The sequence below is a fragment of the Protopterus annectens genome, chromosome 2.part2 (genome assembly GCF_019279795.1).
Source record: "Protopterus annectens isolate FY-2018-M chromosome 2.part2, PAN1.0, whole genome shotgun sequence".
NCBI classification, from domain to species: Eukaryota; Metazoa; Chordata; order Ceratodontiformes; family Protopteridae; genus Protopterus; species Protopterus annectens.
The window spans coordinates 928,728,694-928,800,782 of record NC_056730.1 but is presented as its reverse complement, the minus strand read 5'-3'; positions in this window follow the sequence as shown (position 1 = coordinate 928,800,782).

The following is a 72,089-nucleotide window of genomic DNA, read 5'->3' as shown; positions in this document are numbered from 1 at the left end:
ACTTGCTGGTTTTTTTTTTTTACCTACAATCACAGTACTGCTATTCATTTTATTCCTACCTAGACTATATGATTGTATTACTGAACTGTATAACATGCATTTTTCATTTTGTGCTTGTATCTAAGATTGAATCAACATTTGTATCTGTATGTTGTATATGTATCATACTGTTATTTATTATTTCTCCCCGGGCCTCCACTGAAAAAGTATACTTTGTCCAGTCAGACTTTCCCAGTAAACAAATGTAAAATAAAATAAATAAACAAATAAAGATGGCAGGCTTTCTGGGTTATTGTTTCCATACGTCCAACTCTTTCACCCCTGTAACACACAGGAAAAACATGATTTGCTTTCTTTTCTCTCTGAGGACTATGCAGTGCTTCAGGAATACATTTACTCCATTTGAAACAAACCCTCCAGGCTTTCTTGTGGAATCATTCAACTCCTGAGGAGGAAGTATATACTGAGACCTTCTGTCTCATCCACCTAGATCTATGACTCTTTTCCAGTTCATTTCTGATTATCACCCCACCTGTCCACACTTCTCCCTTCACTCTGGCCAACTGTTCCCATGATAATTTCCTCAGCATTCTTTGTTTCTTGTGTAAAGTATAAGGCCAGATACTAATTCAGTACATCTCCCTGGTCACTTGAGTCAGTAAAGCATAATGTCAAGTATTAATTCAATGTATCTCCCTGGTTACTTAAGTAAAGTATAATGCCAGGTACTAATTCAGGGTATCTTCCTAGACTCTTGATCATTTACACTTCTTACCTTCATTCACAAGAAAATTAACATCTATACTTCTCTTCCTCTTATGTACCTGAAAAATTTTTGCCTGTTCATCTGAGTTTCTCCACCAGTTTTCTCTTATCATAATCTCTTGGCATTCATATCACCATGGCAGCTTCCTTCCTAGTAAAGCCATAGTTATCCTTCATTCTAGCTATTCTCATCTCTGCCTCCTCAATGCCAATATTTATTGGCCGGACGCTTTCCTAGTCTCACCTTTAAACTATGCCCTCTATTTAACTCTCATCTTCTTATTACTCTTCCCCACCCATTCCATCACATGTCACTCCACACCAAGTTTGCTGTATTCTATAGTCACTGTACATTGTCTTTTTAACTAAAGACCATACTTCCCCAGTTTTTCTTTTCTTTAACAGGTCCCTGCCTAACAGTGATACTGTAGCTCTTTTACATCATGGACCTGCACTCTCTCCAAGGAATCATTACTCGTTCTATGACACAGTCATTGTCATTCACCAGGTCACTTGCCTTATTTCACATGTAAGCATAAAGAAATGTCATAGAAGCAGATCAAAAGGTCTATTAAGGCTGTCCATCTCATGCAGCTGCGAGCAGCTATGCCATCCATTGCTTTCCAGCCTATTAACTCTAACATCTTTACACCAATCACATGCTTTCCAAAAACTTTCAGTAGACTTCATATGCTCTACAGCTTCAGGTAGACTTTTGCAATGACATCCCACTCTTTCCTTGAAATAATACCTTATTATATTCAGTGTGAAATGCTTCCCTCACATCTGCTACCAATGGCTTCCTCTTTCCTTCCACATCATTTTTTTACTAAATGCAACCTCCCACCTGACCTCAGAGTATTCTTTGAACCCAAATTGTATCACCCCCTTCTATTATCTCCTCCATGGTGTATGTAGTGCAACTCTGCATTCTTCTCATTATCTAAACTTTCCATTTCAGAATCTTCTCAGCGAATGCTCATGATACCCTTTTTACCAAATTCACCTCCTTCTTTCTGAAACAGCCTCCAGAACCACAGAACTTTATTCCAAAGAAGTGCAACAATAACAACACCTCCCTAAATAGGTTGAATAGTCCCCATCATTGCAACCCAACATCTTATTTACCTTAGCTAGCAAGATGTCCTTTTGCTGCAGGTGATTCATTTTTTGCACACTCAGTACTCTAGCATATTTTTCTGCTTCCCTATTTATATTATTAATTATGGCTTTATTCAGCATATACATCCCCTTAGGATTATTACAACCAAAATGCAGTACTTCTTAGGATTATTGTAACACAAATACCATTAAGAATTAATGAATGTAACTAACAATACTTCCCCTGCATTAAGCATTAGAGTCCATCTGACTGACCTCATTAATCTTTTCCGATCTCTTCTTAGGTCTTCCATCCCATTTTCAATCACTGTACAAATCTTTGTAGATGACTGAATACTTACAAATTGTCTTCTACCCAGTGCAAGATATGACAGAAAGATGTTGAAATGTCCACATTCTAGTGTCCACCCTTGTTTATCAATACCCTCTCCTCAAACACTGCCACGCTCACACCTATTTTCTGGCTGCTTCCCACCACGTAGTTACTCATTATACCTAACTGCACTCAGACCCCCATATCCCCTTCACTTTCTCTAGCAATATTTTGTGAGGTAGAGTGTCATAAGTAATTCCTAAGGGCTAGACAGAACATACCACACCAGCTAGCTTCCTGTTATCCTTCTAAGCTGTAACCCAGTAGTAGAATGGTAGTAATTTCAACTGGAATATACCTCATAGTTGTGAACTTCTGCTGCCATTCATCACTCAGACTATTAGCTGACAAGAATGTGTTAACCTTTAGGGACTTTTATCAAATTCTTACCCAGAGTGGAGGTCAGACTGACAGGTGTATAACAGCCTGGGTCTCTTTATGCCCAAGTCTTTATTAGTGATCTCTTGCAGTCTAACAGAACCTCTCCCATTTCAAGAGATAAGATGCAAACATCCATCAATGACTCTTACTAGCCACTTTCTTTAGTCCTGTTAGTCCTCATTCCTCCCAAATTCTCCACATCTACAATATGCACTCTCTTATCAATCCAGTTATTCTGCCAAATATTCTGTCTCTCATATTGACATGTTTCATCCCTTTTTTACAATAACACCAAAGCAAAGAACTAATCCAACAGCTTTTTCCATTCACCCATCTCTTTTATAACTTCTTTTCTGCCATCATCTGTCAAGAACCAAACATTTTAGCTTATAGGTTTCATCATCTGTCAAGAACCAAACATTTTAGCTTATAGGTTTCATTTCTCCTATGTATCTGAAGAACATTTTGTGCTTTTCCTACCTCTCAAGCTTAACTCAAATTTTACCTTCCTAATCTGTCTCACTGAAAACTTACCTTTTTAATCTTGTTCACTTTTCTCCGCGTCCCTATCCCCCAGTTAGCTTTTTTATATGTCTTTGCTTTCTCACCTATCTTCTGAGCTTAGTAATTCCTGTTTCAACCGTGATGGCCTTTTTTCATTTACTTTTCTTCTTTTGTAACACTCCTCCATAACTCTCTGAAAAGCTCAGTGAATACAGCTGTACTTTACAGTGAATGATTCATTCTCTTTTTACCCTAGCAAACTATATTCAGTACTATGCTTTAATGCTCAAAGTCCACTGTTTTGTAGTACTATTTTATGCTTTCTGTGGGAGTTCTACCCATTTGTACCCTTTATCACATTGCTGAGAGGATACTGATGACATGTATTTTGTAAAATGCACCTTGTGAATAAAATATTAGGCATTCTTATGCTACACTGATGACAAATAATGCTACGAAGAAGATTAGAAAATAATAGATCATATACATTTTATGAATTTTTCGAAATCAAAATTATAATCTGCATATTGGAAATAATCATGCTGCCCAGAGGTTCAGGACACCAATGGAAAAAAATCTGTTTTATATTAATAGCACAAGACCAATTACAGCTTGAGATGGCTGCATTATTTCCCTAAAAGGAGAAGTGATGAGATTTGGGGAGTTTAGCTTTATGTTTTGGGGGAAGTGTGGTTTAAAGTTACAATTTTGGCCGGTCTGTACTTAGATGGGAAAGTATGTATAGAAACTTGTAGATGTGTCACAGCCATAGGCAGTAAAGTAATAAACCAGATAAAATATTTTTCAGAAGTCTGTGAATCTGCACTTTCTTATGTGCTCAGAAGATAAATGCTAAAAAAGATGTTAAAGATGGCATCAAACTTGTAAGGCTGCTATGGATTTCATGTAGTTGTGTGTCCCACAAGATTGTTTGAAATGAACTGTTTAACTTAATTAACTTTTTTTCTCAGATTTGTGTTACTGGTCTTGAAAGAAATTAATTTTGCCATTAATGTAATTTACCACATCATCTGGTGTCACAAACAGGATTACCCCTTATGTCTTAAGTTTTAGTTTTTATGAAGCAAAACAGTATTAAATTACAGGATGTGGATTTCCTAACTAATGGTCGTGGTACTAAGAATGATTTGAAGTGGTTCTGTTAAGGTGAAGATGTCATGAGTCTGAATTCTACCTGAGTCTGAAAAATAGAACTTGAAGTAGAATTACATTTCCAGGTTTTACATGGACCCCCCCCCCCACACACACACACACACACACACATATTCCCAGTGGAATAGGCAACAATATCCTCCCTTAGTATGAATCAGTCAGGGAGAGGGGACTCTCATTCATTTGCAGAGACTGCATTTTTGCACTCAGTTGTGTCTGCATTCACAATGTTGACAACTACTGTATACAACCATCTGATGTAATATGCCAGATTACATGGGTACTAATTGTCATCTCAGGACATAATGATGGGCTCAGTGGTTCAGGCTTTTGTCTAAGTTCCAGAGTCCAAGGTTAATTTCTCATATCTGGTCTCCATCTCTTTAGAATCTGCATGTTCTCTCAGTGACTGCATGGAATATGTCTGGGCACTACAGTTTCATACCACCATCTCAAAATCTGCTTGTCAATTGCCTGCTTTAAATTCCTGGTATATACTGGATTTAACTTATCGCTATAGCCTGGGCCTGGATGGAAAATGGTTCAAGAAGGATCAGTACACTTAACAGGTTAACAAATAAAATATGAGAAGGCTTTTGTTATGGTGTAGAGCTAGAAACAGTGGCTCCCCTTAGCTCCGAATAAACAAAAATAGAACAGGAGAAAAATGGTTGTCAATTTAAGAACAAAAAGGTATATCCTGTTGTAGAACTGTTTAAAAGTATATGTCACCCAGTAAAGGTAAGAGATACCAAATATAAAGAGAGAGAAAAGAAAAACTGCAAGAACAAGCCAGTCAGTATTGCCAGCCACAAGAATCATTCCCCTGAAGACAGAGATCACTATAAACTATGTCTTTTTGGAAATATGGAAGTTGAATAATAGAATGGAAAATCATATGAGTGAAAATGATAAAATAACAGGCAACATTTCACAGGCCTTTAATGAGCACTCCAAAACAATTCAAACAACTGATAAATGAAAATGAGCTATTGAAAGCAAAAGCAACAGCCTTGAAAGCCAAGATGGAAATACCAGAAGCGCTGACTAATCAAGACAAAAGGGCACAACAAAATAATCTAGGAATTGTGGCATTATCTGAAATGGTTGAGGGAAGAGATTTCAAGTTTTACGCAGAAGCAGCTGAGTCTGTCGACAAAATACTGGAGGCTGAAATGATCCTTGAGAGAGTACCCCAGACTACCTGGATCCTGGGCAAAGCACTAGATGATAGACCAAGAAAATGACTGTTTTGCAACCTTTGCACTGAAGGAACAAATGCTTGCCACACTTTTTAGACCAGGTGAGTGTTTATACTGTAGGGAGACTTTGTATATATGTGGACCAGGACTACTCAGCAGATACATGTAAGAAATGGGCTGCTTTCATCCCCATACAGAACTTGGCCAAGGTGAAAGGCATCAGATTTAAAATGGTGTACCCTGCAATGACCAGGCTAAAGTGACCAAATGCACCTAAGATTTATACTAGTCATGAAGAGGCAAGAACTAACATAAACAAAATGGTACAAAGAGTAGCAGCTACAGGAAATGGACAATAAGAAATGGATGCACAGTATGATGACCAAAGAGTGCTGAAGGGGACAATTGGTGCTGTAAAAGGATTATTTCCAGTACTCCAGTGCTGCAAGGCACCGAAGGATCAAGTTGTCACCATGTCTGCCCTTCAGGACCAAAATAGAGACGTGCTGAACAGAGTTGATTAGCAGGAACACCAAACAAGTGACTGTGTACTTCTCTGTGATTTGGGACTCACTATAAATGATTTAGTTAGGAATGGAACTATGAACTTGGTCTAGATTGCATTTGGACGTTATACTTGTAAGTTATTGTGATTTTTATTTTTTATCATTGTCATTTAGTAGATATTTGGACATTAATATTCTTAAACTGTGGTGTTTGTATATTTTAATAAACTGTTTTAAAGACTAGTTAAAGTATATATAGATATTTCTTTTAGAAGAGGGTTGGAGGGTAAAGGTACTGAGAATGCTTTGAAATACCCATGAGTGAGCTCAGCATAAAAAAGGCACATGGGAGATGGTATAGGCCAAGTGGGGGGGGGGGGGACTGGTAATGAAAGGTAAATGGATACTTGTGAACAGTAGATTATTACATCTTCTATAAATGTGTCATTGATAGGGAAGGATTGAAAATACAATTAAATATATGTGTATAAATCCTGGTTGTATTAGATGGAATTCTATTTATTTCAGAGAATGGGGTGGAAAATTCCAGCATGAAGGGTAACAGCTGAAGTAATGGAAGGAATGAGAATTGTATATTATATTTGTGTTATTCAATCTATGAATATCGAGGAGGATTTAAAGGTACAGAAAATAAGCATGAGGGAAATAATTGGTATGCAGAGTTGTGATCAAAAGCAGGTGACTTGGCAAGAGCAAAAAGGCTAGGAACTAGAGGAGCCTCTGATTACCTGGGAGTAATATAGAGTTATGCCCACCACAGATGGAGGATCCTTTCTTGGAAACAATTTGATTTGTATATAGTTAAGTGAATAGGGTATAGGTAATGAGGGAATGTTGTGTGAACTTCAAAAGAGAGTGAGCAGGTGTAGGAAGATTATGGTAAGAAATGGTGGGGCAAGAAGATTGGATGGTGGTGATTTAAGGTATCAGTAAACAGTAAGAGATGGACAAATGGAAGCAAGAGAAGGAATAGAGAAGATAGAGGAAGAGAGTTGGACATCCAGAGATTGTAGAGTGTCAGTGACAAAATTAAGAATTATGAGACATATTAAGGTCAAGCCTTCACAATTCCATTAAATATTTTATCAATAACATAGTGCCCCTGACTTAGTTAAACCCTGCTGGTGGACATTCTCTCTACTAAAACTAACAACATAGCTAGCTTTAGGTACAAGCAATACCCATGGCTGCAGGGAGGGGCCCCTTCATCATCTTTGACTGCATGGGGGCCCCAGAAAAGCTTCATCTTGTTGGGGAAAATGAGGAGAAAAAATGTATTAATTTACTGGTTATCTGCTTTAACCTGAACCCAGCTTTGAAATGACCCTGTTAGAATAAAGCTGATAATGAGCATGAGCAAGGCAAGCAGTAGAGAGCTCAACAACCCAGAGTGACTGATGTCACTACAAACCTTGAATTTTAAGAAGAGCTGATGCTTCCGATCTATAGCGATGATTTTATTTTTCAGGGTTTTTATAAATACTGACAGTACACCAGATACTACTACTCTCAACTTCAGTGCACTACCAAACATTATAGCAGAATACAAGTTCAAAATCAGGAACACATTTTAAATATCATTCTAATTCACTTAAAATTTTAACAAACCTTTTACATCAGCATGTATTTTTTGGACAATAAGAAATATAAAACTTTGATGTCTGGATTTATTGACTGTAATCCTTAATGATTTACCAGCAAATTAAACTTTTTTGAAAGGCAGAGCAAGATTATAAGCAAAATCAGGGAAGATCTGTGAAATCAGGGGCAGTGACAGCTATCCATTTCTCCTCAATGAGGTAAATAAGTGACTTATTCCTGCTGCTGTTTGACGACTTCTAAACAGCAGTCACTGATCTGGCGTAGCAGTACCACTGTTGTACTAAGTACAAAACTAATATTAATATAGCTAATGTGTGTGTGTGTGTGTGTGTGTGTGTGTGTGTGTGTGTGTGTGTGTGTGTGTGTGTGTGTGTGTGTATGTATGTGTTATCACAGATTTTTTTTTTCTGTGCACACACCCAGGACACATACATTATTCTTCTAGGTATCAGTAAAAAAAATGCAGCTAACAAGTAATTGTGTTTCAGAAGTTAGAAATAAAATATATCACAGAACATTCACACACTTAGAACTTTACAAGTCTGGTGGCCCCCACTCCTCAGACTATGTAAATGGATACAGGGGAATCCCTTAAATATCATTGACTATGTGGGGACCCCACAAGCACTGTTGCTGGTTGGGAAAAAATGAGGGGGAAAAAAAACATATTCATTTTCTGATTACACTCTTTAACCTGAACAGAGTTATGATATGACCCAATTAGGATAAAGCTGATAATGGCCTCTGCTCTCAACTGCACCCATTCTAAAACTAGCCCCTGCTTAGATGTGTGTGTGTACAGAAAGTTGCTGTAGGTTATGTGGAGGGGGGAATTGTGTGGTTATTAATTTAATTTTCATCATAGTCAGACATTAGAGATTTGCACAGGAGGTCATTATAGCTTGTGTTTGGCCTAGGGACACTGTGCTCATTGCTACTTTTACTTTTCTCACAGACCTCAGTGATGTACAAACACAGTTACTATAGCTTGTGTTTGGGCTGAGGACAGTGTGGTCATTGTTACTTTTACTTTTCTCACAGACCTCAGTGATGTACAAACACAGTTACTATAGCTTGCGTAGGGGCAGTGTACTGTCTAGGAGCAACAAAGTAGAATACATTATTGTAATCATTAGTCTTTTTTTTTCACTTTCCTCACGGTCACACATCAGGCACATTTACAGGTGGCTACCTTTGGGGGTTAAGGCTGAGAAGGCATGCATGTGTATGTATGACAGCAGTCCCTTGAAATACATGACTGTAGCAATTTTAATCTCTGCTTTCATCCTAGTTTAACACCAGTAGGATGTACAGGCAGTGACTGTCTCTTTTTTTTTTTTTTTTTGATTGTTGGGGGGTAGGGAAGCAGGCAGTATTCCCAGATGAGGAATTAAAGATTGAGCCCTGTGTATCCTCACAACAATTGGCTTGTTAGTTTATTGTGAACTACTATTTTGTCAGCTTTGAACATTAAGTCTCCTGCACAACTTTTTTTGTTGTTTTTTTTTTCTTTCAAAGAAGACATAAGACTAATTATTTTCGTACTAATGAATTTTGTTTAGGCCACCATTGGATTAAAAGGTTGGGAAAATGCTCTAAAATGCACCCCAGAGTATCTATATCCCTATGGCTTCTCAGGCCCTGGTTTATTTTAGTTACTTCCTAAATGGCTATTGCTGTCTTGGTCAGGAAAGGTATGTTGAAAGGATGCAAGAGAAACTAAAGCTGAACAACAGCAGTGAATTTCTTTCCTTAATCATAATTTCTGTTCAAGACATCATTGGATGTAAAGACTGTGTAAAAAGAAAAACAAACTTTTAAATGTACTTCAGAATACATAGAAAGTTGTGTATTTTTGAAAAAGCTGAAGAGTGAGGTAAAATGTGAGGAAAGGAAGAAAAAAAAAGTAATGTGTATGAAACGGGAAGCCCAAGATAGGGAAAAGGACTGGAGGGAGTGTGTGTGTGTGTGTGTGTGTGTGTGTGTGTGTGTGTGTGTGTGTGTGTGTGTGTGTGTGTGAGTGTATGGAATGGGGAGCCCAAGATAGGGAAAAGGACTGGAGGGTGTGTGTGTGTGTGTGTGTGTGTGTGTGTGTGTGTGTGTGTGTGTGTGTGTGTGTGTGTGTGTGTGTGTGTGTGTGTGTGTGTGTGTGTGTGTGTGTGTGTGTGTGTGTGTGTGTGTGTGTGTGTGTGTGCGTGTGTGTGTGTGTGTGTGTGTGTGCGTGTGTGCGTGTGTGTGTGTGTGTGAGTGTGTGTGTATGTGTGTGTATGTGTATAGAATGGAAGCCCAAGATAGGGAGAAGGACTGGAGGGCATGGGTGTGTGTGTGTGTGTGTGTGTGTGTGTGTGTGTGTGTGTGTGTGTGTGTGCGTGTGTGTGTGTGCGTGTGTGTTTGTATGGAATGGGAAGTCCAAGATAGGGAGATGGACTGGAAGGTGTGTCTGAGTGTGTGTGTGTGTGTGTGTGTGTGTGTGTGTGTGGGGGGTGTGTGTGTGTGTGAGTGTGTGTGTGTGTGAGTATGGAATGGGAAGTCCAAGATAGGGAGATGGACTGGAAGGTGTGTGTGTGTGTGTGTGTGTGTGTGTGTGTGTGTGTGTGTGTGTGTGTGTGTGTGTGTGTGTGTGTGTATGGAATGGGAAGCCCAAGATAGGGAAAAGGACTGGAGGGTGTGGGTGTTTTGTGGAGGCTGAAACAGTTGGCCTAGGACACCATTTCACCTAAATCCAGACCTATATATAGAGTTGTAGTGCATCATTAATGCAACTAAATGCTAGCAACTGTAAATGTCCCTCTGTATGATGTCGATGTGCTAACATAGTGTGGTACATAGGCCTGTTGCAATGTAAGAGCATTGTAGCTACAGGTCAGTCTCTGCTTACTAATCCTAAATGTCTGCAGAATGAGCTAAAAGGTTGCTTAGGCGGGGTGTCAAAGACAGAGTGATACTTAGACTAGAAGTGCCTAGGGGGGCTCTCAGCTTGACATTTGCTGGGGGCCCCCAAAATGCTAACACCGGCCCTGAAGGTCCCATATGACTGGACATTAAATAAGGAACATGTAACTTGGCTGCATGATGTGATTAAAGAAAGACTCACTGGTATGACTGATTTAACTATACAGAATTGGAAACAATTGAAATGGGATGCTTTGAGGTATTTTAAGAGATAGACTGTGGGAGATGAATAAGGTAAGAGAGAACAAGTGCAGAGAGCAGAGTAATAATGTGAGGGAATTGCAGTTAAATGGACATAGACACATAGCACAAGAGAAAGAAATGTTGGCAGCTCTGAAACAGGAAATACAAAGACAGGTGGCTCAAAGAATATGGGTATAGTGGAGAATTGCAACAAATTATGCCCCCAAGAGTTATTAGGATGTTAGCAGCTAGACTGCAACAACAGAAAGTAAACAGGTCAATTATCCAAGCGAGAATGCTGGAAACAGCACCCAGATTAAGCCCAGAATATATCACTTTAGCTCTTAGATCTAGGAGAATGCTTCTAATCCTCTCCCAGGAAGAGGAAAATTATGCCTTGTAGAAGTTTTTACAACTTTTTTTTAAAATGTTTATTCAAGCCAGTTAAGTGAGCTGATGAACAAGTATTCTTGTTCTGAAGAACAAGAGTCTTGTCCACAAACATCAGCAAGAGAGATGGTCCATCAGCCCACTTAACTGGCTTGAATAAACTTTTTTCAGAATTAAAAAAAAAAACTTTTACAAGTCTTGCAGCTGCTTATACCACCAGTTTCTATTCCCACCTACACTCCTACACTGAAGTTTCAGCCCTCATTTATCATAAATATAATACTAAGTTCAGAAACAAACTCCTTCAGTAGAACTCCTTCATCAACAAGTTCTACAACTAAAAAAAGAAAATTCCAAACCTTAAGAAATAAGCCAATATTCCTCTGGCTCCAAAAGCTTCTCATGAAGGTAAAAAAATGAGCTAAGATAAAAGATAATAGGATCATAGGATCATAGGAGGTTACAATGCTAACAACCCCAGGGCCCTTACAAGCCTAGCCAATTTCAACCCATGTTCCCAAAGGTGTCTGGTTCAAGCTAAATCATCAAGGCTAAATATGAATTAAATATTGCTACCACATCCAAAGATAATCATAAAGCCTTTTTAAACAATTTAAACTATTTTAGGAACCCAAGAAACAATATCCAGTACTGCACTGGGTTGATATCAAATGGCACCACTCTGAACCCCAAGGGAATCACAAATGTACTAGTAAACAAATTTAGCTTAAATTACTCTCCTCTGTTCCCCACCATGCTTTTCCCTTCCACAGTATCCAGTAAGTATCTCCTCCTGTTATTACATCAGAAGAAGTACTAAAAGTCCTGCCCACAAATAGAAACTCCAACTATAAGGGAGGCAGGTACTATTTCCAGAAAGGGTTTATTTATCATCACAAGCATTTAGCTTCTAAATTTATTATGCACTGCTGTTTGATTAACTTTGAGCACTAAGCCTTGGATGCAACTCATTTTTTCCTTGAAATGAAACAAATATATGATCAAATTTCTTTCCATATGTATAAATTTTGTTCAGGACATCATTTAATCAAAAGGTTGGTAACAAGCTAATCTCAGAGCATATATATTCTTATGTCTTTGGTACCTAGTGGTCCTTAGACCCCCAGCTTAATTTATTACAGCACAGTCTTGGTCAGTAAGAGTGTGTTATAAGGATTCAGGCAAAACCAAAGTTGAAGAGTAAGACTCAGTGTCTTCTCTTAAGCACAGTTTTTGTTCAGGCCATCAGTGAATAAAACGGTTGTTTAAAAAACTTTAAAATTCACCCATGAGCATCTAGAACCACCATCTTGTGGCCCCAAACCTCACAGGTATGACCATGTACTCTTAGTGATTTAGGGTGTGTTGAAAGGATTCAGGGAAAGAACAAAAGTTAAAGACCAAAACTCAATTTCTTCCTTGAATCAAGATTTTCATTCAGGCCATTATTGCATGAAAAATTCAAAAAAATAGTAAAATGCACCTCAGAGCATCTAGAATCCCCATGGGTATAATGCAGCTGTTTCTACCCCAGTTATTACAGTGTAACCTTGGTCAATTAGGATGTGTCACAAGGATTTAAGGTAAAACAAAGTAGAAAAGCAAAGACTGAACTTCTTCCCTTAATCATGAGTTTTGTTCAGGCCATCACTGGATGTTAAGCTTATTTAAAAAAAAATTATAGTAAAATGCGCCACAAAAAAGTGTCATGAACCCCCATGGCTTCTTGCATCCTGCGGACTCCAGCTTATTGCACTTATTTACTACATAGTTACCAGAAAGATCTTACCTAAATGTGTTGAATGAATGAAAAATGCAGAGAAAAACTGAAGAGTGATACAAACTTTGAGATAAGGAAGAAAAGCTAAGTTGGATGGTATAGGAAGGCCTAGATGGGGAGACACCAAGTGTGTGTGTGTGTGTGTGTGTGTGTGTGTGTGTGTGTGTGTGTGTGTGTGTGTGTGTGTGTTGAGGGGTCAGCGGGGGGCTCCCATACAGCCCTTTTGCCTAGGGCACCAGTTGACGTAAGGCCAGCCCTGCTTGACATACGCCATCAACAACATAACATTGTACCTGTTCACTGCCATTTCATGATAACCAGTGAAAAAATGCCCACACCAGGAGATAAGTTCAGAGGATTAAGGCTATGAGCTGTTGACTAGCTACTCCCTTGGTCTACAGTTCGATTTCCGCAGCCTCCACTTGTCTATTGGACAAGAGGTCTTTCTTAAGGGTAAAGCCTCCACAGAATAAATACTGCCAAATTGAAAATATCCAACAATGGGTTCCTGCTGTATGTTCAAGGGATATAAATGCAATCCTCAGAACTGCAAGAATTTAAGTGCAAACAAGAAGAAATGCATATAAACTCCAAAACTGCAGTGTCTCGCAGTATTCCTTTTTCTCTTTGGTACAGTTGATCATGGATTGACAGATATATAAATAGGTAGATAAATATATATAGATCTCTATCTATCTAATCAGGCTATTTGCCCTTGTGGGACATTTAAAGCCTAGTCAATAACCCCCTTTGGTATTAAAATATTAAAAATTAAATTATATTATAAATTACTGAGATGAGTAAACTAGGTCCAACTTTTTTCTAATGTATGTCATGTCTGTTGATATTTCTTCACATTTATGAGACTAGACACCCAAATAAAAATGTCCAGTTCTAGATATCAGGCATATAACAGTCACAAATAGCAAAGTGTTATCAAAAGCATTGTGTAAAATATAGGCAGCTCTGAGCATAGAGGAATAATGCCCTGACTACACCACAGATGACCCAGATTAACTTAGCCCAGGTGCGAGTTTGAGCAGCCCAGGAAGGATGGACGTGAGTGACCACTGCCGGCTCATCCATCCTGCTGGAAGAAAGGCAGCTGGGGCTCACCATGTGGGTGACACTTTAGCCTGGGCACTAGAGGTTTACCTCGTGCAATTTTGAGCTGGCATTGTCTGCTGCTACCATTAGTGCATTCATGATGTACAACAGGGTGGAAATGATCATGCAGAGGCATGTTTACCCTTGGGAAGTAGAGACTGTTGGCTTGACAAAGTCTTTGGGGAGGAGGAGGGTGCTCCCAAGGTGAGAGGGTAGGTCATCCCCCAGGACCAGCAAGATAGCCTTCTCCCTACCACCAAACACTCAATGGGGAATGGAGGGTTGATAGGGATTCCCAAGCAGGAAAGAAGGAGCTGTAGGGCTGTGTCCCAACCTGTGAATACTTGTCCAATCCCACCAGAACAAATGGGACAACTGGGTGAAGGTAGAGTAGCCACTGGGCTTCTGCCTCATCACTGGCTATGTGCTTGTGAAAGGTCCTGCAGGAAAAAAAACATTTTGTGAATGATGAGGCAAACATATAAAGCATTTATATGATTTTATACTGAATCTTTAAATGTTGTCTGAACTTTAGAAAAAATAAAGAAACACCAAGATACCAAAACAAACACTTAAACACTGGTGTGTCAGACAGGCACTTTTTAAAAATAGTAATAAAAGTAATACTAAAACATCATTTTAACTTACAAACACATCATAAGTTGTCAGCATTGTGAAGGCTGTGTATTCACTTGCTAATTAGCATAATTAGATGGTCTTGCGTACATAAACAAATTTAGACACTTCAAATTACTGTTTGTAATTTTAATTACTTCTGTTTGCTGCCTGGAGGATACAACCTAAAAATGCTCCCTTTGCATTGCTTTGTGTAGCAGCAGAGTCTCTTCAGTCAGCTAGGGCAATTTGACAATATGGCCTTTAGCTTTCAAATGTAATACAGCCACTTGTGATCAGAGAGGTTTAATAGAAATGAAGGTCTTTCTGGCAATGGAATGCAGAAGAATGTTGAATTTACACATTCCATGACAATAATTCTATAACAAAAATTCTGTATCTTGAAACCAAGTTATATGAACAGATCCAAACAAAAAAAATAGAGAATACTAAGTAATATATACTTAAGCAACGCGTCATTACTGGATAAGGATTCTTATGAATTTTACCAGTTTCAGATGAGATCTGCTCTAAGGGCAAAGCCTCCAGGGTGTAAATATTGGCAGACTGAATAAACCAAACAGTGGGTTTCTGTTGTTTTTTATATATATATATATATATATATATATATATATATATATATATATATACAGGTCCACTTTGTAATCTCGAAGCCCATAATATCGACCTTCACATTCTCGAGACGAGAATGTGGAAAGCTGAGAATCACAAATGTCCCAAATCTCCCTGGACAAGTTAATGCTTGCCCAGCATGTAGACATATGCCCTTTCACCCCACTGTAATGCGATCCCGGAGTTGGTATATATATATATATATATATATATATATATATATATATATATATATATAGTTAAGGGGGTGTGGGGGGCAAGGCACCCCACCTAGCTGGATGTTTGCTTGGCCGGTGTATTTCCGTTTGCTGTTGGACAAGTGTTAACTTGCTCAGAGGGATTTGGGATGTTCGTGATTTTCAGCTTTTGACATTCTCGTCTCGAGAATGTGAAAGCCAATATTATGGGCTTCAAGATTACAAAGTGGACCCATATATCTATCTATATATATATATATATATATATATATATATGTGTGTGTGTGTGTGTGTGTGTGTGTGTGTGTGTTTGTGGGTATATACGTACTAATATATCTATATATATGGGTCTACTTATACAATTTGAACTTTAAAAACATCTGCTTTCTTGGTTGAGAATTTAAATAAAATAAAAACAAAAACATTTTTTTTTTACATTTTTGTAGGGGGAAAACCTCCATGCACCTTCCACACCCCCTGCTAATTGAATATACCAACTCTGAGATTGCACTACAACGAGGAGAATGATAAATATACCATTCCACGCTGTACTGCGATCTCCATTTAAACAGCTCGATGTTTCAAAACTTCGATCTTATGGTCTCCTCCATAAGAAAGTGGACATTTTGAAAGTTTGAAATTTAGAAGTAGACCAATATATATACATATATATATATATATATATATATATACATATATATATATATATATATATTTATATACATACATATTAATAGATAGATATGTAGTAGGGGTGTTGGGGTACAACAAATGCCCTGCTACAAAAAGCGCTTTAGTTGTATAACAGCAATATTAGAAGTTCTCTTTACTTGTGTTAAATTGTACTTAGTTTCATATTTATATGATTTGCATTATTGCATCTCGAACTTTCACTAGGGAGCCTCCAATAATATCCATATATGGCAATAGCTTACTGTTGTGACACATTTATTTGAAGCATGTTTATATAAATACATTTTGTGCTGTACTTTAGAAAAGCTAGAAGCTGTTGTTAGGAACTGCATGTTGACCTTATTTTTATTGTGTTTTTGATGTGATTGCACTGCTTTTGTTGAGTGTGTTCATGTGTATGTGTGTGCAGATGCATGCATGCATATTTATGTACATTTGTGTCTTGTTTTTTGGCTGTGATGCTTATTCTTCTGTACCACTATTCTACAGATTTTGTGTGTGGCAACTTTTGTAAGTTTTATAGTTTTTAAGACCAATTTTGCTACCAAAGTTACTATGCTATTTAACGGCATCAAGCTAAATTTTTCAGAATATTTAGAATATTTTTTCTTCCATTTCAGTGATGTGTCGTTGTTGGCTATGTTCATAGGTTCATAGGTGTGTACTAAGCCAATGGCCCTGGAGCCTTTATAAGCCTAGCCCATAGAAGTGCCCTTGCATTATGCCGCCATTAGTTCCCGGTGCCTCTATCAAGTTGAGCCACTGGAGTGATCCCCGGGGTGAACTTTCTATTTCCCATCCACTCATCAAGATTTCTCTTGAAAAGGGCCAGTGAGGTAGGTGTCCTGCTTGACATGTATGGGAAGTCTATTCCAGGGCATGTGCAGTATCTGGGTTATGAACTTGTCCCTCCAGCATGTTCTGTTGGTTGTGGTAATGAGGTTGAGGTCCCTGGACCATGTGGTGCAGAGGGACTGGGATTTCTTTAGGTGTAACATTTTTAACAGGGCTGAGTCAGACATGGCTTTGTAAGTCAAGCAGAGATCGCCTTTTAATAGACGATATGAGACAGAGAAAAGCTGGAGTTTTTTAGTCTGTCCATGTAGGGCATGTGTTTAAGGACTAGGATCCTCTTCAAGAGGTACTTTTGTGGACTTTTCAGCTGCTGCAGGTGTTTAGTGAGGTACATGCCAAATGGGGCATTATACTCGATAATTGGTCTAATGAGGGAAGAGTAGAGAGAGATGATGACCTCTTTCTTCCTGGATGCAAAACCCTTGGTAATGAGATGTGCCACGTAGAAGGACTTTCTGACCACCGTGGCAATGTGGTGGTCGAAGGAGAGGTTGCTGTCAACCTGTGTCCCCAGATCTCTTATAATGCCTTCCGTGTTCAGTGTGCTACCATCAATGTGGTAATTAGTGGGAACTGAGTTTTTCCCAAAGGGAATGAGGAAGCATTTTTTGGCATTAAGCTTAAGGCCATCGTTGGTCTCAGTGAGTTAATAACGGCTCCCAGTTTGCAATCATCGGCGAACTTGGTCGTGTTGGCCTGGACTTCTAAGAAGTAGATGCCAAACAGGAGAAGACCCAAGACCAATAACTGTGGGACTCCACTTGTGACTGGTCAGTAGTCTGACTTGGAGTCTGTGACTTTCACACTATGGGTTCTATCTGTGAGCCAATTTGCAACCCACCTAGTGATATAGGGGTTGATGCCTAGTTTGGTGAGTCTATCAATAATTCCTGAGTGGGGAATGGTATCAAAGGCCTTGACCAGATCGAGTTAGGCTATATGAACTGCCTTGCCCTCATCCACAGCTCTGCTGACTGAATCAAAAAAGTCAACGAGGTTGAGCAGGTAACAGCTACCCTTCACAAAACCAAACTGTGTGGAATCCAGAGTTTGGAGATTCCCTATATCCTTGTTAATTAGGTCCATGATGATGTGCTCCATAGCCTTACATATCAGACTCATCAGGTTAATGAGGCAAAAATTCTCAGGGTCTGTAGTCGCTCCCCCTTTATGAAGAGGGATGACTGTAGCAGTGCGCCATTCTGTAGGGACACAGCCTGAGGTGAGGTTGTGATTGAACAGGGTACACAGGTGTAGTGCCAGTTCACTTTGTAGTTCATGTAGAACACAGCCAGGGATATTGTCAGGTCCCATGGAAGCTGTGTTCTTGGCCTTGGACAATGCATCTCTAACCTGTGCTGCAGTAATGCTGGGTGCCTGGCATTCTTCCAGTATTGTGATTGGTCCTTTGGGGGGGGGGGGTAAAGTTGGCACTGAATCTGTTATGTATGTTGGCAATAACTCTTGGCTCAGTATAGGAGGTACTATTGTGCAGTAACTCAGAGCAAATCTGGGTATTGCTGTGGAGATTATTGATATAACTGTAGAAGACTTTGTGGTTGTTTTTAGTGTCTGCCACAATTTTGCCTTCAAAGCTAGCTTTAGAGGTTTTGATGAGGGATCTCAACTTTTTGTTGAGGCTAATAAGGGAGTTTTTCCAGTCTTGGGACTTCACCTTTTTCTGCAATAGCTTCTTTCTTCTGTTGTAGAGTTTGTTAATGGCAGGGGACCACCAGATTGGCTTCCTTTTTTTGGAGGAGAGTGTCTTGGTTCTGCCGGGTATGTCTAGTTCCATGCATTTATATAAGTGTTCATACAGTGCATTGGTGTATTATACAGCGATCATGCACCTACTTTCCATTTGCATGGGTGCCGTGAAGTTAGCCACCTCTGTTTTTAGGAGCCCAAAGTCAGCTTTGGAGAAGTTTTTAATGGTGGTTACTTTTGCTGGTGGTGTGAGTGAGATGTGGATTTCCATGGTAATTAGTTTGTGGTTGGATCTAACCAGGGAAGAATTGACTATTGGTGTTTAGCAACGGTTGCCCATGTTAGTAATAACCAGGTCAAGGATGTTGCTTCCTCTAGTGGGGTTAAGAATGAGCTGGTCCAGCGCATTGGAATTAATGAATTCCAGGAAGCGCTGGACAAGTGTATTGGTGCATGAGTAGTTTTCCTAGTTGATGGAGGGGTAGTTGAAGTCATCCAGTATTACAGTGTTAGGTTGGACCTAATAGTTTCCAGGGTGCTTAGGAACATGGAATGAGAGTCTTGGGACATGGTTGGGGACCTATGGCAGGCTACAACCTGAATCGCCATCTTACCCACTGTTAGTTGTACCTAAAGTATCTCTGATGCATTACGCTGGGCTACTAGTCTCGAGGTGTGCATATCCTTTATGAATATGGAGACACCACTGCCTTTGGAGCTTCGGTCCATTTTCTGGGGCCAAAAGGTGTGGAATGAGTTATAGCCTGGTAGCGCAGGGGTGCTTTCTTCTGCTTTAAACCAGGTCTCCTTTACAGCACAAATGTTGATGTTCTCCATTTTGAGGAGTGCTTTGAGTGAGCGTATCTTGAGATTTTGACTTCTAGCACTGAACAGCATGACCCTCAGACTGCATTTATTTATAGCTGTTACAGTGGTAAGTTTGCCTTTGGAACACTGCCTAAAAAAGGCACTATAGAGGTGGCAAAAGCCTTAGCCAGTATCCAGAGCCCTAGGGGTGACAGATGCAGGCCATCTCTGGCAAAGCATCAAGGTTTGTAAGTCATGTCATCCCAAGCAGACAGATACTGGATCCCCTTAGAATGACACCAGAAACTTAGCCAATTGTTGAAGTCAATCATTTTCTGAGTGTACTGTGGTATCATTCTGGGTGATGGTAGGATGCTGCTCAGGCCTAGGGTCATACCTGCCTGGGCCACATAATCCAAGAGCTCCTCCATGTCTCTTTTTATGTAGTCCAGGGAGGTATGTTTCAGATCATTCACACCAACATGGACAATGACAGAGTCACACTTGCACTTGTTGTGGAGTGACCTGAATGCATGTGTTATGTGTCGGATCCTGGCACCCGACAGACAGCTGACTGTTCCCTTCTCCTTATTTAGCCTAGTGAGTGGGACTTCAGTGTGCCTCACTATCGAGTCACCTATGATTAGTGTATTGGGCAAGCTATTTTGCCTTAGGGGCTTAGGTTGAGGTGCACACTGTGTAGGTGAGCTATGTGTCTTGTCATTTGTGCTGTGTTGTGGTGGTTGAGTGCGTTTCTGATTTGGAGGTTTCTGCTGTTTGGGTAGATTTCTATTTAAAGCCTCCGCAAAGGTGGGTGTGTGGTTTGTGTTTTTATGTTAGAGCTGTGATGGTGGGTGTTCTGGAGGGCTATGTATTCCATGTGGTGTGGTGCAGGTGTTGACCTTCTCCTCTTGCCCAGCTATTCCAGTCTTGGCTGGAGAGTCCATGTCTTCCAGTTTGGATATATAAGTGCATCTCTCACAAGTCTGAGTGTTGGGAGGTAAGAGGAGAGGTTTGTCTGTGTACATGAGGCAGTTGCTACACTGCCTCAGAATGCCCAAGTTCACCAGGTTAATAGGAGAAAGTACAGGGAACTGATCTTTAGATATGCCAAGAGAGATGGTCCTTATTAATAAGTACTGGAGCTGTTTCCTTATAGGACGTTTAGTGCTGTTAGCACTTATGTGTGCTACAATAATTGCTGCAAAAAGCCTGATGAAGTGCTAGGCGAATAAGCTAGTTAAATGCAAGAGAAAAGAGAACTCACAAGATCTAAGGGAAAAATTGAAGAGCAGACTTTCTGGCACCGGTAATAGTTTACCCTAGCTTAGTGGCGCTGCACGGCATGCAAACCCGTGCAAATATGGGCTTTTAAAGCAGAAAGTTGAAAGGGAGCTAGAAACCACTCGTCTTGTGATAGATAGGCTACCTAGTGCTTACCACTCCAACTGATAAGCTGAGAGGCTTCCCTCTAACACAGAAAGGTCTGAGGAACTCAGAAACTACAATACAGTCTTGAATACAGCAAATCTTATCTGGACTACTCTAGTAACAGGAAAGGCGGGAAAACAAGCTAGATACTTTTTCCAAGATTAGAATGATGCAATATTTTATACTGAGAAGAAGCACCTCATCACCAGTAAGAATTTATTATTACAATGATTTGTCATTCAACTGCATAATATCTCTTAAACAGAAATGCAAGATAGGACACAAAATTGTTTGGGCAATGGCAGATGCAAACTGCTCACATACCTGGAAGCTAGTCTTGCTGATGATTTTCTTGTATAAATATAGTGACTAGTATCACTATAGCCACACCAGGAGCAATATTGTGACCACTACTGTGCAACACTCATGCTTCGAAGCAACTATTCAAGTGCTGATATTATGTGGTACAGTCTTGTAACTGCTGTATTACTCCAACAGATGGCAACCCAGCCCAGTGGAAGAACAAGAAACCTGTGTATAGCCACACACCTGAATCTTGTCTTCTAACCAGGTAACACAATGTTTATTGACAACGGTCAGCAGTACAGCTAAGCAAAATGTAAAGCTGAAATGTGTTTGCCTGATATTTTATTATATTGTGCTCTCCCAACTATTTAAAACTTGCTGCAGATATTAACATGTATTCTAATACCTAAAAGTGGAAAAAGGTTTAACTTGCCAAAGTAGATTTAATTGCTGACTTAGTGCATGAAGCTTTGATACTTTATTTTGAGCAGGTAAAACTGGATCTGACAGCATATAGACAGTCCCATATACTATTGATGGAAACATTGTTTTACATCTATACTGGTTGCTTAAGATCCTGCATCTTTAGCATTAGCATGGCAGGATTGCCTGGTTCATTTTCCCCAATGCTACAAGATAAAAACACAACACACCTTTTTCTTCATAATGGCAAAATTTATTCCTATCCTTGAATGACACAGAGCCATTGTTTTCTTTTATAAGCCAGGCACATTTTTTACAATTTAGTATTCCCTGTTTATTTATTGAAAGAATTGTTGTCAATAATAATTTAATAATTGTACCAACCAGTAGATTTTATTGGCTGCTAATTATCATTCTTGTTACTACTTTTCCATTTCATATTTTCAACAAATAAGGCAGTTTTAAATGAAGTTTTAATTATTTGTTAGACAAATAAATATGAACTAAATGAATGTTATCGTTATGATACTCTTTTTAAGAGGTGTAAACCTTCAGTATAATGATGACCTTTAAGTCTGCAGGCCTAATACAAAGAACTGTAAACTGTTTATCTAAATAAGGTATAGATTTATTGTTACTAATGCAATGTTTAGTGACTCATTAATTAAACAAGAAGACTTATTCTTGGAGTTTTAGCCAACTAACTAGCCCTATTAAAAGATGTAGATGTTTAAGGTACTTAAGCATTTCTTAAGCATTTTTCATATGTGTTTAGGAGAGAAACATATTTGATCCATTATAACAATACCTGCTCAAATATAGTTATTTGGTGGTTATATGTTCCATCTTTTAGAATCTATAAAAGGACAGACAGGGCAAGAGAGAGAGATGAAGTGCTGGAGATAGAGGCCCACTATCAGAGATATTTTTAATATTACTCTAATTCACTTAAAAAGTTAATCGAATATGTTTTACATCAATGTGCATTCTAGAACAATAACAATAGAATATGTTTTACATCAAGGTGCATTTTAGAACAATGACAATAGAATATGTTTTACATCGAGGTGCATTTTAGAACAATAACAATAGAATATGTTTTACATCGAGGTGCATTTTAGAACAATAACAATAGAATATGTTTTGTATCAAGGTGCATTTTTGAACAATAACAATAGAATATGTTTTACATCGAGGTGCATTTTAGAACAATAATAATAGAATATTTTTTACATCAAGGTGCATTTTTGAACAATAACAATAGAATATGTTTTACATCGAGGTGCATTTTGGAACAATAACAACAGAATATGTTTTACATCGAAGTGCATTTCAGAACAATAACAATAGAATATGTTTTACATAGAGGTGCATTTTAGAACAATAACAATAGAATACGTTTTACATCAAGGTGCATTTTAGAACAATAACAACAGAATATGTTTTACATCGAGGTGCATTTTAGAACAATAACAACAGAATATGTTTTACATCAAGGTGCATTTTAGAACAATAACAATAGAATATGTTTTACATCGAGGTGCATTTTAGAACAATAACAATAGAATATGTTTTACATCGAGGTGCATTTTAGAACAATAGCAATAGAATATGTTTTACATCAAGGTGCATTTTAGAACAATAACAATAGAATATGTTTTACATTGAGGTGCATTTTAGAACAATAACAATAGAATATGTTTTAAATCCGCGGTGGTGGTGCTGCGGTAGTGTTGTCACCTCACAGTAAGATGCTGTCCAGTTCGATTCTCAGCTAGACCGTCTTCTGCGTGGAGATATACATGTATGGGCGTACCTTCATTGAAGGTTGTGCGTCAGGGCTGGCAACTCGGCACGTAACAATCAACTGCCAATCATTAGCGGACAGGAGTTCCGCTGTAGTGACCCCTAACCAGGAAAAGCCGAAAGACACAACAATAACAATAGAATATGTTTTACATCGAGGTGCATTTTAGAACAATAACAATAGAATATGTTTTACATCGAGGTGCATTTTAGAACAATAACAATAGAATATGTTTTACATCGAGGTGCATTTTAGAACAATAACAACAGAATATGTTTTACATCGAGGTGCATTTTAGAACAATAACAAGTATGAAATTCTAATGTTTGTATTATTGATTGACTGTAATTCCCAGGGGTTAACTAGAAAATCAATTATTTTTTACATGGGACAGGGCAAAAATACAAGGCAAAATCAGGGACATTCTGCAAAATCAGGAACATTTGAGAGGAATGATTGCTACTAGGCATGCAGTACAGCAGACCTTTGAGGACCATAGCCGAGCTTGCCAATTTCCAAGGCACCATCTAAGTGACTTGCTCAAACCCACACAGTAGGCAAATGGAGGCTGAAAGAATCAACCCCTGGGTCAAAAAGAAGCAGTCCATTTGCATCTCATAACCTTAATCCTGCATGCTAACTTCCAGACTAAATGATGCACTGAAGCTTTCCTGACCTGTAGTCAAATCCTGTGGGAATGCCAAATCCTAGTGATTAGACTAGCAGGGACTTCTATTTTACTTTGAAATTATGGGGCTTCTCACAAAAAATGTTTTAAGCAGTAGCATCTAAAACTCTTTCTTTTCCTGTCCTAGACCAACACACTGTCTCCATGCATAATCCTAGCACTGTTAATGGCCGACACCTTACCTGACTACATGATCATAGCTGCTTCATCTGTAAGTTCTCCAATCACTCTGTCTGACAAAGGAACGTCTGACTGACATAAGTCTAATATTTGGACTTTACCTATTTTCATATGGAAAGTTATTGACAGGTGGTGAGTAAACTCTGATTTTTGATGCCCACAGTACCTCAAGACCAGAAAACTATATTCTACAAAAAATGCCAGAGCTTTAATGAACCAACTATGTAAAATAAGCTTCCTCTTAGTCATCAAGGAAGTTTACTCAGTTCTGCTATGTTCATACAGATACTTCATTTCTAGACAGAATTTGTATTTAGTTGATAATTTAGAACTTCTGTCTATACTAGTCAGGAATCATATTTCTGTCTTAATACATCAGTCACTATTAGCCCCTGCACAAAAGAACATGACACTCTTGTAGATCAGTGTGTATATTGTACCTAGTCGGCCACTGTAGTCAGAGAGGACGTGCATATAAGTTACTGAGCATGTGTGAGATCAGTGCCATTTTTGTATAGTCATTCAATGTGAGTGCTAGCTTGAATGGAGATGTACATGTGAGTGTGTTAAAAGTAATGAGTGAGTCAATAAATATATAAAGTTCGAAGTATATGTTCTAGTTACAGCTCCTGATATGTTTATGTACAATAAATGAATTGAACCCATCTCATGCCTCAGTGTCTCATTTGAATATACAAGCCTTGCGACAACTCTCATTCACAATTATTCAGATGATACAACTACAAAAAATAGTCAAATGACATAGTATAGCAAATGCTAATTAAACAACTAGGAGTTTGCATAATTTTGTGTCTACACTGGGATATGTAAAAGAGGTCCTATGAGACTGTTTATTTGATTACTAGATCACAATCTATTAAGAAATTATAAAATAACTAGGCAACTAAAATGACTTTCTATCATAAAGTAAAATATCATATGTGATGCCCGTGCCCTGGTCCAGCAATGAAGGAGCCTCAATCCTCACCACCAACACCACAGAGGGCATCTCATAGAGGAGGAAAGGATAATAACCGCACAAAGTAAAGTGCAATTTCCCTTAAGAGCACACAGAGATCACAGTCAGTCAGGGGCTGATCGCTCCCTTGCTCCCCAGGTCCCCAATAAGACTCCCCACTGGCACAGCTATATGGTCCAGATTTCAGCCTAGTGGGCAAGCTAAAATCTCCAGCACCCTCTCTGTCCAACCAATGCTTCGTGTCCCTGCCCAAATAGCTGACACACACACACTCTTGCACTTTGAGATAAGAATGTATACAACCACACAGACACTCCTGGGGATGGCTGGCACAGGTTCTCCAGCTGTGCCCCTTTCTCCCAGACTATATGGTAGTACCAGCTGCCACCACCCACTAATATTATCAACTACTCAAAGGCCCTTAAATGGGTGTCCAATTATTACTGTGCAATATTATTATCCAATTGGTAGATGTGACTAAACAGTCAAAGCTTATTTGGAGTGACCTGAACAGTAAACTCTATAAATATGCAATGCACTCTAGAGCTTAACTTATCTTTACACAAACCAGTCACAGTTAAAAGGTTTTAAAATATTTAATAATAAATAATTAAAACCACAAGACAATACTTTCTACTACACAGTGCTAGTCAAAAGTTCAGAGATCACACATAAATACTTAAAATAAATCAGTAGTACAGTTCTGACATCACAGAAAAACACTTAGTCTAAACTTTCTAATTCCTAGCTATTGCTACAAGAAAACACACTTCTAAAATAACTTACTTACATTGAACAACAGACAGTGCTGTGAGTTGGATAGTCAATCAAAAATGCTTAATAATCTCTGGTTCTCACTGTTTAAATTGAAACTGCAGTTCTGCTAAAACATTACATCATCTTTTACACTTTCCTGGTGTTCCCAGGCTGACAGAAACTACATTTACATTATTTTACACTTAGAGCAATAAAGGACATTCCACATGTAAATTCTGGTCATTAACTTTAGCCTTAAAACAATAGGCAGGAAGCCTCCATCTAGCCGGACTGGAGCTGACTTGTAAACATGAAAGGCAGTGATGAAATAATTTTAATTTCAAAGGATGAACAAGAAATGCTTGACTTAGCTTTCTTTACAGCAGATGGCAATGTTGCCACATTGTTTTAAGTTCAACATTTCACAGTATTTACAAATGATAGAATTATGTACCAAATTCTATTTGACTAGGCTGGCAGCCTTCATCCATCTCTACCAGTCTTCACATCATACAAACAGTAGCTGCTTTTTACAACTAACAACTTTTTCTGCAAAATAAAATTCAGCATATTCAAATACAAAAGTAACTTGTCTGTTAGAAATCTAAAACAGTGTTTTTGTGAGGAGCCCCATATTTCTAAAGTACTACTTAGTGATAAATTATGGCAGGAAAACTCTTAAAGAGTGGGAATTTCAATAAGTCATCCAACCATATCCAACATTTTTTCCAGCCAGATTAAATATTCCATATATTACTTGATATAGGTTGCTCACATCATACACATAACATGTTATCCTAACCTTCTAGTGACCACAGGAAACCAAGCATATACAGTCACCATAGCATGGCAGTAGGATGACTCCGTAACACCAAACTAAATGGGATTAAATCTGTACCAAGCCAAACTTAAGAGCCTATAAGAAAACATCATAACTGGTGGGAACCAAAGAAATATTCTAGTAATTGGTATTGGTGATTCCATTCGACATAAAGCAAACACATGCTCACTGCACTCTGTATGGAATCACACCTGCCTCAGGCCAAAATTAAAGTAATTTCAACTAAGTTAAAAAAAGATTAATTGTATTTATGTTATGGTGATTGCTCACATTGGAGTGAGCAATCTAAGAAGGTCTTCAATCTTCAATGTACACCAGGATATGGTAGGCTTATAGAACATCCTAGAAAGCTTAGAAAACACATCTGCTGAAGAATATCTTTCTATCACCTCATATGGTACCAGAATATCAAAACAAAATGTTGGCATTCTACCAGTTATTAGGGTTATGGTATCATAACCATAGGATACAGTACATATTATCTTGAAGTGAGATTTGCCATCTGGATACTTTACTTGATGTGCTTCACCCCCCCCCCCCACACCCCAGGAGTATAAGTACTGAACTGGAAATTTTTCGATCTTCCATATTGTCTTTTTGACTTGTATATGTTCCAGAGCCAAAATAAATAAAAACACACACAAAATTAAAAAAAAAATCAGACTTGAGTTTGCATTACTTAAATGTCAGAATTCTTGACAATAAAATGGGTGATATAAAAGTTTTTCTCTGTTTTGAAAATATTGATATCTGCACCATCAATAAAGCATTGCATAAAGATCCAAAATGCATATTAGAAATTTCGGGGTATGCCAATTTTCAATTTTTGCATGATCGATGAGATAGGTAGTAGTGTCTCAATATTTCTAAACAAACACAAGAAAGCCAAAACCTAAGAAAAAAAACTCAAGACTGTAGTCTAGAAACTCATAAGAGACTGAGCCAGAAACTGATCAAATAATAATTAACAATGGTAGTACTAAATATAATACTGGAAGACTCTTCTGCATACATCTCAGTACCTGGTGAGCGCAAGAATTTCTTGACTAAACTTCAGAATATAAAAACAAATCAGTAAAAATATAATCCTTATGGAGGATTTAACTACACAAGTACTGACTATTCAGTGTCAAACAAACAAATCTAAATGGAGTTAAGCAAACAAACTTGCTATAAATGGTGCATATTCCAACTAGGATGTTAATATCTTTGATATCCGACTAACAAACCTTATTGTTTTCTGCTTCCCACCCATTGTTTTACCATCAATTATTAACATACATCTTGATACCATAGTATTTTTCTTTAGAGCAAAATTAAATTCAGTCATAATCAAACCATCCTTCCTTGACTTTACTAGTGGAAACTACAATGCAGAAAATATGCTTGCTAAAATAGACTGATACACTGTTCTCACTGAGTGAAATAAATCTGCTCAAGATACTATCAAGAAGTTCAAGGACACTATTAACACACACACACACACACACACACACACACACACACACACACACACACACACACATATTCTTCAGAAAATGTACCCTATTCATAAAAGCAAACTTAAAGTACACATACTACTTATTTTTAACACCTTTATTGATTTATCACTTAAGACAAAGGTAATATACATTTATATAAAAGAAAACAAACCATATTAATATATTTACAGTTGCAAACATTATACATCGAATATAATGTTTTGCATAATTATCATCAATCCAACATTACACAAACTGATCAATTCATGCCTTCCCTTAAACCTCACTCCTCTTCCAAAACATTATTCTGTACTTATTGTGCTCACAATTTCTTTTTTTTTTTCTATATAATTTTCTCATACCCTTTCCTAAAGATCCAACTTCCAGTTCTTTTGTCTTGGTTACAATATTTAATACTTGAAATACAGTTGGTTTCGACCTTGATTTCCATTTTCTAATACCTGCTTTTTTGATAGCCATGACAATTAAACTTAACAAGGCCTTACTATGTCTAGATAATTCAGATCTTGTATCCCAGTTAAAAAAAATCATTGCCTTAGTTATACCCAATTGCTCACCCAGTATTTCTGACAGAGTATTTTGTATGGAATTTTTAAAGTCTGCCAACTCATTATACTCCCGGAACATAAGTTCCCAGTGACCTATTTCTTCCCCATCACACCTCCAACATTTGCCATCTACCCGAGGAAAAGATATATACAAATACTTCCAAGCAAAAATCCTAAATTTTCTAGACTTTGTACATATTTGAGAGCCATACATAAATTCTCCCATTGTTTTGTGATGAATTGTTTAGTGAATCTCTCTTTCACAATTTTTTCTAACCTCCTTTGACTTATTCCTATAGTTATCATGCAATATTTTATATACCCTACTAATTATCCCTTTATTAACAGGAGCTTCCATTCTAGATTCAACTAAAAACTGTACCAGACCAAGTCTTTCACTTAGGACAGCCCTATATCTTTCTCTTTGCCTATACTCCGATAACAATACCTGATAGGAAAGGCAGTATCTAGCCTGCATTCCAAATGTTTTCTTGGCCTGTTACCATTCTATAAACTTTCCTCTCTAGTTATTTGCTCCTAATACCTTGGCTCCTTTACTAGTTTTCTCCAGTGAATTCCCGGCCTCCTCTTGCTTAGTTTCCATACCCGTAATTTTGTCATCCCTATCGGAAAAATCTCCTTTCTCCATTCTCATGTTGGCTTAGATCTTAGAATACTTTCTGTTATTTTATGAATATAATATTCTAAATTGCTGTTGTTCTTCTCCTTAAGGATCTGCATCTAAAATCCCACTCTCTACTTGTTTTTTAAATTTTGCCCTGCTTCATCATCATCCCTTTCCACTTTGAATAGCTTTCTGCTTATTTTATGTAAATGAGCCTTAACTGTGTAGTTCTAAATTATTCCTTCAGATCTGGTAATCCTAAACCACCTTGCTCATTTGAAGGGGTCATCTTATTCTACTTGACTCTTGCCCTCTTCCACTCCCAGATAAAATCCTTCAACGTTTTATTAACTACTTTCCTCAACTTCTCCTGTGGTTGATAAAAATATGCCTGACCTGTATATAATAACAAAGGGACTAAAAACATTTTCACTGCTGGTATATTGCTATCCATATACAAAAACAAGAGCTTCTAGTTTTTCAGTTTTTGTTTTATTTTTTGTTTACTCTCTTCCCACATATCAACTGCCATAACAGAGCCCTTTTTAATCCATACTCCTAAATACTTAATTTTATCATGTCCTCATAAATATGGGTATTGCTGAATCAGTTCATGTGTGGGTAGATAGTTTACAGCTTAAGCGCCTTTGTTTTATCTTCATTAATTTTATATCCCAAAAAGACTTGAAACTGTCTTAAAATGTTCCAGAATACCAAGATGCCATTTTCTGTTTGTATCACATAGAAAATAATATCATCTGCTAATAAAGCCAACTTTTCTTGATTACAATACCAATTATATCTTTAAATTTCTGAGTCCCCTATTTTCTTTGTCAGTGGTTCTAAATATAATCCAAATGATAAAGGGGAAAGGTGACACCTCTGCCTGGTTCCTGTGCTCAGACACAACTTATCAGAAAGGAACCCTCCCACTTTAATTTTTGACTCCAGTCCTTTGTATATCCTCTTAATTACTATTTATTTTCTTATTAGACGTTCCAGAACTATGAGCTCAGTTCCATCTCAAATGATGAAAGCAATAGTAAGGTATTTTTAAATTACACTAGGAAACTGAAAGAAAAATGTGAATGCAGTATGTTAATAAACAATGAGGCGATAACCCAGCCATAACATATGCGGAATGCACTTTATTTTTATTTTTATTTAACATTTGTTGACCGGGAATGTCCGACTAGGTTCCACAGAGCCTGTTTTCAGCGGAGGCCCGGGGAGAAAAGCTCCAGATGCATGTCTTTGGAATGTGGGAGGAAACCAGAGTACCCGGAGGAAACCCACGCGAACACAGGGAGAACATGCAAATTCCACACAGAAGGCACCCCAGCCGAGAATCGAACCGGAGAACCTCTTGCTGTGAGGCGACAATGTTACATAAAAAAATTGTGTGAATTTCAAAATAAGTAATGTTTCAGGATGCTACACAGACAATGAGGAGCATCTGTTATATATCTACATACATAACTAGTACAAAACAGAAAATTATAAACTCTGCTTCCACTGGGACAAAAAAACATACCTGTTGTTTTTCTAGACAGAATCAATGAAAACCTAATAAAAATGCTGTCAATAACATTATATAACATCATTTGGGCACATCCTTGAATTATGGCAACATATATTAGTTGCAGCATTTCTAAAATGGGAGGGTCACATCACATTGAAACAACTTCAGATTCTTCATCCTGAGCAATACTATATGTGAAATCATGCAGAGTCATAATGACCTTTATCCAAATTGGCACAGGGGACTTACTTCTGTCAGGTATGAAGCATCAGGGGTTTGTTAAGGAGTGATCCTGCCTTTTTGAATTATGCAGCACCCTTTGAAGAGGTAACATCAACGGCTGATAAAACGCTGATATTACATGTTGCTGATCTTGACATTGTTGGGAGATTCAACACTATTCCATACAAGGAGTAACTGACAAAAAAAGCATCAAATACAAACCATATACACTTCAGTGGTTAAAACAGGACATAACACACCAGGGTGTGTGGGTTACTGCATATACTGATGAAGGCTACCAGTGGTATCCTGTGGGGATATTTACTGGTCATACATCTTTCTGGACTATTCTCAGAAATAAAAGTGGTAAATGGACTATAGATAATGAAATATGCTGATGACTTTTATTTTTAAATATGCTTGCAACATACAGCTAAAACTATCTTCCTGATATATTAATATTATCTTTTAAATGCCCTCACTAGAAACATTGTTAGTTTTCTAAATAAACAAGAATCATGATAAAAATAAGTTTAAACATTTAGGTAACTTGGGTATATATATATATATATATATATATATATATATATATATATATAAATATATATATATGTGTGTGTGTGTGTGTATGTATGTGTGTATATCATATAATATATATATATATTTTTTTTTTTTTTTGTTTTGTTTAATTTTGTTTTATTTTTATTTTATTTTGCATTTGGTTAATTGGGAAAGTCCGACTGAGCCGGCATATTTTCAGTGGAGACCCAAGGAGAAAAGCTCCATACAGTAAATTTAAACACAATTACATACTAAGTATATTTTTAAAACTTAACAAATGTATAACATAGGTATACAGCAAACTAAACATAGGAGAAAAAATATACAATGCAAACATGGAAAAAGAGAGTTATACATAGCAGACTAAAGAAAAAGTACAATAAATGATGCCCATAGAAGTTACAGATATCCAGTTATACTGGCTATATACAATGTATATATACAATATGCTTGTTTCAGTATTTACACCAAATTGGAAGTCACTTTCCTCATTATTGACCAGATATGACAAAAACATGTGGGAACTAGAACAGTAGCTTAGAGAAACGTCTAGTGAGAATATGATTAGATATGTGAGCAAAATGGCATGGATTTGTTAGTAATTTAGAAGTTAAGATGGAATGGACAGTGTGAGGTCAACCAGGTGTAGAACATGAGCATAACCAGTTGCTGGCCAGGTGTTCCCTAAGGAGTAGCTTAAATTTGGTGGAATCGGTGGTGTAGCATATGTGTTGAGGAATAGTATTCCATTTTTTGGCTATTTGAGTTGAGAAGAGAGCATCCCCAGAGCTATAGCAAGATTTGACTACTTTTAGTATTAGTTTATCTGAGGATCTCAGTGTTCTGGAGCTGTTGTACACCTGGATTAGATCTGTGAGTGCAGGACAGTTTTTCGGTTGATGGGTTGATTAATGATGGAGTGTGCAATTATTAGTTGAATCATGGCTAATAGACTGGGTAGTTCAATTCAGTTCAGTTTATGCAGGATGCAGTGGTGTGATCATTTGGGGTGGTTTATAGCGAATCTAGCTATTATATTGTAGCAAGTTTCAAGTTTACTTAAGTCGTTTTTTCTGAGGTTAGTGAAAATGACTGATGCTAGAGCAGGGTGGACAAGAGGTGGGTCCTGGCAAAGGAGAGTTGAGTGGAGTTGGTAAGGTAGAGTTTAGATCTATAGAGAGTGCCAAGTTTAATACAGACTTTTTTATGGTTAGTACTATGTGTTTGTCAAATTTTAGTCTGTTATCTATTGTTACCGCAAGGAGTTTGGCATGCTCTATAGGTTCAATTTTGGTATTGTCTGAGGAGTAGATAATACATGGGGGAGGGGTATTTTGTGTTTTGGCTGAAAAGAATTGCATTAGTTGTGTTTTCTTTGGATTAATATGAGTTTGAAGTTAGAGAGATAGTTTTCTATGTGTGTGAGAACTTTTTGTGTTATTTCCAGGAGTTCAAGTTGGGATATGAGTATATAAGAGTAGTGTCATCTACATATTGGACAGAGGTAGCATGTTGGGAGACCGTGCATAGTTTGTTAGTGAATATGGTAAAAAGTAGTGGGTCAAGTATTGAGCCCTGTTGTGCATCAATTGAGATGGGCAGCAGGGTTGAGAGATCATTTTGCCAATTGACTGCCTGTTGTCAGTCAGTCAAGTAGCTGTGAAGCCAAGCAAGTATATGTGTGTGTGTGTGTGTGTGTGTGTGTGTGTGTGTGTGTGTGTGTGTGTGTGCGTGTGTGTGTGTGTGTGTGTGTGTGTGTGTGTGTGTGTGTGTGTGTGTGTGTGTGTGTGTGTATGTGTATAAACAGCATTTGATAACATCTGTTAAATTTTCTTAGTACACACCTTTCTAAACTTCTAAATAAAACAGGTAGCATTCATAATAACTGTATTAGCATCTCTCTGTATTTCTGTGTATACTTTCCTAAACTTCCAAATAATTTCTAGCACTCGCAAAGACTGATAATTTACACAATTTAGAATCACATAACTCATGAGTTTTCTAAAAATCATTTCTAATAGTAGTCAAATATTTTTGAGATTTTGGTCACAGTGGTGGTGCTGCGGTAGCGTTGTCGCCTCACAGTTAGACGTTGCCCGTTCGATTCTCAGTTAGAGTGTCTTCTGTGTGGCGACATGCGTGAACGGGTGTTCCTTCATTGAAGGTTGTGCGTTAGGCCTGGCAAGCCAGCACGTAAAACTCTACTGTCAATCATTAGCGGACCGAAGTTCTGCTGTGGCGACCCCTAACTGGGAAAAGCCGAAAGACACAAACAAACGTACAAAGGGTGCCTAAAGGCTTACGTTTTTTTAAATTTCCAAATAATGTGCAAAAAGGCACTGTGTTTTATGAACAACTATGTACTATTTTTAATAGGGCTGGCATTGAAATGCTTAAATATATGGTAACTGAATATGAAAATAGAGCTGACAGATTGTTAAAAGATTTGAATGATTTGAATGAGAGGTTACTTAATGACAACAAATTTATCAGTTTTAGAAGGGATTATGACAAAACTTTTTTGGAGGTTGACCAACATTGCATGAGGGTTTTGAACAGGAAAATGAGGAAACTGGAACGTGACTTAAACGAATACAAAGAAGGGAGGGCCTTCCCGTTACCTGTTTCCAGATAATGGAAAAGTAGCAACAACGAAGGGGTTGTTGTAAATGGGGGTAACAGGAATAGATATGATAGCTATGGGCCTGTGACTGTTGATACTTTAAGGAGAAGTGAAAGAATAGCAGAAAGAAACAGGAAACAGTCTGAGCAGGATTTTCAGCAACCCCCGAGAAGGGGGAAGGGGCGGAATTTCCAGCAGAACAACTGGAATCACCCGCAGGATTAGACAACACTATCCTTAATTGGTATGAATCTCCTGTTATTACAAACAAAAAACAAATTGTACATAGAAAGAATAACTTTACTATTTTTAATTTCACAGAATGTGAAATAACAAACAACCATTTTGAATTATTTTCAAAAGGTTTCCACTTTGTTCCTGCAAAACCTTTTCAGCTTACAAACCTTTTAATTGATTTGAAGCTTTTTGTCAGGCAAATGAACTTGAACATTCTTTTTAAAGGTCAGGGACATTCAACTAGGGAGTTATCCAGGAAAAGTACGTTCAACCCCCCTACACACCCCTCCTTAAAAGTATTTGAAACCTTAGTAGAAAGGGACATTAGATGTATAGGGCAAGGAAATTACACCAGACCCGCATCGAACCTTACACAAGATGAACTAACCCTGATTGAATTTTTTAAGAAAGAAGGTATCAGAACAATGAAACCAGATAAGGGGGGGGGGGGCTGTAATTATGTACACGGATGACTATGAATCCAATATGCATACTATGCTCCAAGATATACAACAATACGAACTTATTTCTAAAAATGAAATTAACATAGCTTTTGCTAAGATTAACTACCAAATCCAAGATTTGTTGTTACAAAAAGCAATCAATGAGCAACTATACAACTATTTATATGTTGTTAAGCCAAAAATAGCACAGATTTTTGGTATCCCCAAAACTCATAAAACCCTGGACCCATTAAGATTTAGACCTATTGTGGCTGGGGCTGGAAGTATAACTGAACCACTAGCTAAGTTTATTGACTATTCCTTAAAAGATTTTGTTTCCAGGATTTCCCATATTTGTAAAGACTCCTGGGAATTTTTAAAAGGAATTGACCGAAAAACATTTGATGAAAACATCTTAATGGTTACAGTGGACGTGGTGGAACTTTTTCCGAGTATTCCACACCAATTGGGCCTGGAATGGTTTGGTGCCATATTATCAACAGAAGCAGGTTTCAGTCCCAAAGTTACTAACCTTTTGGTGGAACTCATGGAAATGGTTCTTGACAATAACTTTATTCATTTTAATGGAGAATTTTAGATGCAAAGGAAAGGGGTAGCAATGGGCTCACCCTGTGCCTCTTTATATGCCAACATTGTCCTGTACCATTAGGAAAAGGAACATGTGTTTGCAAGTAGCTGGTGTCAAGAGATTTTGTACTACAGGAGGTTTTTGGACGATATTTGTATCTTATGGAAAGGTAGTGAACAGGATCTTTTAGAGTTTTTGTCCTATATTAACAACTCAACAACCTTCTTGAGATTTACCCATGACATTGATAGGAATGAGCTACATTACTTGGACGTCACCTTATATAAAGATAACATCAATCATTGTTTTCAATCAAAAATATTCAGGAAGATTACCTATTCAAACTCATTTCTGCATTTTCAAAGTAACCATCCTTATAGCCAAAAGAAAGGTATAGTAAAAGGGCAGTTAATAAGGGGATCAAGGATGTCTAGTACTTTGGAGGCCTTTTGTGAAGAGATTGAGATTTTAAAAAGCTTTTTTCTTGAAAAGGGTTATCCAAAAGACCTTATAAATAAAATGAGTCAAGAAGTTAGTAAGGGGAGGGACAGATTATACCCACCCTTGTTAGGAACTGCTTCGAGCATGGTTCATTCAAAAACAACAAAAGACAGTTCTAACCTTAGAAACAGTTTTATTTACACCTATGCAGCTAATTCCAATGAATTTGAAGAGGTTATTCAAAGGTACTGGCCTGTGCTCACTTCACATGATGACACAAAACCCTATACCACACCTTGCCCTCATTTTATTAGAAGAAGGAACAAAAACCTTAAAGAATTACTTGAGGCTAAGCAAGACATTAAACAGGATAATAACAAGAAGAAATTGGGAACTTTTCCTTGTGGGAACTGTAGACAATGTCATGCCATGTTAAATGGGGGTACTTTATATTTGCCTTCTAGGAAATTTAATTACAGACCCCAAAAATACTACAACTGTGGGCTTAAAGGTGTGGTTTATCTAGGGTTTTGTGAAGAATGCAAAGGGTTTTATGTTGGAAAAATAGAGTGGGTTTTAAGAAGAAGGGTGTATGAACACCTGAATGACATCAGCAACCATAAGGAAAGCAATGCTTTTTATAAACATCTGTTGGCATGTGAAAACATGCGTTTAAGGTTTATTGTTCTTGAGCAAGTTGCCCCTGAAGTTAGAGGTGGCAACTGGGAAACCAAATTGGAATACCGTGAACTACTTTGGCAACTTAAATTGGATGCTAATAGGTTTCCCGGTATGAATGAGAGCATTAACATTAACGGTGTTTTAAAAATGAGACAAGCTAGACTGTAAAGTTGGAAATAATCTGTCCAATAGAGGTCTGTTTGGGTTTGTATTAGGACTTTAATGACATGCTTTTAAAAAGTTAAAGCACAAAAACAAAAACAGGAAGAAGTTTGGAGTTTTAAAAAGGGGGAATGTTTATTTGTTCTGGGAATATGGTCAATTAACATAATAGTGCTGCTTTACCCTTTTGACACAAGATTGTTTTATAAAAAAATTTACATGAACTTTACATTTTTACACTTTTACAACTTCACACTTTTACATTTTTTGTATTTCACTTTAAAATATTAACAAGTATTAATTAATTGAAACATGTGAGCTTGTTTAAAGTATAAATGAAATGGTATGAGTTACTAAACTGTTTTACCTTGAGAAAGCCCGGTAGTGACTGAGAGAAAGCGCTTGGTTTTGAATTGGGAGATCTAATAAAAGCTTTTTAACAAGCTGCGTTTGTGTTGGTATTGGCCACGCAAAGGATTTACAGTATTATATTTAATTGTTGCTTTCCGGGTCCTGTTGTGCTGGACTTTGTTCTTTTGGCTTGGGCTACATTTTTCTGACTTACACAAACAAACTAACTTATTTTCCTCTATAGTATAATATTCAATATCAATATTTACAAAAACAGTCACTTGCTTGCCAAATACATCAGCCCAGTTTAGCCGTTCATAGCAGTCCAGAGTAACTTGTAAATAAACAAGTTAACCTCATCACAGTGTCACCTTTGCATAGTTCTAATAAAACTTTCCTACCTGTCCAGCCATCTTGTTACAGATATCATCCATATAAACAATTGTCTCTTTGTCACTCAAAGCTGATCTTTCCTCCTACTCATCCTCTGTTTCTCCAGCAGCATAAACATCCCTTGGTTTAGCTGCATCTATATCATTCTGTGCTGCCTCCAATTTTGCTTTTCTGAAAAACATTTATTTTGTCTTATTAATTCCTTCATCTGGACTCTAAAAGATCAGAAATTTCTCATCCCAGAATACCTTTAGAATGACAGAGAAGGACAGTTTAAATTTTGGCCTTTTTTCAGTTGTACTCATGTTGAATCTATAAAGCATAATCTGCTCTTTGACATGATTTCAGAAAAATCATGCTCTACAAACAGTGGCCTCTCCACTACTGATCATTTTCTCCATGGCTGTCACAGTTTCCAGAATACCTATTTTTCATTGCTTGCCAAAATTATATATAATGCTGGGCTCCTATTGTATGAGTTTAGAATCTGACAGAGGTTACCATTTTACCATTATTATTCTTGCAAATCCTAGTCCACGCTACCATTTGTTTTTCTACACACTCTATCACGTCTTTTCCTTCCATGCCTTCTGCAGTCAATATAGTTTTTAAATTTTACTTTCCTGTCATGTCTTCCATGCCAATCAGATGTCACTCAATCTGGTCAATTTCCTTTCTGTCTCAATACCTTTGACTCAAATCTTAGATATTTGCCATTTAACAGACTCCATAACTACTTGTTGGACATGCAAAATCTCCACTCCATTAAATGTGATCTTGGCCATTCATTCCATGTATACTTCAAACAATTCTATCATATTCCATGGCTTCATTTACATAGCCTTCAGACTATTTGTAACCACAGACACATTCAGTCTCAATACTTATTTGCTTCTCAAATTATAAGTTGAGAAACATTATTGTAATCTCTCTTGAATTACATTCTGTCATGTTCATCATAATACTTGTTTTACACAACATATTCTATTTCTTCCATTACACATCATTAGATGACACCTTCACACGACTCTATACCAAAAAGCATAATGAACAGACAATTTATATATATTAGAGAGAGAATTCTTGAAGGCCAGTAACATGAAGCATAAAAACATCGTTGCTACTCTTTATCTTCCTCAGATAAAAATCAAGATTCAGCACTTTCTCTTACAACCTGCTTCTTCTGCTAAACAAAGAGATGACTAGAGAAGGCAAGTAGAATCAGATCCATATCCTAGTTGATAACCTCTAGTGAGTCATAGAAAATTTTAAGACTTATTTCTCACCAGTCTGCTGGAAATCCTTTCTTATACCCACTGATATGTCATTGTTCCTTCTCTATGACAAGAAGTCTAATTTTCAGTCATTTTAAAACCATATAAGCCCCAATTCCAACCAGTGTTAGATTATAATAGGGGCAATGTGTGCAACACACAGCTCACAGAGGACCCACAGTCAGTACAGCAATATAGGACTGCAGTGCCGCTACACCTCCCTTTAACAGTGGGGGAAGGGCACTAGGGGCCATTTACCCATTACTTATTTTTTTAATAAAGGATTGCAATGTTTCTTTACTTAAAAAAATAAGTACATGGGCCTTGGTATACCTCATCAAAGAAGTGTCAACTGGTGTGCCCTATGAAGGAGGTCAGGTGTACCTGATCAATAAATATGTGGACTTTCTGATCCTTTCCATCCCAAACTCTACCTGATTTATAGGATTGTAATAACCAGAAAACCGCTGAATATTTGATGTTAAAGGGATGGCCATGTTATAGAAGAGCAACAGTGGCAATAATATGAGTTCAAGTTTTTCTTTTTTTTTTTTTTGTTTAAAGCTGGCAGGCAACCACATATATGCAACATACTTTGCTGTGGGGGCTGGTAAGCAAATATATGTTTGTGTAAACTGGAATGGAAAGAAAAACATTGCTATGTATAAAAACACGACAACCACAAACAGCACCAAACCACAGATATGAGGAACCTGGCTCTAATAAAGGCTGTCCCTTCCAAGATTCCTCTTGTCAGAGGAATAGCTGGTACAAACACTTCCACAAAATGCACTGTATTTAAAGTTGCACTATCCTAAGTATTGCAATTAAGGTCCATGAACTTTTAACAAGAATCCAACAGTGCGTTTTGTTGAAGTGTTTGTACCAGCTATTCCTCTGACAAGAGGAATCTTGGAAGGGACAGCCTTTATTGGAGCCAGGTTCCTCGTATCTGTGATATGTTTTTAATCTATTTTGTTGCAATTTAGATGTACAAAAATCTATTTTGTTGCAATTTAGATGTACAAACAGACAACTAAGTAACTGTAATTCCTGGCTATATATGAAAATAACATGTCCTCATTGTTCTGGCTTTGCAAGACTACTCTGGTTTTTGTGAAGCAGGTTAAAATACTTTAATAGGGCTACTGTTTGAGGGAAACAAAACTGAAATACATTTACTGTGACCAATATTTTATCACAATTAGGATTTTGTGAGGTAGATAAAGTCAACAAAGTAGCTTTACAGGACTAAGGAACATTTGTATGAAATACATTGGAATACTTTACTGTGGTTCCTGTGTGCTTGTGTGAAACAAACTTGAAATACATACACCTGATATATACCCCTCTAACAAAATAGCTAGAACTTCAGGGTGGGACTGTAGAGATGCTTCTGAATGAAAGTAAATTGCTATCTTGTAATTTGCTAATTTTAAACAGCTATCTGTGTTTGTGGTACTTGTGCACATTTGTGTAAAATAAGCTGGAATACATTACAGTGGCTATTGTGTGTTTATATGAAACAAACTTCAAATAACTTGCTGTGGCCATTTTTTGTTTTATTACAATCAGATGTTTTATGTATACTCAGTCAGCAAAGTGGCTAATACTGTTGAGTAAGGGTGGGGATCTTTTTGTGGATTAAAGTAGCACTCTCTTTGCATCATTAATTTTGCTTTGCAGGACTAATGTGCATTTGAGTGAAATAAGATGGAATTCTTTACTGTGGCTACTATGTGTTTATGTGAAACAAACTTGAAATATGTTACTGTGGCCAATATTATTATTATGTTTACCACACTCAGACATCTTAGGTGCACACAGTCAAGAATGTGGCAATAATTGCTTGCTATGTGGTCTGTCTGTGGATGAAATGCCTAATCTTGCTGTCATGATCAAGTTAAATAGTCATTAGTCTGACTTTGCAGCATTAATGTGCATTAGTATAAAGCAAGAGGTAATGTTTTGGCATTTTTTTACCACAAACAGACATTATATGTATGTAGTCAATAAAGTGTCTGTAATGGATGGGCATGGACCTTGGTGAATTATAATTATAGCAGTAGAAATGAGTAATTTTGTTATTTGTTAGTAGTTACAGTTCTTGCTGCAAATAATATTAAAGACTACCAAAGAGTATTTAAGTGCATTTGTTAACTGCATACCTCTCAACTCTCCAGATTTTCACAGAATGTCCAGATGTTTGCCTTATATTTTTTGTCCGTTTTGTTTTTCTGGTAAATCACTGGTTAATTATTGAAGATTTAATTCAGAAAATAATGACAGACATTTGAGTTTCAGACTTCATACCCATCAGAAAAGTTATACTAATGCAAAACCTTTTATTCTATCAACTAAATTTGTGAGACCAATATTTAAAACTTGTCCCTATTTTCAGGCCTTTGTCCCCCCATTCTTTATGGCTTTATCCAGATTTCTTGCTCTAAGATGTTGAGAGCTATGGTTAACTGGGATACTCTGTGTGGCAAATAGCCCCTTTTCAACAGTGTTTCACACAGACAATCTCCAGAAACACATATATGGGACTGAGATAATTGACAGTGATACAAGAAATGTATAACATATTTATAAACAAACATAGAAAGTGTTAAGAGGTACAGCAGAGATGCAACACTAACTTGCTTAGACTAAATATGACATGCTATTAACTTTTCATAGTAAATTATTGTTATTCAGAGATGTGGCAATATACAGTTTTATACAAACATAGTTAACATTTGCACACTACAAGACTTTGTGACAGTATAAAGTATATATATATATATATATATATATATATATATATATATATAGAGAGAGAGAGATTGATATATAGCTAGATAGATATGGATATATACATATAAGATATTGTTAGTAAAATGTACATTAAAGATATGAAAAATTATCTGTTGAGTTTCAGTAGTGTAGGGATAGAAGGGAAGGTGGAGTGAGTATGTAGAAGAAGTGGTAAATGAAGAGTTTAGTTAGGCCTGTATGGAGGAATGGCAAAGTAATAAGCAGAAGAAGGTTGGGAGTGTGAAATATATGACATGATATAGGGTACGTCTGAGGGAAGGAAGGAATTGATATAAAAGGAGGGTGACATGAGTGAAAATGATGCAAAATCGTTATCCTGCAGGAGGAAGTCATAGTAATAATAGTTCATAGATTATAGTTTCTAACTATTCAGGGGTTCAGACAGTAATAATTACTGCCTAAAACAGGAGCAGCCCCTTACTGTGGTTAGAAATAGTTTTAGTTTACTTTGGAATAGATTTTAGTTGATGTCTGTTCTAAACTGAGAAAAGATTTAGCTCCAGAGTTTAGCTATAGTTACTAAAAATAGGAAGTAATTAATGGGATTATTAGATTTTGTTGTGTTGAGTAGACATTGCTCTTGTGATCTAAAATGTCTCTTAGGTTCATATTTCAGGATTAGTTTGCTAATTCCTACTAACCAAAGAGATTACTATCCTATTGTACTCTGCCCTTATCAGACCAGTCATAGAGTACAATGCTTTCTTTGGTATGTAGCTGACCAGGCATAGGCAACAACTGGAGTAACCTTAAAGGTTTCTTACAAAAAGAATAGAAGGTATAAGATGCCTGCCTTAAGCAGAGTACCTTAAGGCCCTTTCCTTCTACTCAGTCTCCTATAGATTGCTGAGGGGTGGTCCATGCCTGGCTTATAAGGCATCCACAAACCCCACACTTTTGAATCTCCTGCGTATTTGTTAAATGAAACAGTACCAAAAATATAAGGTTTAGGGACCTGAATTTTGTCTGAGAGTTAAACAGAACATGCTGGAGAGACAGATTTAGGTCGCAGAGACTACCCCTCCTATGGAATAGGCTTCTTATTCATGTGAAGCTGAATTTGTCTGTTACCCGATTTAGGTGCAACCTAGACCAGTGGATGGAGAACAGGAAATTTATGCCAGGCCTGACACCCATGTCCCTTATGGACAGAGGAAGCTTATAAATGCCTGGCCCTCAGTGTCCTATTTGGATGCAGGACATCATTATTCTTTTGGGAAAACTTGGCTAGGCTTAGAAAGGCCCCCAGGTTGTTAGTCTAGTAACACTCTATAAATCTATGAATTACTGGGCATATATTTGGAATTCTAGCCAGAGCAGGTTTTGAGGCTAAATGATTGTGTATTAATTTATATAAGTTAGTAGTAAATGTTGATATCATATTGTAGCAAAGTTCTAATTTATTTTGTAGGGCTTTTTGGAGATTATTTAAGATTGGAGCAGCATATAGCAGGCTTTGAAAATATAAACCTCAACAACCAAAATGAAAACTTCTGAAGAAATTTTCTAAGTGGTTCATTTTAAATAGAAAACAGCAGTATCCCATCCAAATAAGTAATTTAACTTAAGTGGAGAACACAAGCATCTCTTCAGAAGTGTCATGCACTAATAAGTTTTGAATGGGCAAAAAATCATTTCTCAGAAGTGATGTCCCAAATTATGCTCTGCTGGAAAATAATTTATATTTGAAATAAACTGTGTGTGAGAAGACCTGTGGCAGTCTGGCTTAACTATCAAAGAAAGTAGGAAAGTGGCATTGAATCGAGAAAGGTAGTGACAGTTTGCATAACACCCTGACCCCATGTAGAAAATGGAAAAAGAGGGTTGATGATGATGATGATGACAGCAATGATGATGATGATAATGATCCTAGATCAAAATAAGCATTTTCTTAGTCACTACCATTTGTTCTCACATTTTGTCAGAGTACTCTGTGAGATATTTTTAAACTTTGTCAGTCCATTACATTCCCCAAAACAGCTTACAATTTCCCCTGTCTTTCACATCTTATCTTCAAACATTAACTATCTATATGAAAGAAAATCTTTTGAAGTTTACTTTGTGCACAGAAATACCTGGCAAATACTTTCATGAAAACATCCTAAATATTCATGACTTTGCAGCTCCTCTGAATCTAGCTTTGAACTGTTCATTCTTCTCATTCCTCCTCTGCAATTTGACTTTCTGTTCTCTTTATACAATGTTTTCTAACCTCCTCTCATGGATTTTTTTATAATTATTGTGCAGCCTTTTATACTGCCTACTAATTATTAATTTTTAACAACATCTTCTGTTCTAGTCACATCCAAAACCTCTCTCAAAACCGACCTTTCAATTAGCACTCCCCTATCCCTCTTTTTCCCTATGCAGTTATCAATACCTGATAGGAAAGGCAGTCTGTAACCTGCAGTCCAAATGCCTGCATATCCTCATCCCACTCTATGTTTATCTCCTGAGTTACTTGCTCATAATACTTTGATTCCTTTGTTAATTTCTTCCAATAAATTCCAGCCCCCATCTTGTATTTTTCTATACCCCTACTTGCTGATAGCCCTATTGGTAAAATATTTCTTAATTCCCATGCTTAGTTCTTACAATACTTTCTGTTACTTTATGAGTATAACATTATGTATGGTTGTTACTATTCTCCTTAATGAACTGTCCAAAATCCTGGAATCTTTTTATCTCTCAAACTTCCCTTTTTGTAATCAACCTTTTCTATTTTGATTTATAATTTCTGCTTGAGTTATGTAGATGAACTTTAACAACATAGCTTTAAAATAACCATTCAAATACAGTAACTTTAAACCCCTTTGCTCTATTAGGAAAATCAACACATCCCATTTAATTCTTGTCCTTTTTTCCTCTCAGATTTGTTCCTTCAACTCTTTATTAATTGCCACCTACAAATTATTCTCCAGTTGATAAAATTATACCTGTAGACTAAAGAGACTAAAAAAACAGCTTCACTACTTTTATCTTACTATCCATATCTATAATCATAATTATGTTTGTATTACTTTGTTTAGTCTCTTCTCACATATTCTTAGCTGCTACATATAATTCCTTTAATACCTACACCTAAATACATCACCTCATCATGTCCCCATAAATTTTGGGAGTGTTGAACCAATGCATACAGAGATACATAGTTTACTGCAATAGCTTTTGATTATCTTCATTAAGTTTGTATCCAAAAAGACTTGAAACTGTCCCAAAAGGTTTCACAGTACAAAATTTTAATTTTTCTGGATTTATTAAAATGCATAATGATATTGTCTCCAAATAAGGCTAGCTTTTCTTCATTACTACTCCAGTTATATCATTGCATTTGTGAATCCCTTATTTTCTTTGTTAATGGGTGCAAATATAAAACAAATAAAGGAGAAAGAGGACATCTCCACCTGGTTCCCCTTCAAATGAAGTTGAAATCAATAATTTTCTGCTTGTACTATGGTATCAGTCTGGGTGATGGTAGGATGCTCCTCAGGGCTAGGGTCATACCCGCCTGGGCTACATAATCTGAGAGCTCCTCCATGTCTCTTTTCATGTAGTCCAGGGAGGTGTGTCTCAGGTCATTCACACCCACATGTACAATGACAGAGTCATATCTGTACCTGTTGTTGAGGGACCTGAGTGCATGCGTCATTTGGCGGATCCTGGCACCTGACAGGCAGCTGACTGTTACTTTCTCCTTATTCAACCTAGTGAGTGGGACATCAGTGTGCCTCACCTATGACTAGTGTGTTGGGCATGCTGTTATGCCTTAAGGGCTTTGGTTGAGTGGCACACTGTTTAAGAGAGTTATGTGTCTCATGATTAGTGTTGTGTTGTGGTGGTCGAGTGCGTTTCTGCCTTGGAGGTCTCTGCTGTTTGGGTAGATTTTTATTGAGAGCCTCCATGAAGGTGGGTGTGTGATTTCTGTTTTTATGTGAAGGCAGTGCTGGTGTGTGTTCTAGAGGGCTATGTGTTCCATGGTGTGTGGTGCAAGTGCTGACCTTCTCCTCTTGACCAGCTATTCTGGTCTTGGCTGGAGAGTGCGTGGCTTCCAATTTGGATATATAAGTGTATCTCTACCAAGTCTGAGTGTTGGGGGGTAAGAGGAGAGGGTTATCAATGTATGAGGCAGCTGTTACATTGCCTCAGGATGCCCAAATTCACCAGGTTAATAGGAGAAAGCAAAGGGAACTGACCTTTAGACATGCCTGGAGAGGTGGGCATTAATAATAAGTATTGGAACTCTTTCCTTGTAGAACGTTTAGTGCTGGTAGCACTTTTATGTGCTACAATAATTGCTACAAGAAGTCTGGTAAAGTGCTAGACTAATAAGCTAGTAAAAGTGCAGGAGAGGAGAGAACTAGCAGATCAAAGGGAAAAATTGAAGAGCAGACTTTGGCACCACTCAGAAGCTTACAAACATTCCTGGATACAGCAAGTCTGTATCTGGACTAGACTAGTTACAGGAAAGGTGGGAAATAAGTGCTAATGCAGACTTTTAAACCAGAAATCTTCTATAGTTATGTAAAGAATCTCCATGGCAATACCCAGATTTGCTCCAAGTTACTGCACAATGGTACCTCCTATACCGAGCCAACAGATATTAGCAATATACTGGCCGACAGATTCAGTGCCAACTTTACCCCCCCCCCCAAGGACCAATAACAATACCAGTAGATTGCCAGGCACCCAGTATTACTGCTATAGAGGTTAAAACAGCACTATCCAAGGCCAAGAATACAGCTTCTATGGGACCTGACAATATTCTTGGCTGTGTTCTACATGAACTACAGAGTGAACTGGCACCTCACCTGTGTGCCCTGTTCAATCAAAGCCTCACCTCAGGCTTTGTCCCTACCGAATGGCACACTGCTCCAGTCATCCCTCTCCACAAAGGAGGAGCAACTACAGACCCTGGGAACTATCGCTCCATTAGCTTGATGAGTCTGATATGCAAAGCTATGAAATGCATCATCATGGACCTAATAACCAAGGATACAGGGAATCTCCAAACTCTGGATCCCACACAGCTTGGGTTTGTGAAGGCTAGATCATGCCTGCCCAACTTGGTCGACTTCTTTGAGTCAGTCACCAGAGCTGTGGATGAAGGCAAGGTGGTTCATATAGCCTACCTTGATCTAGCCAAGGCCTTTGATACCATTCCCCACTCAGGAATCATAAAAAAACTCACTAAGCTAGGCATCAACCCCTATATCACTAGGTGGGTTGAAAACTGGCTCACAGATAGAACCCACAGTGTGAAAGTAGCTGACTCCAAATCAGACTGATGACCAGTCACAAGTGGAGTCCCACAGGGTTCGGTCCTGGGTCCTCTCCTGTTTAGTATCTACTTCTCTGAAGTCCAGGCCAACACAAAAGGACACTGACTGACAAAGTTTGCAGATGATTGCAAGTTGGGAGCTATTATTAATTCCCCAAGTGATGCTGACATCCTACAGAAAGGCCTCACTGAGACCACCTTCTGGTGTCAGAACCATAGCCTTAAGCTCAATGCCATAAAATGTGTCGTCATCCCCTTTGGGAAAAACCCGGTTCCCAAGAATTACCACATCAATCGTAGTCCACTGAACACAGAAGGTGTTATAAGAGATCTGGGAACACAAGTTGACAGCAACCTCTCTTTTGACAACCACATTGCCACTGTGGTCAGAAAGTCCTTTTATCTGGCACATGTCATTACTAAGGGTTTTGCATCCAGGAAGAAAGAGGTCATTGTCTCCCTCTACTCTTCTCTCATTAGACCAGTTAGTGAGTACAATGCCTCATTTGGCATGTACCTCACTAGACACCTGCAAAAACTGGAGAGGCCAAAAAAGTACCTCAAAAAGGGGATCCTAGGCCTTAAAGACTTGTCCTATATGGACAGACTCAAAAAACTCCAACTATTCTCTGTCTCATATCGCCTACTTAGAGACGATCTCTGCTTGACTTACAAAGCCATGTCTGACCCAGCTCTGTTAGAAATGCTACATCTAAAGAAATCCCAATCCCTTCGCACCACATGCTCCAGAGACCTCACCTTCATTACCACAATCAACAGAACATGCTGGAGGGACAGGTTTATAACCCAGAGACTGCCCATGCTATGGAATAGACTTCCCATACACATCAAACAGAGCACCTCACTGGCCCTCTTCAAGAGAAATCTTGATGAGTGGATGGGAAATAGAAAATTCACCCCAGGATCACTCCAGTGGCTCTACTCAACAGAGGCACTGGGAACTAAGGTTGGGTGGCACAATGACAGGGTAATCCTATGGGCTAGGCTTGTAAAGGCTCCAGGGCCATTAGCCTAGTACACACCTATGAACCTATGAAAGTTGAAAGAGATGAAAAAGCTGCCCAAATGGCCAATAAACTACAATTTCTGGGCCAGAAACCACTCCTCTTGTAGTAGATAGGCTACCTAGTGCTTACCACTCCCACTAATAAGCTAGAAGTTTTCCCACCAACACTAAAAGGCTTGGGGGGCTCAGAAGCTTACATTCAGTCCTGGATACATCAAATCTGCATCTGGACTAGACTAGTTACAGGAAAGGTGGGAAAAGCGCAAACGTGGGCATTTAAACCAAGAAGTTGAAAGAGATGTGAAAAACTGCCCAAACGGCCAATAAACTACAATTTCTGGGCGAGAAACCACTCCTCTTGTGGTAGATAGGCTACCTAGTGCTTACCATTCCCACTGATAAGCTAGAAGGCTTCCCTCCAACACAGAAAGGCTTGGGGGGCTCAGAAGCTTGCAAACAGTCCTGGATACAGCAAATCTATACCTGGACTTGACTAGTTAGAGGAAAGGCAGGAAACAAGCTTAGATTTTTTTTTTACACAAAAGCAGCTAAAACACCACTAAAATAATTCAAGTGCAGTGCAAACTAGCACACTTGAGGGTGTAGCAATATTAGAGCAAATACAGTTTAAATAAATGAATTCAGTTATTGTTTTATTCAACTGACATACTCAAAAACTCCAAATATTAAAAATAATGAAAAAAACAACAAACAATAGCAAACATTGGAAGTGTGTAATGGCACAAAATCACCATCTGGTACCTCGGCCTTTCACTTTCAAGGATACATAAAACAATGCACGTAATCTTTTTATATTCCAGGTGAACCCTTGTTAATTACTTAATTGCTTAAATACTTCCATTATAAATATTTAAAGTGCAGAATGACATATTACTCAAAGTTCTTCACAACAGTTCTTCATAATGGAAGTATTTAAGCAATTAAGTAATTAACAAGGGTTCACCTGCAATATAAAGAGTGTGTGCATTGTTTTATGTATCCTTGAAGGCAAAAGGCCGCGGTACCAGGTGGTGATTTGGTGCTATTAAACACTTCCAACGTTTCCTGTTGTTTGTTGTTTTTTCATTGTTTTATTCAACTTTGAACAGTTAAAAAGTGCCAATAAATATACTTATCAGCTGAGAAGCACACTCAGTCAGAACACAAGGAAATTCTAGCAAAGTTTTTTTTTAGTAAACTGGAAAGGGAGAAAGCAGGAACAGAAGATAATTCAAGGTTAAGAACCTAAGTGGGTTGGCCTTCTCAAATGTTCTCTCTCTCTATATTAGATAGAATGAGCTAATGGCATTAGACTGGGAGGAGTGTCCCAGATCAAATTTACAGTAGGGGTGGGTAACTGCAAAGCCACCAAGTACAAGAACAAGACACCAATAGGAAGGGGAAGTGGGAAACTATTACAGCTATTAGCTTTAGCCACTAAGTGAAAGTTTTAAACAGATAAAGGAGCAATGAGACTCTAGAGAATGCTTTTAACTGCAAACAAATCAGTTTTATGATACCTGACTAGAACACAGAAACCTCACAAAAAATGCACAGAAAAGCACAGACAGAGAACTCACAAACAGAAAATACAACTCAGCATACAAAAGCAGTTTACAGTTAAGTAATTCAGTAAAAATGCAATTACAGTAATGAAACACTCTTTAGCAATGAAAAATACAGTTAAAACACTATAAAACAGTACACAAATGTAGTGAAACAGTAAAAAAGATTTATAATAGTGCAAAATGTAGTAGATTAGCTGTATAGCACAATTATAAGCGTTAAAGATGTGCAATTCAATGAAATAAATGTAAGAAACAATTTATTATGCTCTTGGAGGTTTAGGGAATTTCTGCTTTGTCCCAGTGATGAATCATCACTCCTCAGCCTGGTAAATGCCTGATAATAATCCTCTATATTTGTTATTTCCAAAAATGGCTTGATGGAGGCTGCCATGTTGGTGTAATTGCAATAATAATAATAATAATAATAATAATAATAATACCTATTTTTAACCAGATAGACCCACTGGACAAACAGTCCCTTTTCCGTAGCAATGTCTAGTTAAGTCTAGTCAAGTTCACACAGTCGACAAATGAGGGCTAAGGGAATCAAATCCTGTATCACAAGAGCTAGATTTCACAGGCTTAATCCTCTCCACCAAGTGTCAAATAGATTTTGTTTTGCAGTCAAGATTTACACAGTCATGTGTTCAAGAAAAGTTTGCATTATTTGCAGATGATATTATTTTGTACCTGATGGAACCAGAAAATTATATATCAGTGTTGTGGAATATTCTGAGACAGTTCTGGGTTTTTTCAGGATATAAAATGAATGAAGATAAAACAAAGGCTATAGCTGTAAACTATGTACCCACACATGAATTGGTCCAGATATACCAATATATATGGGAATGTGATAAAATGAAGTATTTAGGATTATGGATTATAAAGGATTCAGTTATGGCAGCTAAGGATATGTGGGAAGAAACTAAAGAAAAGAAAAAATGAGAAATTGAAAGCTCTTGCCTATGGATATGGATGGTTTACTATCAAAAAGTTGAGTGGAGATGCTTGCAGACAGACAGTCGAAATTCAGATGTTTGATTGTTCATGTTGCTGAACACTCCTTGTTCAAAAGCTCATATCAGTAAATGCTACTGTGCATTCGCTGATATGAATTTGACGTCCTGCACACAGAAAACGGTACAGTGCGGCTTGGAACATTCATCCCTTTTCTCACTGAAGTTGGCGGGGGAGTGCAGGGGAGCTTGCCCCTCTGCAAAGCTGTGATGTGAGGTGTAGGAGTTTCACTTACCTGAGCTCCTATTTGGACATCACGTGGTCTGTTTGGCAACAATGTCTAATCTGCTGAATTCGTTCAGCTGATTCAACATTGTGAGTGGATGTACAGTTTAATTTTTGCTCTTTCCTTTGATGTTCCGATAGCAAACTGATATGGATAACAAGATACAAGCAGAAAAATGTTTTTAGTCCCTTTAGTTTTATACATAGGTCAGGCATATTTTTATCAACTAGAGGAGAAGATGTGGACAGTAATTAAGAGTTGAAGGATTTTATTTGTTAGGGGAAGAAGGCAAGAATCAAGTGGGATAAGTTGAGGCTCCAGACAGAAAAAGAGGTTTAGGATTACCTGATTTGTAGGGATATTTCAGAGCTATGTAGTTAAGGCTTTTATACATAACACAAGCAGAAGGCTACAATTCAAAGTGGGCAGGGATGATGATGAAGTGGACGGGCGGGGTGTAATTCAACAAATGAGAAAAGAATGGGATTTTGGGTGAAGATCCTTAAAGATCATGGACTGGATTCAATAAAGCCTACATGGTGCGTTAAAACCATGTGCACATCATGGGCAATGGGCACACAGTAGCCTGCTGTTTTGTATTCAGTAAGCAGCTCTACATACCATGTAGAGATGTGCAAATATGGCAAACATTGTGGCATGCTATTTACTTCATAGACAGCTGAATTGTATGCTAATCAACCAATCCAAGATGGAAGAGCTATTCAACAAGCTATAAAGCAATTGTGTATACTCAGTGCAGATTTTCCAAAACTTACTGGAATACAGCCACAGAAACTACTGTACGTGGAAACAATGTTCAGGGCTGCTTTTGCGAATGGTGTTAATGGCAGCTTCTGTTCTAGATTCTACTAAAAACTGTACCAGTTCTGCTCTTTCATTTAGGACCCCCCTATTTCTTTCTCTTTGCCTATATTTTGATATCAGTTCTTGCTAGGGAAGGCAATCTCTAACCTGCAGCCCAAATAAATTCTTGGCCTCTTACCATTCTATTACTTTTGTCTCTCTAGTTATTTGATCCCAATGCCTTAGTTCCTTTCCCAGTATTTAGTAGAACATATAAAATATTGCATGATAACTATAAGAATCAATCAGAGGAGGTTACAAAGGATCGGGAAGAGAGACTGGATAAGCAATTCACAAAGAAACAATGGGAGGATATATGTATGTCTCCCAAATATGCAACAAAATCTAGAAGATTTAGAATTTTTGCTTGGAAATGTTTACAGAGATATTTTTATACCCCAAGTAGACTCCAGAGAATTTTTTCCTCAGGTAGACACCAAATGTTGGAGGTGTGACGAGGAAGAAAGAGATTCATGGGAACATATTTTCTGGAAGTGCGATGGGTTGGCAGACATTAAGGATTCCCTGTGGGATGCTCTGTTGGAGATGATGAGTGGGCAGATTGGTGTGATGAGAGAGATGATTTTTCTGAGCTATGATACAGAATTGGAATTACCTAGACATGGTAAGATCTTGCTGTGTCTAATTCTGGTGGCTGCCAAAAAAGCAATTACTAAAAAATGAAAATCAAAATCTAAACCAAAAATATTAGAAGGAGTGAATATAGTAACACAGATAAAACAACTGGAATTGAGATCTTTAGAAAACGCTAGGAGCAAACTGCATAGGAAAAAAATGGGAATTGTGGGAACAATACATACAGGGGAGAATAAGGTTTAAGAGAAGGCAGGACTTAAATGAGGTATGTAATGTTTGAGTGAAAATGATTAAGTAGATTATAAGTGATGTATAATGTCTGCAACTGGGAGTGTGTCAGTATGGTTTGTGATGTAAAATGCTTGCAACTAGGATTGTGTTGGTGTGGTTCATTTTCATTTATATAAATGTATGATTGCTTATGTCATACGTGATGGTTTAATAAAGATGTTTCTTGTTTAAAAAAAAACGGGCAGGAATTTAAAAATGTATGTAATGTTGCATAGGTTATATGACATATAGCAATACATGTGAAGTATAATGTTTGCTAATGTTAATTTAATACAAATTGATTACTTTTGTATAAATGGAAATCTACCTTTGTCACAAGTTATGATTCAATAAAGGTGTTTTAAAAAAAAGGACAATGGTGTTTAGATCCCATTTAACTTTTCAGGGTTTGCATGAGGTGGAAATAGTAGAGTGCTACAGGGATAATAGAGACAAACTACAGGAACTGTGCAATCTCTGGTCGTCCTCAACTGAGGAAAGGACAAACAGAGGGGAACCAATACCTGTGGGGACTAAGGTATGTGTAGCACTTACAATATTAGCTATAGGAACCTTCTGGAGACCAAAAGGGGATATGCTGAGGGTGTCACAGGCATCAGCATCCAGGATCCTACATCAATTCCTGAATGCTGTACTACAACATGCCAGTGATTACATACATTTTTCTGGTATACCTGAGGACAGAGGTACAACTATACAGGATTTCTACCCTGTAGCACACTACCCTGATGCCTTGGGTGCCATAGGCTACACATACCTTGAGATCAAAGCACCACCTGGGGAACAGGGAAGGGTGTCCATAAACAGAAAGGGCTTCCACTCCATTAACTGCCAGGTCATATGTAATGCTAAGGGAATCTCCTGAATGTGTGTGTGCTGACAACCCAGGCAATTACCACGATTCCCATATCTGGCACAACTCTCAACTCTATTGGAGGTTTTCTAGGGGGAATATTCCACAAGGTCATTTACTGGGGGTTAAAGGTTATGCACTCAAGACGTGGCTGATAATGCCCATCAGCAATGCACACACACACAAAGAAAAATGCTATAATGAGGCACACTCTCAAACAAGAAACATCATGGAGCATGTGTTTGGACTGCGGAATTCACAGTTCTGGTGCCTAGATACATTTGGGGGAGCCCTGTAGTACAATCCCTGTACTTGTGCTAAAATTTTCATTGCCTGTGCCATCCTTAACAATATTATTATGAGAAAACAGCCTCAATGGGAACAGCAAGGGGAAGGGGCATACATCCCACCATCAGTGGCAAGGTGACCACAGCCACACACAGGTGAGTAACTGGGTGGAACCACCCGACACTCTGGGTGTTGGTAGATGTAGGCATGCACAATATGCCCTTGCCCTGGCCAAGAGGCAATGGATAGCACACACACTCCCTGGCTAAGGGGGTAAAACCTTCTTCCTATGCACACACATACAGTAACATTGATGTTAGGCAGCGTTCACAACTTTTACTTTCACATGTAATGCCTGTGTACTGCTAGCATCACACAGAGTCAGTCCTGAATTAAAAGTCTTCTAACTGCTGGTCTATCAAGGCAGGTGTTGAACCTGGAATAGGAAAATAAATGTCTAAAAACACAAATGAATGGCATCTCCTCGCATACTGTTACTTGCTAATGTAACTAAGTAGATGGTGGGTAATTGTTACAGCAATGACATCAATATGTGACAGCAATGACATATCAATATATGTGTTTTCTATCAACTAATAGGCTTCATGCATCAAAGATTCACTCATTACAAAAACCTGCAATAAAGCAATACAATTTCCAGAATAGCATCACAAACATGTATATACTAAACACTCAGTCAGCCATGCACCCTGGGCATCAGACATAAGACTTATGTATCCATGAATCCAAAAAAATAGAAACAAAAATATGGCACAGTTATCATCATTTGGGCAGGATGTTGTTTTGGGGGGGGGGGGCAGGAGGCCAAGGCTGAAACAGAAGGTAGTGAGTGCATGTGATAAGAAAGGCAGGCAGAAAGTTGGATAAAATATCAAATATCAAATATCAATATCAAATGGCCACTGAGAACAAATGAGCTGTAAGTCTCATGACTGACCCATGCAACTGTTATGAGTGTGTCTCTGTATGGGCATTCATGGTGAAACTTGTGTGTGAATGTCTGCAAGAACACAGCCAAGCTCTTCTATAGCTCTATGTCTTGGTATGTTAGACAGATGTGAACCATGCATGGTATTGATAACAGTCCATTGTCATCTCCCCTGACTGCAAGAGCTGACTCTGCCAGGAGTTGCACTAGCACGTCTATGCCCATGGTCAGATACACTGTTGCTACCTGAACATGACTGATGTTTGCTGACCGAGTTCTCATCATGAGTACATCCAGCACCATGATCCCTTACCAAGTCGGGTTGTGGACATCTCAATTACTGATGGAGCAGTGGAAGTAAAACCACTACAGCAGCGTGATTGGGCATGGCCACGGTGAAAATCAGATGATGACACTGACCTACGTCCACGTGGATGCCACCCTCCTCCCAGTAGATATTCCATTACAGACACTGCCCATTCCATCATGTCATTCATCTGATCCATTGAATAGGCCACACAGCAGAGGCAATGATGCATGCCACCCTGTGCCACATCTACAACCATAAGCATGTCCTTGGAGGCCATAGTGGAACATGCCTGTGCCTCTATGATGGCCCTAAACATATGTTGAGTGGCATATAGAGACACACCAGAATCAGGTGGAGGTTGGACAGCAGGCCTCCTTCAAGCACCCCTAACAACCCTCCTGTATGGCACCTCATCCACACTTTGGCTATGACCAGAGTCAACCACCACTGAAGCCCCAGTAACCACATTACCCTGATCAAGTGTGTCAACATCCACCTGTCTAATAACAGAGGGCTCACTGGAATAGGTAAGCATAGGCCTACTGGCTGTGTCTGATGGAAATACAGGAGCTGGCTAAATGTCAACCCCAGTGTCAGATTCAACCTCTGCACCTCCTGACTGTGCCTGTCTTTGGCCAACATCGTCATCAGAGTCTGATGATACTCTGACATTAGGTGGTAAGTGTGACGTCCCCATGCTGAGCCAGTAATGAAAGAGCCTAAATCCTCACCACTGACACTGGAGAGGGACATGCACTTAGAATACAAATGGATATACTCAGTATTTTCAGATGCAGACCTCTCTGTATCAAGCACAATTTCCCTTAAGAGCACAAATGGTGCACACTCAGCCTGGGGTCTCTATCTGTCTCTCCCCAGGTCCTCAGTAAGACTCCCCACTGGCACTGTGAAACCAGTGCTTCGTGTCCCTGCACCAAGTAGCTGACACACACACTCTTTGAGATTTAATTTCCACATATACACACACACACACACACACACACACCTGCTCTACCAACTTTGCCCAGACTATAAGGTAGATTCACTGCCACCAGTCAGTTACTATAAGGATCTTAAAAGGGCATCTAGTTATGCTGAATGAAGTTAATATTAATACAAATGGTAATGTTGACCAAACAGCAAGGCTTTCAGGAGTGGCCAGAGTTATCACCAAATCAATATGTGCAAATACTCTCACAGCTTAAATATTTTCTAAAAAGCACCAACCACAATGAAAAGTTTAAATATATTTAATAATAAATAATAAAAGATCAAGAAAACACTAAATATATATTTATAGTAAACCACAGAGTTCAAATCACAGAAAATATTGAAAATAACATTGATGGACAGACTCATACAAATAAAGAAAAACAATCTCTAAACTAAGCTTCACTATATTCCTGACTGAATCTAGGAGAATTACTATTCCCTAATAACTCAATTGATAGAGCAAGGCACAATGAAATACCATGAGCAGTCTTTTTAGTCAGGTTTCCCAAAACAGAATACTCAATAATCAGAGGTTACTACCTGTAAAATATAATATCCAAGAAGGCTTGTACAATGATCTCATCTGGTCACCTGAATCAAGGTTCTCACAGTATCCCCCTCTGAAGCTGAGACAGGAGTTTAGCATAGACAGCTACAATACACATCTAAATTTGTATGGTAGTGGCAGGGGCTTCCCTTCTTTTTACTGAGCTAATGAATGAAGGCTTTTTCCAGACCCACCATCTGTAGTCCTATTCAGCACTGTGGGATGCTGTTTTAATGGTTTAATGGCTCATTTACATTTCCCTTATTTTTCTTAAAAGTAAGCTAGCTGGTTAACCTCTGCTGTCCCACAATCCTCCATTAAACATATACATTTAATTCAGTTACAATAACACATAATCTATGTACATTTTTTTTCATTCCAGCAGGTTGCACTATTGATACATTTTAACACAAGCAAACCTCACAAATACATTTTCAGCACAAGCATTTGTACAAATCAGTTTGATATACAAATGACATGTAATTATTTACAAAATTCCAGCTAGCTGTGCTGGCACAAGTCGTACTTCCACTGCCCTACTTCACCTGGCATGGCTGGCAGTACCTCCTATCATCACAGTAAAAGTCCTACAGTTCCACTGTCAGGATCACCTGTCATAATAAGCAACAAATACAGGAATTAAATTAATATTACACTAAAATGTAATATTATGATAATAAACTAGCACTGGTGGTACTATTATAGATGGTACAGCAATACACACACACTCATGACATACACCTCACACATACAGATAAATGCATATTTCTGACTAATGGTCAGCAATAATCAAATAAAAATGTTTGCCTTACCATGTGCAGATGAATCCACACTTGCCAGGGAAGATGGTCCTGGAAGAACTGAAGCAAGGTTAGGATGTAATCATCACAATTGCAGTAACACGGGGATAATGAATACACAATTTTATCTATATGTCCATTAACAATACTTTTGGGGACACGTGGCTGAACTGACATTTAGCTGCAGAGAAACATGGCTTTTTGTGAATTCCCTGTGGGCAAAGAGAAGTACACACTGCCTTCCCCACAGCTTTAATAACCAAGTGCAGGGGGGCAGAAGAACTAATGAGTGTTGTGCTCAGTGTACAATACATGCATATGTAACTACAACATGTAGAAGTGTGCTACAGCATGGAGAATGTCCTGCATGTTAGTGTAGTCACATTTAGGCTCCAGTATGCATTTTAGGTAATGTTCTCTAGATACTGTGAAAGGGGTAGTGGTTCCCATGCACTGCTTATAAAGGTGCTGCCAATTGTGCTCTGCATTTTTACTGCCATTGGCATGCCCATTGGCCAGCCTTCTGTTGATGCCTGCCATGCTGCCTGCTGCCTTATGTTGCCTTATGGGCCACAGACATTATTTCCCTCCATGTGCATTTTTTATTGAAGTTGTGGGGATGGACTGCATTCTTCTGTTTCCCCACAGGGAATTTACAACAGCAATATTTCTCTGCATTATGTCCCCAACCAAATGTACCACAGGGAAATGTCACGCTGGCTAGCTGCCTGAACCCAACAAAATATGTCATTAGCACTTATCAGTTTATCACTAGGTTCATCCAATAAATAAATAAATAAATAAATAAATAAATAAATAAATAAATAAATAAACACATGAGCTGTCACTTACAATATTTTACTATAAAAGCAAATATTACAAATTGACATATGTAAGTTTACCTGAAGGCTCCTCCTGGGACATACTTTTCTTCACAGAAGCATCAGCACAAACATCAATCATATGTTGTTGTGCAGTTTCCACTGAGCTCTCTGGATTTCTGGTAGTGGACAGAAACTCTTTTTGGTGTCAGTGGTGGCTCTGTAGTAGGCCCCCCATAGCCAGCTGTTCATGGGCAACTGCAGCTGCTCTCCTGATGAAATCATATTAGTGACCCTATGTGCCCCCTATGGCATTTACATCAAAACTCTTTTGTTCAAAATCTGCATTCTGTTAGCCATATCCCCACATCCTCTCTTAAGCAGAAAGGCACCATGGCACCTGAATGCCTGCACTATGATGTCATTTTCTGAGCCACTGAAAGGGGGTTAACATGGATTTGTATGCTTGGGTGCCATAATCCTATGTGACATAAAACAGAGACGGATATAACACATAAATATCACATAATGAAATTCCTACTTATATACACACACATATTATATTTTCAACATTAACCACTGGAGACACATAGTTAAAATGTAAGGTTATGTGGTTGTACCATATCACACTCACACACAAACCAATGTTTGGTCCAAAACAAGGAGTACCAGTGGAGTGATATATTGTTTATCACAGAAAGAACAGGATGACTACACAGTTTCAAGGACAAACCTCTTGAAGCACAACTTTTGTTGTGGCAACACACAAATGGTACTTGGCTTCTCATCCCCAAAACAACAGGCAAATGACTGTACAAACCAAGGAATGCCACATAATTAAATTGTTATAAATGCTTTCAACTCAATTCTCACAAAATATGTATACACATTTACAACAGAAAAGTCAGCTTTATGTGATTGCCAGTCACCTCTCACACTGCCCCGCACTCCCCTAGAGGTATCTATGGGTCATCTTAGAAGCCGACCACCCCTGTGTCATTGACAATATAGTACATTACATTTCCCTGAAATAACATAAGAAGAGTGTAAGACAACCAGTTGTAACAATAACACTTGTGATGAAAGTTAATAAGGGTTATTCACATTAGAAAGTAAAATGCCTGACAAAAATGCCTATGCCAACAGTGAACTATAAGAATGTCATACAGACAAAGTTCTGTTTCTAATGCATATGCATAAAATATTTTTTTTCTTTGTAACATGTTAACAAATCTAGCATGTACTTGAAAAATATAATCATACCTTAGCAGGATCAGAAACCTTCTGTGCAGATAAATCAAAATTAATGTCAATCTTCTGTGTTCTCCACATACACGTCTCTCCTCACCTTCAAGTTCCCTAGCTACATGGTTACATTTGTATATTGTAGATTCAGTCTTCTGAGCATGGTGAAGATGCAAATGAGGTGCAATCTCATTAGAATTGCTGAATCCCAAATGTTTGACTTCATGTAACAGGTGTGAACATAGTATTGGCACTATCTCAGTGTAAGTTGTTAATGGATTGCAACTGTGAATGATTAGTGTGAGAGAGAAGGAAGACACAACAGCAATTTAGACTACCTTACCTGTAGTGGGTTTGTCACCCAGCATACACTTAGAAAGTATCTAAGTATCTATAGCAAACTTTTAAACATGCCTAAACAGCACACATTTTCATTTTAGCTCACTAATAGCCAAACTCTACTCCCTTTGCTGAAAACTGTATTTTACTGGCATATGATTTTGTTATACATTTTAATGTCTGTGATAGAAAATACCCTATTGCTGATATGTCTGATAGTACAAGAGAAGAGTAGAGAAGAATAAACAGAATGAAAAGCTAAGACATGGCTGCATTGTTGCAAACAAAATTCATAAATGGTTGTGTGATCACTCATTGCACTAAATATATAAGCTACACATGTACAAACAACTCAGGCTGTACAAGTGTCTATGTTTTGTTAATAATATTGGGGAAATGGGGCTTGCTTGTATGCACAATGATTTGCATTATTACTGGAAAGTTGTTTCTGTGACAAAGAGAGATAAGACACCCCAGTGTGTTTTTTTAGCTTTGTTGGTGTGACAGTTCAAATCCAGACTTGTGTAAAAACCTGTAAGGTGTGTTAAAATAATGTAATGTATTTTATATTTCCTTTATTTATTTATTTGTTTATTTATGTTTATGTTTTAAATATTGATATTTGAGTGGCACACAACTTAGCACAAATATGGTCAAATGGCAAAACAAAATTAATGGAAGTTGCTTATATGATAAAAACAGCATAACTTAAAGCTGTGAATCAAGTGTGTGTATAGCACACATCGTAAACATGATAAACCACACAGACCATAGTATATGTAGATAAAGGTTCAAATCCCACGTTTATCTTTTAGTGATGAAAACTTATAAACACTTTTTACAATATTAATATATTTTGAGCTTTGCTAATCTTATTTGCATGTTGCTCACCTCCATGCAAACATGGTGTAATGGCCCAGACAACAAGCAGACATTACCAGTTTTATAAAATATACATTGTTGCATCTTTTGCCTTCCATTGCACAAACACACTAAGCAGCATTGAGCTGGGGTCAGCAAGCTTCCAGAACACCTGAAGACAATAGCCAGACATTGTCAGTTTCAAAAAGGATACACTGTTACACCTTTTGCTGACCATTATGCAAACATGCTAAGCAGTGTTGCACAGGGGTCAACAGGCTTCCACAACACCTGCAGGTCCAGAACACCTGCAGACAAGCATGCACTGCCAATTTCAAAAAGGATACATTGTAACATGTGTGGTCTTCCACTGTGCAAACTTGCTAAGCAGTTTTGCATGACAGTCAACACACATACACAGTAATGAATGTGAAAATGTAGACCTTCTGCCTATTTCTTCTTATGGCAGCACATGTAAGTTAAGGGTTACAATACATGTGAGCCAGGGCTCTAATTCAGCAAACTCAAAAGTTTTATTAATGCTGTTCCACTTTATTTTATATAAAAAAATTCACAATAGTTAAATAATTACACATATAAATAACTATGTATAGCAGGTGCATTGAGCATATCACAGAATATCATATATATATTAAATGTCTAATTGTGGGAATAAGTACAATTATGGTTCTACAATAAAACATTTATGTTCTGAAGAAATGCAGAACACCACCAAAAAAAACAAAATAACTCGAAGACCTTGAAACATTATTTGTATTATTTAATTATTTATTTTTTTATAACATTTGTAAGTATTTTTATACCAAAGTACTTTTTATTCTAAAGTTTACTAAGGTATGGTTATACTGTCTTTAGTATTAGCATCTATGTATTAATGTGGTTTATATTGAAATGTGCCTTTAAATTTTGAATGGTTTGCTATCATGTGACTTTTGAAATTTTGTATTTATGGGCTTGTGTGATGGGTGACTCTGTTTCTGATGAAGTCCAGTTGAATTAAAAGTGGATGAAAGCGCTAAGTTGGTGTCTGGATTTTTTTTTTTTTTTTGCTGCATTGTCTACAGTTTTCAAGTTCTTTTGTTTTTTTGGTGGTGTTCTGCATTTCTACATTATTTCTACAGTTTGTACTGGTCAGATGATGGCAGGTGAGAGTCTTTCGCAAGACACACTTTTAAATTTGAGTACCCATCCTGTTCCTGCGGAGTTTGCTCTATTTAGTGAGCAATTAACTTCCGTTATCATTGGGGTCTTTAAGGAAGGTTTTTTTCCCATCACCTTGACAACAAGAGAGGTGAGGGAAGGTCACGTAATGACATATTTCAGCATTCTAACGTTACTATGACTCCTTCACAAGGATCTTCTATGACGGTTGCTATCGGTAATGTCAATGATGATTTTTACACTACTAATAATGTCAACAAGGATTGTAATTTGTTACACAACGTCTTTGGTGAAGCTGCCAATCCTTTCAGTGATTTGGCAAGTGTTTCTTCTAATTTACAAGTGCATCAGATGCTGACTGTTTGGATAACACTTTAAATAGCTGCAAACACAATTTTCTTTGTTGGAAAAGTTAGCCATTATGACTGTTTCTTTACAGTTGGAAATGTTCTACCTAGAAGAGAACATTAATTTGGGATGTGTTCTCTTAGGCTTGAGGTTTTCTAAATTTCCTAATTGTGTTCAGCATGGTGATCCATTGTATAAACAATTGGTTGAGCTTTTCAATAATACTGGGCTCACTTTTATGCGTATGTTGGTGCAACACTATAAGACTGAATTAGAAAAACTGAAGGCTGAAATGGAGACATTAGATGTTAAAGTTAGAACATCTGAAGTGTTTTCTAATTTTTCTACTTTTTACCATGGTATTCCTGCTAAAGTAAGTAGGCATAGACCTTCTGTTGTCAATCGAAAGCAAGGTAAATTGAAGAGGGACTTTGCAGCATATGCTGCCAACACAGCCTACCCTGTAAAAACTTTTAAAGATGGTCCTGACAGAGTTAATCAGAATCAGGCAAACACTACTGTTAATACAACTTCTATCAATGTGTCCTATGATTCTCAATTTCCTGTTTCTGGTGTTGGGCAAAATAATACAGGGACTAGGGATACAGAAACAGTTGTTCCTTCTATTTCTTTGAACTCTTGCAATAATGTCCCAGGTGCTTTTTAGTGGACAGTGCAGGGAACAAGAAACCCCCCAAATGGTCAAACAACAGCCAAATCAAGAACAAAGGTGATGGAAGGGTCGAAGAAGAATTAGACTTTCAAATTAATGTTTTGAATCTCAGTAATTCTGTACTTAGTGATGATACTGTTTCCATTCTGAAATGTGGTTTTTCATTTATTCCTGCTAACACTGTTAATACATCTAGACTCATTGTGGATTTAAAAGTTTATTCACGTAAATTAAACCTCAAATATATTTTTGATGGTATGCAATGTTTAGATAATAATGAGGCTATGGTAAGAAGAAGAAGTGTCTATAACCCAGTGTTACATCTCACATTACAGGCTTTTAACAACTTGTGTGAAAAACAATTTAGGATGTTGTGTACTAAGCATTCAGGTGTGCAGAGTCTCCCACTCAATGAGTTAACAGCCTTGAAATATTTGGCCAACAATCTTGATTTGCGAGTGATGAAGGCTGATAAGGGGGGTTTTGTAGTAGTCATGAACTCTGTGGACTACAGTTCTTCCCTTTTGAGATTGTTGGGGGATGATACATGTTATAGGGCTGTTAGCTCGGAATTTATTAAGCAAAGTTTTACTTAATGTAGACATTATTCTGTTTGATTTATTCAGTCAGGGTAACAATGATCATTGTACCTACATTTTTTTGCAGGTGGAGTTCCCGAAACTGGCGACACTATTTGGCATACCTAAAGTGCGCAAAGATAGACAACATCCTCCTTTTTGGCCAATAGTGTCAGCCAGTTTTTCTAAGACAGAACCTATGTCTATTTGGTTAGATGACATTTTAAATCCTGTTGTACAAAAGTCTAAATATTTCTTACATGATTCTTGGCATTTGTTGGAACTTTTGTCTCAAGTTAATTGGAAATATTTTCCTTTTACTTTCGCTTCACTTGATGTGACTTCATTATACACAAAGTCAGTATACTAACATTGACAATGACATGGTAAATATTGTTTGTGTCCTCATGGAACTTATACTTGAGAATAATTTTTTCAAGTTTGAAGATCTTTTGTTTCAACAAACCACAGGTGTAGCCATGGGGTCATGAGTAGTCCCTTCATTTGCTAATTTAGTCATGGCAATGTGGGAGTTGCAGCATCTTACCACACATGCCATGGCTGACAACATAGTCTGTTATAGATGTTACATTGATGATTTAATTTTTTTGTGGAGGGGTGATATGGAGTCCTTTTCTACAGTTGCTTGTGATTTGAACAATTCAACTAACTTTCTTAAGTTTACCATTGGACATTTTGGTAATGAGATAGATTTTTTGGATATCCATTTGAAAATAGACTCCCTTAACTCGGATTTTGTTAGTCACATTTACAGGAAATCTACATTTGTGAATCAGTATTTACACAAAGACAGTTTACATCCTAGTCACATGAAGCGTGGAGTAGTTAAGGGACAATTTATATGTTTGAGTCGTTAAACCAGTGACCATTTGTTTTTTATTAATGAGGTCAGGAAATTATTTAGTTTTTTCAACAGAGGGGTTACGACTCTGTTTGGTTGGATAAGATCATTTCTGAGGTTATGGGGCTTAGAGACAACATAGCATGACCAATGTTGGGTAGTGAAGGTATGAACAACAGAGTGTCTGAGTCTATAGCTATGGTAATTATTCCTAGGGCTGCACACGAAAAAACACTGAATTATAGTTTGGCATTCTCCATTCCAATATCTAATGAAATGGGCATGATAAGGTCCATTCTTTTTGACAATTGGAAGGTCATTCTGGGTAATCTAGATTTAGTTAACATTTTGGGTAACAAACCATTGTTCACGTACAAGAAGACAGTTAACATTAAATCCATTCCTGAAGGTAACAGCCGAGATTATAAGTCAGAAGTTGACAACCCGGGCACTTACCCATGTGGACAGTGTCAGCAATGTAGATTTATTATGGGTTCATCTTCTATCAAATTTAAACACATCACAGGACTTTTTGGACTAAGGGGCGTTATACTTGTGACACATTAAATGGGGTTTATGTGGCTTTCTGTAATTCTTGTACATGTTTTTATGTAGGAAAAACCATCACAGCTTTACGTAGGAGGGTTTATGAACATATCTTGGCTATTAAGAAAAAAGACCCTTCTAATGCACTAGCCAGACACTCATTGAGTTGTGTGGATTGAAATTTTCTTTTTTTGTTTTGGAGCAAGTAGATGCCAGTTTGTTTAGTGATAATTTTAAGATTACTTTAGAATGTCATGAAAGTCTTTGGCAAATTTTATTGGTGGCTGATCAGCCCCAGGTTTCAACAAAATGGTTAATATAAAGTCCCTTTTACAAGCACAAAGACCTTGAAACTTTATTTGTATTATTTAATTATTTTTTATAACATTTGTAAATGAGTATCTTTTATACTAAAGTACTTTTTATACTAAAGTTTACTAAGATATGGTTATACTGCCTTTAGTATTAGCATCTATGTATTAATGTGGTTTATACTGAAATGTGCCTTTAAATTTTGAATGGTTTGCTATCATGTGATTTTTGAAATTTTGAATTTATGGGCTTGTGTGATGGGTGACTCAGTTTCTAATGAAGTCCAGCTGAATTGAAAGTGGATGAAAATGCTACGCTGGTGTCTGGATTCTTTTGCTGCATTGTCTACAGTGTTTGAGTTCTTTTGATTTATGTTCTGAACTTTCATGCCATACACATACATGGTTAACCACTCCACTCTTTAATGTGCATGTATAACTAACAAGAATGTCAGACAAACAAGGTCTCAGTTGCAATGAGCACTCTACACAGTAATGACTGTAAAAATACAGCTGTCACTCTGCCTTCCCTATGGCAACTGCTATAAGATAATACCACAATACAGGTGAGCCAGAGTTCTAATCTAGCACACTCGAGATTTTATTAATGTTTGTCCAAGCAGTTATATAAACTAAAGAACAATGTAAAAATAATTATAAATAACAATAACTATCTATAGCACTGGAGTTCATATGAATTATATGTGTAACTGAGGGTATACTGACAATTGTGTTTCTGTACTTAAAAGTGTCTTTTCTGCCATGGGATGGACTTCATAATTCCATGATCATCAGATACACATGAATGTGTAAAAGAGGACCTTGTCAGGTCACATAAATACATGGTTATCCACTCACTCTTTCATGTGTCCATATAATTAATGAACATGTCTGACAAGCACTTCTTTCATGGCAATAATGAGAAAACATCTATGTGGATGAATATGTTTTGTCTATTTTATGTAGGTTTGAATCCCACATTGCACTAATTACATTTATCAGTTTGTAAAGCCACAATAAAAATATGTCAGGTCATAAAATTTATACACCGAATACATGTCTGCAAATTTAAAACAATTAACAGTTACAGCAGCAACCAACTCTTAAAATAATGGTACCTGTCACATTACCCTTCCTGTTTCATAAACTGTATTACTCTCTGTTTGGCCCTGCTGCTCTACACTTAACATCATGCAAATGTGGTTGGCATTGTTGTGTGGGTTTGTGCACTAACTGTTAAACATAATATCACAAACTGACGGGAAACCTTTTTAACTGTTGTTGTATGACCTGTGTAGACATGGCAGGAGCAAGAAAGGAAGATGCCCAATTTAGGACTCAAACATGCGGCGTAGAAGAGCCCAGAATCTTCACTGGACTCCTTGTAAAGCATCATAGCCTTAGGCTACTGCAGGTTGACTATACTAGGTCTCTGTACAAATTAGAGGCTTGGAATAGTCTTGCCAAGGCTACATCTAGTGCAACTGGTATTCCACACACTGGACAGTAGTTAAGGCACCACTTCAATGACCTGAAAAGGTGCAAGCAGGCACAACTCCAGGGGCTGGGTGAGTTTAGGACTGCCGACACTCTGCGGTTGTATAAGTACACAGATAAACATATTTTAAATTATACAGAAAGCTGGATATAGCCAAGACTGGTATGCATAATGCTCTTCTCATTTTTTCTGCTTTTATTTTACAGCCTCTTAATAGATTGCAGTGAATAGGAAAGCACATGCTGAACATTTGGAAAGATTTAGAGAAACAAGGGTATGTATGCAGCAGAAAATAATTATTATTTTATTAAGTATTGCTCTTCTATACGTTAGTAGCAAATTAAGCATGCATATCTTAACTATAAAATCAAGCATGCATGCTTCATTCTATAACTCCAGGCAATTGAAGTAATCAATTGAAATAGTGTATTCAGATGTCGTGGGTTCAAATCCCACAAGTAACAAAGATATCATAAAATAATTTAAAAATATTACATAATTTCAACTAAATTGCCATAAATGTCATGCTGTTAACTTAATCTGTATTATTTGAAAAAGCATATGTGCAATAAATGCATATCATAAGGATTACTTGGAACAATCATTAGTCCTAGTTTGTAGTTTTTAAAAAGTACAATTAATGTAAAAGTAAACTTATATTTATATTGTAGTAATTTATTGTATGTGACATATGATGATTCTAATGATCTTTTTCTTTTTTTCTCTCTTATCCTACCCCTTAGCTCCCTTTTTTATTTTTATATGTGTATTCACAATGTTCTGATGTTATTAATTTCTGACAACTGACTAAATGTTTTCCAGCACAGGGAGGTAGGGCAACCAGTGTGGCTCAGCCTTCCACCCCTCCAACAGCTGCCACACCGACACCCAGCACATCTGGGGTTCAACCTGGAAGTACTGCCTCTGCAGCCCCTGTACTACCTAGGCCCTCAATATCAGGTAGAAATTTGTTTGGGTGGGTACCCCAGAAGCTCTACAAGACTTTGTCAATTATCTTGAGAGTACAACCATGTTCTTTAAGTTTACATATGAATATTCTGAACAGAAGATAGCTTTTTTTAGATATATGTGTTGTTAAATCTCCTAGTGGTTTGGATACATTATTACATAAGAAATCTTGTAAAAAAAAAACCTCTATTCTGCATGCCTGTAGTATGCACTGCAAATGTTAAATGGAATGTTCTATGGGGACAATTTTTTAGATCTGCAGATCTGTATACTAGGGGCAGTGATATGTATGATTCTTTTAGTCACCTGAGTGACAACTTCATTAATAGATGGTATGATGTAATAGATATAGATATGGCTCAAGATCAAGCTATATTGTTGAGAAATACTCAAAACAAACTGTTTCTTCATGGTGGTTTTGAGTCTAGTTGTAGTAGAAGTCTGAGAACTAATAATTCTCTGAGAATGTGTTTTATGTAGTCAAATAGCTCTAAACCTATATCTGAGATCATAAGAAAACACTGGAAGATCTTTAGGGTTGATACTAAATGTAATGCAATGTTGGATAAGCAACCGTTGTTTTCTTTTAAAAATGATGCATCAATCAAAGAGTTGATGTGCTATAAACCTTTGGTTAAAGTACAGAGCAATTTTAGAATTGATAAAGTTAACTGCAGCAAAGCTAGAACTTCCACTGAGTGACCTCCCAAACCTCTTGTGTCAGAGGCACATGGGATATATGCAAATGATCCTTATGAGCATCAGGTGTTTCAGCTCATTGGTGATTCTGAACACCCATGACTTGTTTTGTCATTTTACTGGACATTTCAGTCCAATAAAAACAATCCTCACTAGCTGTGGATATGCATATTTCAGCCTTGTTATGACCTCATCAGCAAAGCACAAGCAGAGTATTTGACTAAGAATTAGAAACACAGGGCTGTTATACTCAGCTGATGTCCATTATCATTAAGGTCACTGCAAAAATATCTCAAACAACAAACTAAAACAATGAGTAAGAAGGTCACTGAAAAACCAATCAGGAAAAACAAAATGAAAACTTCAGCAAAGCTAGAACTTCTACTGAGTGACCTCCCAAACTTCTTGTGTCAGAGGCATATGGGATATATGCAAATGATCCTTATGAACATCAGGTGTTTCGTCTCATTGGCGATTCTGAATGCCCATGACTTGTTTTGTCATTTTACTGGACATTTCAGGCCAATAAAGATCATTTGCATATATCCCATGTGTCTCTGACACAAGAGGTTTGGGAGGTCACTCAGTGGAAGTTCTAGCTTTGCTGGAGTTTTCATTTTGTTTTTACTGATTGTTTTTTCAGTGACCTCTCACTCATTGTTTTAGTTTGTTGTTTGAGATATTTTTGCAGTGACCTTAATGATAATGGACATCAGCTGGGTATAACAGCCCTGTGTTTCTAATGCTTAGTTAAACACTCTGCTTGTGCTGTGCTGCTGAGGTCATAATAAGGCCAAAATATGCATATCCACAGCTAGTGGGGTTTGGTTTTATTGGCCTGAAATGTCCAGTAAAATAATGAAACAAGTCATAGGCATTCAGACTCCCCAATGAACTGATGTTCATAAGGATCATTTGCATATATCCCATGTGCCTCTGACACAAGAGGTTTGGGAGGTGACTCAGTGGAAGTTCTAGCTTTGCTGGAGTTTTCATTTTGTATTTACTGATTGGTTTTTCAGGGATCTTCTCACTCATTGTTTTAGAATTGATAAAGTTGAGATATTTCCATGTAGGGGATGCAATGTTTGTAGATATATTAGAACTGACAGTCAGTTTCTGCATCCTGATACTTCAAGGGTCTACAACTTTAATGTGTATGCTAACTGTGCTATGAAAAACTTAGCATATTTGGCGTGACGTTTGTTCCTCTTTCTATGTGGGTATGACAAATTGCTGTTTGAGAGATCGCATTAAAGAACACTTATATTGTATAAATAAATGTGATAGCAGGAATGCATTTTCAAAACATGTTTTGCATGCAGGGAATTAACATAGTTTTAAATTTATGGTCATTGAATTGATTAAAATTGGTTTAAGAGGAGGAGACATTAAAACACGTACAGAATGTACTGAAATTAAGTGGATGACTACTTTGCAAACAACCAGAGAGAAAGGATTAAATTATTTTATACCAATTAAACCTATATTAAAGTTGCATGGCTTAAGAAAATTTAGCATTTAAATCAGTATTGGTTTAATTGTGTTCAGATCTGCTAAAGTACCCTGTGTAGGTACAAAAGCACTTATCTTTTATTTGTATCTGTTGTTTTATTAAAGTATCTATGTTTATCTACTGACTGCCTGGCCGTTTTTTTTGTTTTTACTGATCAGGTAGCATTACCCTGGCAGCTGGTGCAGTGGTACTCTCAGGGAGTATAGGTAGAGGTGATGATTTTGTCACTCACCAAGAGATGCCAGGCATGGTGCATGAGGTCGTGGAAAGTGCCATTGGTGCACACCTTAGCCAGATGGAGAAGATGCTCGCTGGAATATGTAGGAAAAGAAAATGTCAAGTACTCCCACAGCAAGCTCAGGAAGAGGACAGTGATGACAGTTCTGAGGGTGAGGACTACATTCACACTGACCCCATGCCTGATGGACATAGGCCTCTGATGTCCCCTATCCATTCCCAATCATGGTGTCCTCCAACATTTTGTGTCCCGTACTCTCCCTGTTTCTTTCTTGTTTGTCCTGTTTGTCTGCAACCACTTCCTCACCTATCCAACTTACTTGACCCTGACATACCTACAGCCCTTACCCAATATTCCTCTTTTACTGAAATAAAATAAAAAATGGGCACCTGTCCCACAAAAAATATCATCCCATACATATGTAGGTCTCCACTTCACACATGTACCTTCTCATCACAATTGATTCAGTCCAATTAATATATAATCACCCATCTTTGTTGAGGTGACAGTCCAAATTAATCCAATATTCTGTCCATGTTCATTTTATAGTGCTGAAGAAATAGATAGCTATAGTTCTTTCCTAATTTCTTCTAGCACATTCCTATATCGCTTTCCCTTTGCTCTTCCCCCTGCTTGCCCACTCTCCTATCTACCCCATTTTCACAGCTATAATCCAATCAAAAAAAAGAATCACACACCACAAACATAAATAATAAATCCCTAATGACACCCTTCACTTTTTGTCCTCTGTGTTTGTGAAGATTTTGGCATTGCGCACCAATGCAGAGCAATGGTGAATAGCTGTTCACGTCCTATGGCGTGGTGCAGTTACCACCATGCAATGCTGCTTAAACTTGCTGCACTAATGAAACACACAGTTAAAGAAGATTATGGCATTAATATAAAATATTTCCTATAATATTTATTTAGACTGATGAATGCATCAATATGCAAATCCATATATGCACTGCTGACATAAATCAATTGGGTAGTGTTCGTTTTTATACAGTACTTCACTGTAGTCATTTCCTCTCACATTTGCAAAAATGATCACATGTAATTATTTAATTACATCCTGAATACATATGTTAAAAAAATTAGATTGAGCTGGATTGGAACTCTGTATTATTTGTGCTCAAAATAAGACCTCACTGCTGTTGCACCTGCTACCACAGAGACAGCAAGGTAGGAGCTGTATTTATTACACTCAGTGCTGTCCAAAGTGCTGACTGCCATGCCTCTATGCTTGGTGTGCTTGCACAGAGAAAGGTGAACCAATAGAGCTAATAACGGAGAACCTCTTTTGCTTTTTGCTTATCAATGTGCAAATGGGAAAATCAATACTAATAGTCCTTAATGTCACAACATTTATGACACAACATTTGCAATACAAACTACATTAAGAACACCATAGTAGTTATTTCTACCTTAGCCTATATGCATAAGTACTTCTCAAGTTCAAGTAGTAGTCATTAAATGTGTGTCTCACATGTGCAAACACTTTGTCAATCACTGCACAAACCAGCTGCTCATCAGTACACTATGGAAAGAGCTAATTGCCATGAATTAGCATCTTTACTGCCCTGTTACTCTCTATCCCATTATAATCCATGTAAAAACACAACCGAAGGAAAGATACTTGTTACTGACTGAACACATATTTACTCAGATACATGTGTGCCCTGCTCCCATGCACTTGAAAATGAGTATGTTAGTAGTAGTTCCCAAATGTCAACTACACTACAGAAATGAACAGCACACCTGTTGTGTTACATCATCTAAACCTTTATACTGACAATATACATTAAGATTGTCTTATACA